The following is a 72,089-nucleotide window of genomic DNA, read 5'->3' as shown; positions in this document are numbered from 1 at the left end:
TTATCAGACTTTGTATCCCCTATTGCACTTCAGTCTCCAATTAACTTTGCTATTTCTTAGAATAAAACAAGGATTCGAGTGGAAATCAAAGCCATAGACAATCAGCAATTATAAAGTAGTGCATATTGCACCCATTTGTACCGAGAGCAAATAGCAAATAGATACATATTTGCTCAAGTGATTGAGCTTTGCCCCAATACTAAATACTCATTTAAATACAGGTCCAGACGAACTCTTGAATATTGCAAATGATCATTCTGCTCTGGTAACAAATGCAATCTGAGCATTAGCTTAACCAGTAAAAAAAAGTCACTAGATGGCACTACACACACCTACACTGCAAGCACCTTGAATACACCATTCAATTTTATTGAAATATTAAACACTATACAATTTACTTAAAAGATTAAATGTCTAACAGCACAAATAAAATAGCAATTTAAAAGCGTATGTACAAGAAATAACAATATTTGTGGAAATTAAAAGTCAGTATCATTCAAAAATTTCCAAATTGGAGCACAAAAGGGATAAAACACTTGCTTCCCCCCCATTGCAAAGGTTAGTTGTACATTTATTCAATGTTACATTAAAAGTGAAGCCTCATGTCCACATTTGTGGCACATGCCTTCATCATAGTGTTCTAGCGAATTCCATGGTGAAGCACACTGGACTGACTGGCCGCTGCCATTTTCTTCTTCTTTGCTGGGTCTACAGCAAAACACTTCCAGAAGCGGATAGTCTCATCTGCAGCCACAGAGCATACCGTACTTCCATCAGGACTTAAAGTGAGATTCAGCACACGAGCCTGATGTCCTACGTTAGAAACAGGATGTCTTTTATTCAACAACATAACTATTTTGTAACATCTTCATTCAAATACAAACAGGAGCAGCATTTTTATACACAAGAACAGTACAAAAACAAATCCTGTTTCAAATGTGCTCAGACCATCACACATCTTGTTACAGGATGAATCTTACCCGAGCAATAATTAGGTGCTTAATTATTTGAGTAGTTTAGAAAGACAAGAAATACTTCGTCTCTTACCTCAGAGGCTTTACAACATGTTATAGCAGGGGTCACCAACCATTTTTGCAACGCAGACTGGTTTAATATTGACAATATTCACTCCATGGGTTTGCCTTTAAGTGCAGGGTGCTTGGTCTCAAGGTACTGAAGCAGTTTTGAGGGCTCCATTGCCTTATTAGACAGCCTCTGGCCCCGAACTCCAGCTTCCCGCCCGCCCGTCACCTTGGCCAGGTGCAGCTGGTCTTGGGTGGGGTGAGAGGGCAAGGTAAGGGCCGGAGGTCCCTGTGCTGGGACCGCAGCAGTTGCAGTCTGGAGAGAGTGAGGAGGAGTGCGACAGGATGCGCGCCCGCACCCCCCCCCTCCCCCCGTAGTTAGGTAGGATCTATTGGCCGGCAAAAGTTTGGCTCGGGGGATGACTTTCAGTAGATCGCAGCGAGGTAGCTGCTCTGCTACTTACAAAACCCTGAGCCCAAATTAGGTCGTCTGCGAATATTTTAGCACCGGGTTCCCCACAAACCCAGTGCTAAACAGGTTTAGAGGCGGCGCCCATCTGTCCGCGCTCCAGGCCAGTACTAATGGCACTTCTTGCTGGCCGTGCAAGGCCAACCAGTGATCCCTGGTGCGAAGGTATCACTGCATTTAGGCAACTGATGACCTCGCGTGCGTTCAAGTTCAACAGTGGGTGTGACAGGGAATGAGGAAAGGTGCAGCTGACTCATATAATTTCATATCGCCAAATCATATCGTTTCCTCGTGGCCCAGTGGTTGGGGACCACTGATCTATAGTGATAATAGAACTAAAGTTTCAAGTTGATGTAATGCAAACACCTGCTGCTTTCATTATATAACATTTCCAGACTATTACAATTTCAATAACACTATTGTTACACAAAGATGTTCAGATTAGTTTCTATCAGTTCCCAACAAGAGCAATTGAGCTTGCCTCACTTCACACAATTCTTTGCTTTCAGAAACCTATCTAGTTCACTTCTGCCACAATGTGAATCTGCCCCTCAGCAGTGCATTCCACAACCAAAGCCAGTTGTGAGCCGAACTTCCCTCAGTTTTTTTTTTATTGTCAAAAACATTCATAAATTTAAATTGTTCTAATAGGACACAAGAAAAATGCCTTCCAAAAGCAAATTTGATCAGATATGTTTAAAATATCTTACACAACTTTATTTCATGCATTTTAAGTACATACCTTTGAGCTCAGCAACTTTGGTCAAGTTTGGATATTTCCAGATTACCAACTGATTCTGTGAAAATCCATGTCCTGACACCATTTCTTTGTATTCTGTTGACCAGACTATTGAACAGACCTGGTGAGGTGGAAAATACATAATAGAAATTTTAATCCAAAAGTTACAAAAGAGAAATGACAAATATCAAGTGTGCAACATAACCCAGATTGTGTTAGATTAATAATTAATATATCTCATCACTTAGACAGGCTGGTAATGTCCTTCAACATTCACTGCATGGTTATCAGTAATTATTTTAAAGTTATAATAAAAACTATGGGATGACCTCACTTAAGGTTACACTTTTTGGCATTTAAATTAATCCATGCATTGTCACCTGCAAACTTTGACATGCACACCACTATTCATTCTTATTCAGCAAAACCTTGAAATTTTAGCACAGCTTAGAAGATCTTCACATTACTTCCCAGAGAAATATTCTTAACTCTGATTTCACTACAAATCTCCGATTTATTCTTCGACCTGCAGAAGAATTAATCCCAACACCTTGCACAATTCCTGCTTGCCCAGATAATGGGCAAACAGCACAAATTTTAGGAACTGTAAGAAACAGTAATATAGATTGCAAATTGAGAGTCATGAACCAAATCAGTGGCATATCTACACCGTATCCTCCCAGCATGAAAAAGATCCAGTAACACTGGCTTGTTTCATTGCTATTAACATTCACTAGTATCAATCTTACAGAACCAACCTGAGAACGAGTATCCACAGCATTCAGACAAGACCCAGAATTAACATTCCAAAAGCGGATAAATCGGTCACTGGTGCCACCACCACTTGCAAGAATATTTGCTTGCCAAGGGCACCAGGCAACTGCCTGCAGAAAAAGAGTGACAAATTACACACAATTAGGCTGCATAAGTGGAAAATCTCACAAGAGCGGCAGCTCCTGGAAAAAAATGATGTTGCTTTAACTGCACAATTCAAGAGCAGAAAATCTACCCAACCTCACTGAAAAGACTATAGATTGGAATGTATCAGACAAAGAGAGCTTGGACAAAATTGTATCATATTCTCTGGAGTGAGGCTGGGAGCTGCAATCCAAGAAATAGAAGGTTATATAGTCTTTTCCCTCCATCCTTCCAATTGTTACAGCTATCAAAAGACAAGAGGGCATAGGTGAGGTGGAAGTTTAGAGAGATTTACCAGACAAGCTTAAAAACCAAATATATAGAAGGTGACAAGTACAGTACATGCTGCAGAGGGAAGTGACAGAGCAGTTAAGACCACAATGTCTAAGTGTTCCCAGCCTGGTGTCCACAGATCCCTTGCTAAATGATTTGGTCTGCAGCATTAAGTTTGGACCCCCAAGAATAGGGGAATGTTGACCTTAGTTTACGGTCAGCAGACATGGTGGGCTAACATTTTCCTGGGCTGTGTTCTTTTTAAAAATCGTATGCAAGAAATTCTTATATTTAAAACACTGCTCATCCAACAAATCTCACTTTTCATTTTGTTTGTTGAGACTCCAGCAAGTATGTGAAGCTCCTCAGACTGGGCAGTAATTTATGGTTCTATAGGTAGGTTAAAAAAAAACACCAGCAAAGTGTGGAGTTTGGATTTTTTGTACCAAAATTCAAACCAAGCCAATACTTGCAATCAACTTTAATATAAAAAGGGAGTAATGCAAGACACCCATGTTTAAAAAAAATATATATACTGAGAGATTGAATTTGCTCACAATTACTTTTCTAGCTCAGGATTAAGTTAGAAAAAGCAGCAGAACAAAAACACTGCCATTAAAAGGAATCTTCAATGATTGAAAGGATACAGCAAAGCAATAAGGAATAAATCATATCAAAAAAATTCATCCAGGAAATATGACACTCACTTGTCCAGTGTCAAAATTAAAACCACATTGCATAAAAGCAGAATTAAGCCATTTGGCTCATTGAGTTTAGGACCTATCCAAACTGCAGGATGAACTTGAAAAATGAAGGCCCTAATTGTAGAAGTGACATTTGGAGTTGGGTTCTCTTATAATTATGGACCATTGTTAAAGCTAGACAAAGAATTGAAAAGAAACCCTGGCAACAGTGAAGAGGGATCAAGGAGCAGAAATACTGTTAACCTTTTGAAACACAGGGTTGAACTCTACCCACTATTACAATCTAGGTAGAACACTCATCAGCAGACAGCCTTCTGTATATTCAGATTCTCAAACTTTCAGTTTTGTTATCAATGCTAGCAATTCAGATACTGGCCAATAATCCTGTTGCTAAATTTGTGTTACACCAAATTGTGTCACCATTCAATTCTGCAAAGCAAACTGCAAATTTAGACAGAGCCCTTATCTGAAAGTAGTTACTTACCTTAACAGCACCCTGATGCTGTGTGAACGTATGTAATGGTTGGCATGCTGCATCATTCCCAGTAATGCTTGGCCAGATATTCAGAATGTTGTCATTGCCACCACTAGCAAGATACCTGCCATCAGGTGACCACTTCAAGCCACAGACTTCTTGTGTATGTCCTGTCAAGGTAGCTACATGGTGTTGTGCGATGCGGACATCATGATGATGGATTTCACCTATTCTGGAGCCACTAAATTTAAGGAAAAATAGAGAGGTCAAACCTTACTTTTGCCTTAACATTTCCAGAAAAGTTTGACGAATGCTTATTTCACTATGCTTGAGGAAGAACATTCAAACAGCATCTTAACGAGCACAATTTATTACCTGGACAAGATGTAACTGCTCCAATTGAGTGACCCAACTCGTACAGTGTGACTCACCATATTCCTCAGACGTTTCTGGCGTTCCACATCCCAAACCTCAAAACAAATATTTACAGTAAAAATCCAAACATGTAGGACTGCAAGCTAGATACATTTTCTATAAAAGGCCAGAACCTTAGCAGAGCAAAACATTTTTTAATTCCTTGGCTGGCCATAGAGCAGTTGTCTTATTAATGCACAAACAATAAATTAGTTTCCACAAACACAGCCAATTATTTTCTTTTGTTTGATGAAACAAAGCAAGTCATGATCTATTAATGCTTACCTTTACAAACCAAAAATGGGTATTTTACTGAGGTCAATTCCAGGGAGAAGAATGACTTAAAGCCACTCTGGTTTTGTAGACAGAAGGCAAATGATGAGGCCAGTGTGTATTAAAAGTGTTCTATACCTTTCCTGGTGAGCCCTTTCTGATCTATGATGAATCAGGAATTATAAAGAGCCTGTGGGTTTGTTATTGTTTTTTTAAAAACTACACACCTCACCCAAGGCAGCATTGAGGACATCCCTAAAACTTTTCCTATGTTCCTTACATTGCATATTTTGTAGGAGACTGTTTGCCAATGAAATGGCATGACCAAATGCAACTTGGGCCACAACACTGGGACAATGGCTCACTTATCTGTCCAGCGAAGGAAGGATTTTCCTACAAATTTTGGCAGCATTTTCCCAATGCCTCAAGCTGTTCGCTGTAGGAAATTGAGTCCGAGCATTTAGGACAGACTATCATGGCCATTTCATTATGATTGAACTCGCTGCTCATACTTTGTAGATGACCAGGAAGTACCAGCTAGCTACAAAGTTGAAGTCAGAAGCCCCGCACTCTGCTCTTACCTGTACTTCGCCATTTCTAGTCCCAACTGCTAAATAATTGCCTTCTTTTATCCAGGACACCGAAGCGACATAGTCTTCCTGACCCTCAAGCTGTACAAGTGGCAGGATTTCACCAGACTCAGCATGCCAGAGATACACATTATTTGCAAGTCCCACAGCCAAGTAGTTCAAGGAACTCCAGTCAATCAAATTTAGATCTGAGGTATGGGAACAAAAGAAAACAGATGGAGTAAGCTACTTAGAAGTGACCAAATTGTTACATTTGTTGTTCTCAGCTGTAGGTGTAATCATTATATCAGCCATTTCCAATGTTTTAAGCTAAAAGTACAAGCGTCACAACTTACAATAATCATTTCTGATCTCTGGAGCATCCAGAATTCTTTCTGGCATAGAGGGGATGTATCGGGTGGGCTTCTTCGTGGAACTTGGTGTTGTTGACTGACTGTACAGGACTTTCAGGTTGTTCTGGTAACCTAGGAAAGGAACAGTGACTAAAACCAGAGAGCACGATTCCGCAGGCACCCCTACCTTCAGGATGGGGTTCCAACCGACAAAACCACAAAACAGAAGCAAGAATTAACTACCAGCAAAATAGAAAAATAAACATTCAATTAACCTTGCTTTAAAGAGTGCAAATTAAAATACCTTCAGGCGCACAAAGAGGTTTCCCACTAAGTCGTAGAATCTTAGCCTGCTCAACATCATAACCGTTCAGGTTTAAGGACCAGGATTTCTGCTGTTCCTGAAGAGAAATATTGTAACTTATGATGAGAGCAAATCAAGTTCTATTTAGCACAAACCATTTTTGTTGACTTGTCACAAACAAGAAAATCTGCAGTTGCTAGAATGAACACACACACACTCACTCTGCTGGAGGAACTCATCAGGTCAGGCAGCATCTATAGAAAAGGGCTGGAGAAAGGGTAAATCTGATGAGAGGATAGAAGGCCAAGGAAAAAAGAAAATGGACAAGCACCAGAGGGAGGTGATGACAGATAAGGAGACAAGGTGAGAGGGAAATGAGGAATTGGAGTTGACCCAGATGGAATAGAAGATATTGCTCCTCCAACCTGAGTGTAGCCTCATTGTGACAGGAAAGGAGGCCATGGGCTGACATGTTGGAATGGGACAGGAAGTGGAATTAAAATGGGTGGCCACTGGGAAAACCCACTTTTTTTGGGCAGATGGAGTGTAGGTGCTCAAAGCTGACTTCCAATCTACGTCAATCTACGAAAGAGGAGCAACCCCCTCTTTCACTATTCCCCTCATTTCTTATCTGCCCATCACCTCCTTGGAAGGTCCTCTCCATTTTCTCCCCCCGTTCCAACCTCCCTCCCCACCCCCGACCTCTTAAACATTTGAATATGCTTTTTATAAAAAAAACCACTAAGATACTTAAATACACACAAGTTACCAGATACTCACTTCAAAACCACAACACTACAGGAGTTAAGAAAATGTGCATTTCCTCATGTTTTGGGATGTCAATTTACTTGAGGAAATTAAGACTCTAAAATGAAAATGCCTGTAACTCTTCACCCCATGCAAAAATAAGGCATTAGTTTCCAAATTCTAAACAAGAAAGCCATTGTATAATCAGGGGTAAAATCTACAATGATCCACTGAATCCAAGAACAGATTTGACACTCGTACATACCATAAAAATAAGAACATTTTTTCAATGAATTTTTGATAATCACCTTCTTGGTTGGAGATTCATTTTCTTGATCATTCTCTTTGTTAATCAAGAAATGTGCAACATCCATTTGTACTGCATTGCGGGTTGGAATATAACGATCAGCACCTGCTTTTGATGGTGTCCCCTGCACTCGGGAACATTTAGAAGATTTAGGGGTTTTTGTCCTGCCTGAAGATAAAACAAAAATAATTAAAATTCCTTCTATGTGTCATGTGCCCGAAAAGTTTTGTTCCTTCAAGAGGAGGAATTTTGCCAAATCCATATGGAAATAATGCCAACTCCAATCTAAGAGCACACATTAGGATTATTATAGTGGTACACCAAGTTTCATTGTTCTTTAGGTTAGCAGTGTTGTGCATTTAATATTTCAGTATATTTGAATAATCTTGGAAATACTATTTGATAAATCATTCTTTGTAGTTAATTCATTAAAGTTATATGCCATTCACATTTTTATATACATACATCACACTAGCATGTGATACTTGCACACCTCACCAAAGTAAACAAAGTTACACTATTATTTCAGACTCCCAGGTCTTCCTTTTGAATTAGTTTAATGTTTAAAGTAAAAAAAAAAATAATAAGCAGCATCCAAGGTTAGATTAGATTAAGGCTCTACAGTATCAAGCAGTTTGCTGGATGTTATTATAGCTCAGGGTGTCAGAATTCAATTCCAACACTGTCTGTAAGGAGTGTCTGTACATCCTCCCTGTGGAATGCATGGGTTTTCCCCAAGTAATCCAGTTTCCTCCCACAGCCCAAAGACATACCAGGTAGGTTAAGTGGTCACTGTACATGGTCCCATGATTAGGTTAATCAAGAGTTCTCAGGCCTGGAAGGGCTTACTCTGCACTTTATCACTAAATAAAATAAAATTCCAACACCATGGTCACTGGCCTAGTGTGGTTTCTGCACATTAAAATTAATTAGCAAATTTAAAGCGAATCAACATTAGGCATAGCTTCAAACTTTGGGTGCATGTTGGTAAAACAACTTAGGAAAAAAATTGTTCAGATGTCCCTATTATCAACGTTGTACATTTAATTGAGAGAAATAGAGTCAGGAGGTGGGTGGGCCAAGTATGGAGAAAGAACAAATGGAAATAATGCCCACCATCAACATCAAAAGAACAAAGGGCTTCAAATTTCTACCCTTATCACCAACATTCCTAAGCATTAGTATAGAAAATAAATGAAAACCTCTCCAAAGTTACAAACATTACCCTACAAGCATTAGGCTAAAACAATATACAATGTGAACTGGATACCTGGTGTCTTACTGGGTGTCAACTTGGATGTATTCAGTGACCGGTTTGTAGCTTTCATTGGTGATAAGCCACTAACATTGGATGAAGTAGACAAAGAGCCAGTAGCACCATTGTTTTCTTTGGCCTTGCGCTGCCACCTGGCCAGGGGCCCATTTGTTATGGGAGCATCCAATTTCAGGATATTATTAATGTCACTCTCAAAAACAAACTGAGCCATTCTGCTCACACCTGCAAGGGAAATATTTGTTAAGAGACACCAGGAGATAATTCACCAACTAAGCAGCTAATTTATACAACTTTCATTTCATTTCCACTCTTTAGCTTAAAGTCAGTTTAGTGAACACATTTAGAAGATGCTAGCAAGGAGTGAAACTGAAGTCGAGGCTGAGTAAATTTATTGTTTTTTTTATATAAAAAACCTTGTCCAAAATGTTTACATTTCTTGTATCTGACAGCAACTGGAAATTATAAATGTCAGGCCCATTTACTTTGTCTTCAATGATATGATTGTGGGCTTAATGAAATTTAATCAATAACAATGCAATCTCTTCTTGTAGACTGCAAATTGCAGTAACAGAATCTACCAAGTATTTAAAAATCGGGGAGAAGTAGATAACACCCAGTGAGCTCAGCAACAGACAGTGATGTAGTAGAGCTCATCATCATTATGGAGGAGGAGTGAGCGGTCCTGGAAGTGGACGAATCCCCAGTGCCTGACAAGGTGCATTGCTGCAAGCAGCAAGGAAGAAGGCAGAGTCCTGCGAAATTTTACACCTTCGGCGTAAGTGAGGTACCAGATCAGAGGATGGCCAGTGAACAATCTGCAGAAGGAACACTGGACAGCGGCCTTTGTGGAAGGAAATGTCAACATTTCAGGTTGCAACCCTGCATCATAAGTGTCAATTAATTGATGTTGGGAAGTTAAATCAGGCCAGGGTATACACAGATAATGGCAAGGACCTGGGAGTGTTTATTGAACAGCAACACCTTAGGATACAGATGTATAGTTCCTGAAAGCGGCAGTGAAGACAGCAAATGGTATGCTTGCCTTTATCTGTTGAGGCCTTGAGCTGGGTGGGACATCGTGTTGTGGTTATACAAACATTGGGTCAGCTCTGGTCATTGTAATACAGGATGATGTTCAACCACAGAGGATAGAAAAGTTACCTGGGCTGGAGAACGTGACAGGTTGAGATTGTTCTCCCTAGAGAGAAGGCCGATTTGGAGATTGAATAAGAGGGCTTAAACTGGGTAGATAGCACATCCTCCTCCCCCAACTCAGATGAACTAGAACTAGAGGACATGTTTAATTGAGTGGGGAAAGATTTCTTGGGGCTTCAAGGGGAAAGCTCACAGTATGGTGGGTATATAGCTGGAGGAACTCAGCAGGCCAGGCTGCATCTATGGAAAGAGTACAGTCAACATTTCGGGCAGGACTGGAGGAAAAAAGATGTGGGGGAAGGGAGGGAGAAACACAAGGTAATAGGTGAAACTGGGAGGGGTGAAATAAAGAGCTGGGAAGTTGATCGGTGAAAGATACAGGGCTGGAGAAGGGTGGAGTCCAATAGGAGAGGAAAGAAGGCCATAAAAAAAAGAAAAAGGGGAAGGAGCACCAGAGGAAGGTGATGGGCAGGCAAGAAGATCAGGGAAGAGAGAGAAAAGGGGATGGGGAATGGTGAAGGCAGGGGTGGCATTACAGGAAATCTGACAAATCGATGTTCATGCCATCAGGTTGGAGGCTATCCAGGTGGAAGCCATGGATAAACATATCAGAACGGGAAGTGGAATTAAAATGGGTGGCTACTGGGAGATCCCACTTTTTCTAGTCGACAGAATGTAGGTGTTCGGCAAAGTGGTCTCCCAATCTATGTTGGTTCTCACTGATATAGAGGAGGCCATACCGGGAGCACTGGACACAGTAAATCAGCCTAACAGACCCACAGGTGAAGTGTTGCCTCACCTGGAAGGACTGTTTAGAGCCCTGAATAGTTTTGAGGGAGGGATAGGAGCAGGTTTGGCACTTGCTCCATTTGCAAGGGTAAGTGCCAGGATGGAGATCAGTGGGGAGGGACAAACAGACAAGGGAGTGATCCCTGTAGAAAGCTGGGGTGGGGGGGGGGGGGGGAAGAGAGAGAGAAGATGTGCTTGGTGGTGGGACCCTGTTGGAGATGGTGATAGTTCCAGAGAATTATGTGCTGAATGCAGAGGCTGGCAGGGTGGTAGGTGAGGACAAGAAGAACCCTCCCCCAGTAGTGGTGGGAGGATGGGATGAGAGTGTGAAATTGAAGAGATGTGGTTGAGGACAGTGTTGATGGTGGAGGAAGTGAAGCCCCTTTCTTCGCAGGAGGACATCATCTTCATTCTGGAGTGAAAAGCCTTATCCTGAGAGCAGATGAAGCAGAGGCAGAAGAGTTGAGACAAGTGGGTGGCATTTACAAGTAACAGGATTCATAATCAACATCAGTAGATAAGCTGTGTCCAGAGATAGAGACAGATTGAGAAAGGGGAGGGAAGTATCCAAAATTGACCAGGTAAATTTGAGGGCAGGGTGGAAATTAGAGGGAAAGTTGGAAGCAGCACCAATGCAGTCAATGTAGCATAGGTAAAGTGGGGGACAGACACCAGTGTAGGCTTGGAACATAGACTGTTCCAAGTAGCTGACAAAAAAGGTAGACAAAGCTGGGGCCCATGAGTGCCCATAACTACACCTTGTTTGCAGAAAGTGGGAGGAGTCAAAAAGTTAATAAGAGTGAGGACAAGCCCACTAGACAGAGGAGTGATGGTGGAGGGGAACTGGTTGGGTCTGGTGTCCAAAATGAAACTGAGAGCTTTGACACCTTCCTGGTGGGGGATGGAAGCATATAGGGACCAGACATCCACAGTAAAAATATGATGGGGGCCAGTGAACTTTAAATCATTGAAATGGTGGGTACATAGAAAATAGGTGCAGGAGTAGGCCATTCAGCCTTTCGAGCCTGCACCGCCATTCAGTATGATCATGGCTGACCATCCAACTCAGAACCCTTTACCTGCTTTCTCTCCATACCCCCTGATCCCTTTAGCTACAAGGGGAGGTGTTGAGGCAGATACAGTTACAACAGATACATAGATCATTAAGGTTTAAAGGGATATGGGACATGTACAGGCAAATGGGATTCATGTGGAAAGGCATTTTAGTTAGCATTCCCCTTCCTATTGGGGCACAGTCAGAAAGGAAACACACCACTAGGATCAAGCATAGGATTTATCCCAGATTAACAAGGGCCTCAGACAGATCTCCTCCATTCAGTCAACCTTGCCATGGCTCTTTGCCCACCAGCACTTTCTCTATAACTGCTACACTACGCTCTACATGGCATTTTTTTTTTGGTACCACTCTACTTACAGATGCTTGGATGTAAAACATAACTTTCCACTATATCTTAGCACATGTCAAAAATAACGCAATTATATTTATACCTGTCAAAGCAGAATAATTAGGCAAAAGTCAAAACCATTTCTGTATTCACCCCCAAAACTGTCAGAAAGGTATAATATTGGGTGAACATCTCCGCTATTTGTTTATCGACCTGCCTGCCCTGTTAGATACCCCCACCACCGCACTGCATGCCACAGGCGGCTTGCAGGCGAACCCCCAACACTGGACTGCACCCACTCGCCCTTCAGCTTCCAGATGCCTCCCCCAACCCCCACCTCAACACAACCTTCAACTTGATGTGGACAGGGACCTTGTCCGTTGTCTCACCAGCTCCGTCAGACGAGACCCGAATCTCTGGCGTATGAAATGGCTACCGGTACCTCACCAATGGATTTAAATTCCAGTCGTTAACCGGCACCCGAACGGCTCTCTCCCATTGGGCCAGTTGAATGAAAACAGGCACCCCATTGGAAGAAGCCGAACGTGCCTCGTGATTTGATGACGACTGAACACGTTCGCATGCGCCCTAGGGGCGTGCTGCCAAATTGAAGCGGTGGATGCCATATTTGGTCAAGGCAACATTTACCGTAAACTTGCGTGCTAGCTGCATTGCGAAGGTAAATAATATTTGCACAGGGAGTAAATATCAGGAATGCAAAAAGAGCGGATGAATGGAAGAAAGAATGGTGTAGGGTTAAACAAAAAAAACACGAAAATGCTGGATACACTCAGGCAATATCTGTGGTAAAGGAACAGTTAAAGTTTTATGTTAAACAGCAGAGTAGACTTATCCCTTGGATTTTCAGTTTTCTTTGTTTAAAGTGAAAATTTGGGGTTATAAAGATAGAGCTGGAAAGCATCACTGGTTAAGAAATGGCAGTTAAATTAAAAAAAAAAGAAATATTCAGCAGGCCAGGAGCATCTTTGGAAAAAATGAACTGGATTTAAAAAGAAAGTGAAAGATCGGGAAAGAGGGCTATGGGGATCATGTACCTGTGAGAATGGGGCATGATGAGCTGAGTGCTTACTATTTATTTATTGAAATACAGTGCAGTGTAGACCCTTCCAGCCCTTCGTACACACTGCCCAGCAACTCCTGATTTCACCCCAGCCTAATTATTGGACAATTTACAATGCCCAACCTGTACGTCCTTGGACCATGGGAGGAAACCCATGCGGTCACAAGGAGAACGTACAATCTCCATACAGGCAGTGATCCTGTAGGCGGCGCGGCACACGGCCGCAGCAGCCTTTCGGATCTGGTGCTACTTTAGTTTTAAAATTTAATTTTAAGGCACAATTAGTGTTTAGGGCAATGGATAACAGATAGATAGATACTTTATTCATCCCCATGGGGAAATTCAACTTTTTTTCAATGTCCCATACACTTGTTGTAGCAAAACTAATTACATACAATACTTAACTCAGTAAAAAATATGATATGCATCTAAATCACTATCTCAAAAAGCATTAATAATAGCTTTTTAAAAGTTCTTAAGTCCTGGCGGTAGAATTGTAAAGCCTAATGGCATTGGGGAGTATTGACCTCTTCATCCTGTCTGAGGAGCATTGCATCGATAGTAACCTGTCGCTGAAACTGCTTCTCTGTCTCTGGATGGTGCTATGTAGAGGATGTTCAGAGTTATCCATAATTGACCGTAGCCTACTCAGCGCCCTTCGCTCAGAGTGAACAGAGTGACTATCTACCATCGCCAGATACTGCTACAATAGAGATCGCCCAAAAACAAACCTTCATGAAAATCTGCTGGTTGGATTGCGCAACCTCGGCTTGCTGAGGGAATCGGGCCTGCAGTCCACGGAGTCGCCCGATGTCGGTGGCCGGAGGTTGGGCGTCGTAAGCAGTGTGAAAGGAAGTAGAAGCAAGGCGAGCGGGCAGGAGTCCGTGCCAGGAAAAAAGTAAGCCCTAGCCGGCCGGCTCTCCCGTCCATTCTGCTGTCTAATGGACATTAAATTGGACTACATCTGTGGCAACGAAATACTCGGCGGGAGTACAGAAATGGACGGAATCCCAGATGCCGCCATTCAGCTGTTTATTTATGTAACAGACTTTCCCCCAAGCCACCAGACTACCAACCTACTGCCCTCGGCTGTGGCTATTGTCTTGTTTATCATTTATTGTAATGCCTGCACTGTTCTGTGTACTTTATGCAGTCCTGGGTAGGTCTGTAGTCTAGTGTAGTTTTTGTTTTGGTTTACGTAGTTCAGTGTAGTTTCTGTATTGTTCATGTAGCACCATGGTCCTGAAAAATGTTGTCTCGTTTATACTGTGTACTGTACCAGCAGTTATGGTCGAAATGACAATAAAAAGTGACTTGACTTGACTTGGTTGGAATTGACCCCAGGTCAGTGGTACTGTACTGCCAAACACTACACTATCATGCCATAGTTATTTTTTTACTTAAAAAAGGAAGGGAAGTGCAAGAAAGTTAAAAAAAATCTCCAGAAAAAATGTTTAGAAAAGGATAGGAATTAAACTGTTAGCGTGGCAAAACTGAAAAGGATGATGACATCTCACCCTGCAAAAACTCATGTCAGGGAGGTAGCACCACCAACCCCACCCCCAGCAACCCCATAATCCGCCCCCCCCCCACCGGTCAACCGCCAAGGGTGTATGTATACAGGACATTTGATAATGAATGAACACAACAATTCATTTGATCACATATTCCTTGGCAGATTTGAGCATTTTGCCAGAAGTCTCAACCTCATAGCAATCTGGGTCAATGAATTTGTTAATTTTGCTAGACATCAGATTCACAAGTGTTTTGTGAGACAGCTGCCTTCTGAATTCTGTCTTAATGTGACGCACCATGCTGAACGCCCTTTCTACATCACAATTAGAATTTGGCAGCACCAAAAGCAGCTTCATCAACTGTTGCAAACAGTGCAGTGAGCAACACTGTCATTATTTTTTACCCTGATTAGGCAGGCGTACACTTTAGTGTAGTCTGGGGTGAAGTATGTTTTATATTTTCTTTTTTTGGAACACTCTGCCATGGCGCTTGATGCACCATCAATAACTCTCTCTGAGACGTGAAGTCGAGATATCGGCTTTTAGTGACTGGAAGAAAGAACAAGTAGTAGTTGACCACCATATTACATCCTGGAGAATGAGGGCCGGGCTCAGGCCTCAATCGCCTTTATACCGGGGTCTGTGGGAGGAGCCACAGGAGCAGTCAGCAGGGGGTGTGTCCAGGCAAGTATATGTAGTTCACCACAGTGCTGCAGGACACCAAACTGGACTGATGGACAATGAAAGAGACAGAGGTCGACTGTAAAGCCCGCCCACAGAGAAAACTGATAGGTCTACTTAGGACAAAGAGAGACCAATCAGGATTCTCTCTCTCTCTCTCTCTCTCTCTCTCTCTCACTCTCTCTCTCTCTCTCTCTCTCTCTCTCTCTCTCTCTCTCTCTCTCTCTCTCTCTCTCGCTCTCTCCCCCCCTCTCTCTCTCTCCCCCTCTCTCTCCCTCTCTCCCCTCCCCCCTCCCCCCTCTCTCCGTTATGTTTAATGAAACCCGTAACACATTTTATTGAACTCCAAAACCTAAAACAGAAGAGTGTTCTGAAAATCCTAATGTAACCACGTCATCATGTGAGACCAACCTCTTAAAGCGAAACCCAACTCAATGTTGGTGGCTGTGAATTATGTGCATTTCTCCCAATTATGTTACCGTACACAGCCTCCCCGCCCCCCCCAGTTTCACTAAAATTGGCATTGTGAGCTTGTCTGGAGCTCAGATGAGCCTCCGGCTCAGGTCCTGGGTTCTATGTGTGAAGGGACCACAGGTGCCTCTGGCTCATCCAGAGATGGGTTGGCACGCTCTTGGTCATGTTGTGATGCCAGGGGCAGGGCAGCAAAATACTCCAAATATCGGTGGGTTTAAGGTGATCTACTGAAATACATTCTGGTTTACCCCTCTTATCTATGTTAAAAGTCTTTTCTCCCCGCTCCAAAACGCAGAACTGGCCATTGTAAGGGGGCCTAAGGGGTTGTTGATGTGTATCATGGCAGACAAAAACAAACTAGGCAGGATGTAGGTCAACGCGAACCCAAGGTGCTGTACGCCATGATGGGAGGTGGGAATGGGTGAAAAGGAATTGAATTTACTGAGGTGGGGGGGGGGGGAACACTGTTGGGAGGCCGATCAAGGGGTCATGGAGTCAGGCACTCGTAACAGCTGTCCGTATACCAACTCAGCCACCGTCAACTGCAGGTCCTTTTTTGTAGCAGTTCTGAGCACCTGCAGGACCACGGGAGAAGATAATGCCAATGCTCATTGGTCAGGGAAGCCCTCAGAGCAGACTGTAAGGAGCGGTGAAACCCGCTCGCAGAGGCCATTGGACTGCGGGTGATACACCGCGATGTGACGTAGCCTAACATCGAGGTTCTGGGCCATCACAGCCCAAAGGTTTGATATCAGTTGGGGACTGCATGTCAGATGGCATTGCCAAACGAGCATCCCAGGTGCTGATGAACACTCGAGCCATGTTTGTGGCCATCATCGATGCTGGAGAGATAACCTTTGGCCACCTGGTGGTTGGGTCCACCATGGTAAGGAGGTGTGTGAAACTGCAGGAGGGGGGAAAGGACCAACAAGGACCACATTGGCATGGTCAAACCATCGCTCAGGGACCTCGAAAGGTGCCAATGGTGCCTGAACATAGGGTTAATTTTTGTCCACTGGCACTCCACACTAGCTACAGTCCAATCATGCTTGTCCTTTCTGAGGTCATGCCAGACAAACTTTAGTGCAACCAGTTTCTGTGAGGTATTCTGGCCCAGATGCGAGGAACCATGTATAGAATCGAAAACACTCCGTCTTCAGTTTGTGGGCACGATAGGGTGAGGGCGACTGGTTGAGACATCGCACAGGAGAGCATCTTCCCCGACCTAATGTCAGCCTATGACTGCTGTTCAGTAAGCCTAGATTTCTGGGTTAGCAACTTGGTTGGCTCCCATGCTGGCATAGTCAATCTCTATGAATATGGCCTCTGTGGCTGGCTGTGAGAGGCAATCAGCTACAGCATTATTTTTCCCCCTTGATATGTCATATATCCATTGTGAATTCCAATATGTAGGCCAGGTAGCATTGCTGCCTTGCAGAGCAAGGGTCTGATGTTTGGAACATTGCATGCGCGAGGAGTTTGTGGTCAACAGATGTTGTGAAGTGGTGACCCTCTAGAAGAAAACAAAAATGGCAGGCAGCCAGAGAGAGACCGAGAAGCTCACAGTCAAACGTGCTGTGTTTGCTTTCAGGGTGACGGAGCTGCCAGCTGGAGAAGGCGATTGGCTGCCACACGTCTCCGACCGGCTGTTCATGCACGGCTCCCACAGCGTAGTCTGAGGCATCAGTTGTAATGGCTATAGGTGCGTTGGGGAGGGATTGCACCAGCAGGGTCATATTAGAAAGAGTTTATTTGGTATCATCAAATGCCCAGGTCATGTCCGCTGACCAGTCAAGCACTTGATCAGTGGTATTGCCTTTAAGCACACTATACAGTTGCAAGAAAAAGTTTGTGACCCCTTTGCAATTACCTGGTTTTCTACATTAATTATTCATAAAATGTCAACTATTCATCTAAGTCACAATAATAGACAAACACAATGTGCCCAAACAAAAAACACACAAACAATTGTACTCCTTCTCGTCAATACTGAATACACCATCACAATCACAGTCTAGGTTCAAAAAAGTAACTGAACCTCTGGGTCAATGCCTTCTACAAAAGCTATTTGGAGTCAGGTGTTCCAATCAATGAGTTGAGATTGGAGGTGTGGGTTGTAGAGGTGCCCCACCCTATAAAAAAGACACACAAAGCCAGGTTGCGCTTCTGCGCTTCTCAAGAAAGATCTCTCTATATGCACTATCCCTAGATCAAAACAATTTTCAACCTTAGAAGAAGAATTGTTGAAGCTGGAAAAGGCTACCAAAACATTTCTAAAGACCCGAGTGTTCATCAGTCCACAGTCAGAGAAATTGTCTACAGATGGAGGAAAGTCAGTACTGTTGCTACTCTCCCTTTGGAAAAAATTAACTTTCTGACTAAACATGCTGCAAAGTCTTGGATGTGTGGGACTGGGTAAAATCAGAGGTGCGGCCCTGTTTCAGTAATCACCACATGGGCGGCAACCACCATCGGACTTAGGGACCATATGGGGGGTGAAGTCCAGGGGCTACTTGACTGGTGTACAGTTCCGAGTCTTTCCACGTTGGTGTATTTGGCTTTCGTGGTTGCCAGCTTTTCTGGGTTCAGTCTACACATGCGGGCATGGACTGGTGGGCCAGTTGTGGGAATGTGGTGCTGGACCCATGTTTTGTGGCTGTTATGGAGAATGTGGGCCTGGTGATGTCTGGGAACTCGCCCAGCAGTTATGTAATCCCACAAGCAGTGGCGCATGCACTTGACACAGTCATTGTGGGGAACTTAATGGGGGAGCGGATTTTGAGATCCACAAGCCGGCAGTTCTTAAGATTGGGCACACAGAAAATCTGCATTGAGCGGAGGTCTAGCCACTTTAGCCAGGACAAAGTCCCACGTGTAACATTGGGTACTGGAGTAGAGTGTCACCCATTGTTTCCCAAAGATCTGGATCCTGCTTCCGTTGGCAACCTCCAGTGAGGTTTCATCGCTCTTTGCCTTCTCATCAATAGGCGGTGCTGGCAGCATACTCACTTGAGTACCCATGTCACACTGGAAGTGTTGCCCTGAAAGGGTGTCCATAATGAACAGCAAATGACCCAGGCAGCTGGAAACCCTGGTGTTCACAGACCTCTGATGTCCCAATGCGTCGGCACTGTTGAAGCTGCAAGGCAGTCGGCACTTCCTAGCTTTCCCTACCCAAGTGACAGCGGTAAAAGCACGGGCCCAGTGTTGTCTGTTTCGCTGCCGCAGGCATCCTTAAGTTGAGGGCCTTGCGGACCAGGCTAATCGAGGTAGAGAAAGGAGGAAGAATGATGCACCGCTGCCTGCCTGAGTGTGGACTATCAGCCATTTTAGCAAGCTCGCCATAGCCCTTCACAGGTGCATTAGTGAGGGCTATGTGAACTTGATCAGGCATTTCTTTAAAGATAAAACAAGGATGGTGGTTTCCCTGGAGAGACTGCATGTGGTCAATTAGCTCCGAAGGCTTACGATTGTCGAGCCCGGGTAAGGAGAGCAACTGTACTCAGACCAAAAGTGTGTTAAAAAGTGAGTTTTCAGCGATCGGTATTTATTGTGTTCAGGCCGCCATTCAAGCAGACTCACCACTCTCACAGCCATGGAGTTGCTGAGTGACGCTTCCACTTAGTAAAATTTGGTGTTATCGGCGGAGATTTCTCGCAGAGGAAACTGGGCCTCAGCTTGTATGAACCAAGTGATGGCATTTTGCTCTGAAAACTCTGGCAGTTTCAAAGTGACTGTGTTGGCCAACATGCTCAATAACTTTGGAATTGTCTTAGAACATCAGGGTCAGCAATGTAGGTCTTCACAAAATTAAACAAAGTGGGGTATTTTATGTTTAATGAAACCCGTAACACATTTTCTTGAACTCCACAACCTAAACACAAAAACGTGCTAAAAATCCTTATGTAGCTACATCATCATGTCAGACTAGCCTATTGAAAGGAAATACCAACTCAATATCGGTGGTTGTGAATTATGTACATTTCTCCCAGTTACATTGGCCTACAATGGATCAGCGTATAAAAGGGAGCTGAAAATCAGGCTGAGCGGTGCCACAACAGCAACCTCTCCCTCATTGGCAGCAAGGCTAAGGAGCTGTTTATTGGTTTCTGGAGGTGGTCCATGAGCCAGTCCTCATTGGAGGATCAGAGGTGGAGAGGGTCAGCAACTTTAAATTGCTCGGTGTAAGGGGACCTGTCCTGGGCCCTGCAATTATGAAGAAAGCACAGCAGCGTCTCTACCTCCTTAGGTGTTTATGAAGGTTCAGCATGATATCTAAAACTTTCACAGTCTTCTTAGATGTATGGTGGACAATTTATTGACTGGCTATATCACAACCTAGTATGGAGAAACCAATGCCCTTGAACTGAAAAATCCCACAAAAAAGTAGTGGTTACGGCCCAGTCTATATTGGGTAAAGCCCTTTCCACCACTGAGCACATCTACACGAAGCATTGTTACAGGTAAGCATCATCCATCATCAGGGTCCTCCACCACCCAGAATATGCTTTCTTCTCACTGTTGCGATCAGGAGGAAGTGACAGAAGCCTCAAACTCACACCACTAGGTTCAGGAACAGTTATTATCCCTCAAACATCAGGCTCTTGAACCAAAGGGAATAACTTCACTGAACTGTTCCCACAACCTATGGACTCGCTTCTCTGGACTCGTTATCTCATGCTCTTGATATTTATTCCTTTTTTTTTCTTCTTGTATTTGCACAGTTTGTTGACTTTTGCACACTGGTTGAACACCCGGTTGGTGCGCTTTCATTGATTCTATTATGGTTATTATTCTATTAGGGATTTATTGAGTATACCCATAAGAAAATGAATCTCAGTTTGTAAATGGTGAAATATTTGTACTTTGATAATGAATTAACTTTGAATTTGAAACTTGAGGTTGAACTGAAGTGACAAGGCGTGGGCCAGAGAGCGAGGAACAAGCAGATGTTTGGCAAATTTAAGCGCAGGGCCAGATTGAAAAGGTCGGGATGTCGGGTCCAGAGGCGAGGGACAGGCCGGGTTTCAGGTCACTCCTCCGTGAGGTTTACTCGTCTCTGCGCTGAACCGAAGCTGTGGCCTTGTAATGTGTTAGTTTACTTCCTGGTCGAAAGCTGCTTCCGCCATGCCGGTCGTTGATTGGCCCATTTGAAGGATGCAGCAGCTCTTTCCCATTGGCTGCCTTGTGCACCCTGCCGCCAGTGTCTGGTTCTGGGCGCCTCAGTGGTATAAGAATAACACGTGCCAGAGACACGCAGGCTGTAAATGTAGCCAGTCAATAAATGTAGTAGGGCTCACACACACTTAGCTAAGTATCTGTTTAATGAATGGTTTGTTTTGTAGTTGTGTAACTTGAGGAGACCCAAGGTCCTGAGGGACCGAATTAGGGAACTGGAGCTGCAGCTCGATGACCTTCGCCTGGTCAGGGAGAGTGAGGAGGTGATAGAGAGGAGTTACAGGCAGGTGGTCACTCCGGGGCCACGGGAGGCAGATAGGTGGGTCACGGTCAGGAAGGGGAAGGGGCAGGTACTAGAGAGTACCCCAGTGGCTGTACCCCTTGACAATAAGTACTCATGTTTGAGTACTGTTGGGGGGGACAGCCTACCTGGAGGAAGTGACAGTGGCCAGGCCTCCGGCACAGAGGACGGCCCTGTAGCTCAGAAGGGTAGGGATAGAAGAAAGAGGACCATAGTAATAGGGGACTCGATAGTCAGGGGTTCAGACAGGCGGTTCTGTGGAGGTGATCGGGAGTCCCGGATGGTAGTTTGCCTCCCTGGTGCCAGGGTCCGGGACGTTTCTGATCGCGTCCAAGATATCCTGAAGTGGGAGGGTGAGGAGCCAGAGGTCGTGGTACATGTAGGTACCAATGACATAGGTAGAAAAGGGGAAGAGGTCCTGAAACGAGAGTATAGGGAGTTAGGAAGGCAGTTAAGAAGAAGGACCGCAAAGGTAGTAATCTCGGGATTACTGCCTGTGCCACGCGACAGTGAGAGTAGGAATGGAATTAGGTGGAGGATAAATGCGTGGTTGAGGGATTGGAGCAGGGGGCAGGGATTCAAGTTTCTGGATCATTGGGACCTCTTCTGGGGCAGGCGTGACCTGTTCAAGAAGGACGGGTTACACTTGAATCCTGGGGGGACCAATATCCTAGCGGGGAGGTTTGCTAGGGCTAAGGGGCAGACTTTAAACTAGTAAGATGGGGGGGCGGAAATCAATTTGAGGAAACTATGGGAGAGGAGGTTAGTTCACCAGTAGAGCAAGTAAGTAGACCGTGTGTGAGGGAGGACAGGCAGGTGATGGAGGAGGGATGCGCTCAGCCCGAAGTTGTAGGGGAGAAGAAAGAAAAGGATAATAAATTTGAATGCATTGCTAGGGATGAAAAGAGAGGAGGAGGTGGAGAGTATCTTAAATGTATCTATTTTAATGCTAGGAGCATTGTAAGAAAGGTGGATGAGCTTAAAGTGTGGATTGATACCTGGAATTATGATGTTGTAGCTATTAGTGAAACATGGTTGCAGGAAGGGTGTGATTGGCAACTAAATATTCCTGGATTTAGTTGCTTCAGGTGTGATAGAGTAGGAGGTTCCAGAGGAGGAGGTGTTGCATTGCTTGTCCGAGAAAATCTTATGGCGGTGCTTTGGAAGGATAGATTACAGAGCTCCTCTAGGGAGGCTATTTGGGTGGAATTGAGGAATGGGAAAGGTGTAGTAACACTGATAGGAGTGTATTATAGGCCACCTAATGGGGAGCGTGAGTTGGAAGAGCAAATGTGTAAGGAGATAGCAGATATTTGTAGTAAACACAAGGTGGTGATTGTGGGAGATTTTAATTTTCCACACATAGATTGGGAAGCTCATTCTGTAAAAGGGCTGGATGGTTTAGAGTTTGTGAAATGTGTGCAGGATAGCTTTTTGCAACAATACATAGAAGTACCGACTAGAGATGGGGCAGTGTTGGATCTCCTGTTAGGGAATGCGATAGGTCAGCTGACAGATGTATGTGTTGGGGAGCACTTCGGGTCCAGTGATCACAATAGCATTAGCTTCAATATAATTATGGAGAAGGACAGGACTGGACCTAGAGTTGAGATTTTTGATTGGAGAAAGGCTAACTTTGAGGAGATGCGCAGGGATTTAGAGAGAGTGGAATGGGTCAAGTTGTTTTATGGGAAGGATGTAATAGAGAAATGGAGGACATTTAAGGGTGAAATTATGAGGGTACAGAATCTTTATGTTCCTGTTCGGTTGAAAGGAAAGGTTAAAGGTTTGAAAGCGCCATGGTTTTCAAGGGATATTAGAAACTTGGTTCGAAAAAAGAAGGATGTCTACAATAGATATAGGCAGCATGGAGTAAAGGAATTGCTCGAGGAATATAAAGAATGTAAAAGGAAACTTAAGAAAGAGATTAGAAAAGCTAAAAGAAGTTACGAGTTTGGTTTGGCAAATAAGGTGGAAGTAAATCCGAAAGGCTTCTACAGTTATATTAAAAGCAAGAGGATAGTGAGGGATAAAATTGGTCCCTTAGAGAATCAGGGTGGTCAGCTATGTGTGGAGCCGAGGGAGATGGGAGAGATTTTGAACGATTTCTTCTCTTCGGTATTCATTAAGGAGAAGGATATTGAATGGTGTAAGGTGTGGGAAACAAGTAAGGAAGTTATGGAACCTATGACAATTAAAGAGGTGGAAGTACTGGCGCTTTTAAGAAATTTAAAAGTGGATAAATCTCCGGGTCCTGACCGGATATTCCCCAGGACCTTGAGGGAAGTTTGTGTAGAGATAGCAGGAGCTCTGACGGAGATCTTTCAGATGTCATTAGAAACGGGGATTGTGCCGGAGGATTGGCGTATTGCTCATGTGGTTCCATTGTTTAAAAAGGGTTCTAGAAGTAAGCCTGGCAATTATAGACCTGTCAGTTTGACATCAGTGGTGGGTAAATTAATGGAAAGTATTCTTAGAGATAGTATTTATAATTATCTGGATAGACAGGATCTGATTAGGAGTAGCCAGCATGGATTTGTGCGTGGAAGGTCATGTTTGACAAACCTTATTGAATTTTTTGAAGTAGTTACGAGGAATGTTGACGAGGGTAAGGCAGTGGATGTAGTCTATATGGACTTCAGCAAGGCCTTTGACAAAGTTCCACATGGAAGGTTAGTTAAGAAGGTTCAGTCGTTAGGTATTAATGCTGGAGTAATAAAATGGATTCAACAGTGGCTAGATGGGAGATGCCAGAGAGTAGTGGTGGATAATTGTTTATCGGGATGGAGGCCGGTGACTAGCGGGGTGCCTCAGGGATCTGTTTTGGGCCCAATGTTGTTTGTAATATACATAAATGATCTGGATGATGGGGTGGTAAATTGGATTAGTAAGTATGCTGATGATACTAAGGTAGGAGGTGTTGTGGATAATGAGGTGGGTTTTCAAAGCTTGCAGGGAGATTTATGCCGGTTAGAAGAATGGGCTGAACGTTGGCAGATGGAGTTTAATGCTGAGAAGTGTGAGGTTCTACATTTTGGCAGGAATAATCCAAATAGAACATACAGGGTAAATGGTAGGGCATTGAGGAATGCAGTGGAACAGAGAGATCTAGGAATAACAGTGCATAGTTCCCTGAAGGTGGAGTCTCATGTAGATAGGGTGGTGAAGAAGGCTTTTGGAACGCTGGCCTTTATAAATCAGAGCATTGAGTACAGAAGTTGGGATGTAATGTTAAAATTGTACAAGGCATTGGTAAGGCCAAATTTGGAATATTGTGTACAGTTCTGGTCACCGAATTATAGGAAAGATATCAATAAATTAGAGAGAGTGCAGAGACGATTTACTAGGATGTTACCTGGGTTTCAGCACTTAAGTTACAGAGAAAGGTTGAACAAGTTAGGTCTCTATTCATTGGAGCGTAGAAGGTTGAGGGGGGATTTGATCGAGGTATTTAAAATGTTGAGAGGGATAGATAGAGTTGACGTGAATAGGCTGTTTCCATTGAGAGTAGGGGAGATTCAAACGAGAGGACATGATTTGAGAGTTAGGGGGCAAAAGTTTAAGGGAAACACGAGGGGGTATTTCTTTACTCAGAGAGTGATAGCTGTGTGGAATGAGCTTCCTGTAGAAGTAGTAGAGGCCAGTTCAGTTGTGTCATTTAAGGTAAAATTGGATAGGTATATGGATAGGAAAGGAGTGGAGGGTTATGGGCTGAGTGCGGGTAGGTGGGACTAGGTGAGATTAAGAGTTCGGCACGGACTAGGAGGGCCGGAATGGCCTGTTTCCGTGCTGTGATTGTTATATGGTTATATGGAAGTTCCTGTTGAGTTAGACATTTCACTGAATAATCAGTGTCAGAGATTTCATAACCTAGAGTGGCTTAGATGTGTGCTTGCTTGACTTAGAGGTTTGGTCAAAGGTTTTGCTGTTTGTCAGTAAATAAATGGCTAACGTGCTTATTTGTAATCAGTGTCTTCTGTTTCACTTACCAAACCCGTGAACCTGCTTTCCCATAACAGGCCTGCAACTAACGGGCTGCTTATCCTGCTGCAGCAATAAACGGGCTTCGTGGCTCTGGACTCACTTTTGTGAACTTTAGTTCCGACTGTTGTTTGTTTAACAACCTTTTTAAAAATGGGTACTACTGTTTTTGGAACTTTGAATACTGCAGCACAGGAATAGGCCCTTCAGCCCACAATGCTATACTGAACCTGATAAAAAAAACCCTCAAAAACTAATTCCTTTGATATTAGACATTTCCACCCTGGGAAACAGATACACTCTGTCCACTCTATCTATGTCTCTCATAATCATATAAACCTCTACCAGATCTCCCCTCAGCCCTGGCTGCTCCAGAGAACACAACCCAAGTTTATCCAGCATCTCATGATAGCACGTATCCCCTAAACCAGGCAGCGTCCTGGTAAACCTCTTCTGCACCCTCTCCAAAGCTTCAACACCCTTCCTATACTGGGGCAACCAGAACTGTATGCCAGATGTGGCTCAACCAGAGTTCTTTAATGTTGCAACATAACCTCTTGACTTTTGAATTCAATGCCTCAACTGTTAAAGCAAGCATTCCAACAGTCTTCTTAACCACCCTATTGACCTCTGTAGCCACTTTCAAGGAGCTATGAACTTGGACCTGAAGATCTCTCCGCTCAGCAACACTGTTTAGGGTCTTGACCTTAACAGTGTACTGTCTCCTTGCATTGTCTCTACTGAGGTGCAACACCTCACATTTATCTGGGTTAGACTTCATCTGCCATTTTTCAGCCCATATCTGCAAATGATCTATATAGTGCCGTATTCTTTGTCAGGTTTCTACACTACCCACAACTCCACCAATCTTGGTATCATTCCTAAACTTACTAACCCATCCATCTACATTTTCATCCAGTTCACTTATATAAATCACAAACAGCAGAGGTTACAGCACAGGTCCCTGCAGAACACCACCTAATTACAGACATCTGATTTGACCACAATCAGTTCTGAACCCAAACAGCCAATTCGTTCTGGACCTCATGCATCCTAATCTTCTGGATTAGCCTCCTGCGAGGGACTTTATTGAAAGCCCTACTGAAATCCTTGTAGATAATGCCCAGTACTCTACCCTCATCAACCTCTCTCATTACCTTATCAAATACTCAGTCAAGTTGGTAAGACATCACTTGCCCCGCATAGGGTCATGCTGGCTCTCCCTAATTAGGCCATGGGTTTCCAAATGCTCATATGTCCTACCCCTAAGAATTTTCTCCAGTAATTTCCCTACAACTGATGTGATACTTACCAGTCTATAGTTTCCAGGAATTCTCCCTTGTTCCCTTCTTATATAAAGGTACAAAATTAGCCATTTAACAGTCCTCTGGGTTTTTACGGCTGTCTGTAAGATGACAAACTTTAAGGTTGTATGTTGCATACATACTTTGATAATAAATGTATTTTGAACTTTGAAGTGACATAGGATTGGAAGAGGTAGAACCCTTGTGGGTAGAGTTAAAAAACTCCAAGGGTAAAAAGATCCAGATGGGGGTTAGATACAGGTCTCTGAACAGTAGTCAGGATATAGGATACAAGTTACAATGGGAGGTATTGTAACATCATTAGACCATCCCTAATGATGGTCATTAGGGATTTCAATATGCAGGCAGTTTGGGAAAATCAGGTTGGTGCTGGATCCCCAGAGAAGGAATTTGCAGAATGCCTATGAGATGGATTTTTTTAGAGCAGCTTGTGTTTGAGCCCATTAGGGGAAAGGCAATTCTGGATTGGGTGTTGTGTAATTTACCAGATTTGATTATGGAGCTTAAGGTAAAGGAGCCCTCAGGAGACAGTGATCATAATATAATAGAATTTACTCTGCAGTTTGAGAGGGAGAAGCTAAAATTGAGATATAAATATAGGAGAAGTGTAAAGGAAACTACTGAGGCACAAGCGAGGAGCCGGGCAAAGAGGAGGGATGATGACAGAGCAGCAATGGCTGGAATTTCTGGGATTAGGAAGACACCAGCAGTATGCCAAAAAGTTAAGAGTGTCAGGTAACAGAAGTGAGTGTAGTGGATATAACTAAGAAGTTGCTTGTGAAGCTGAAAGGTCTGAAGGTAGATAACTCAGCTGGATCTGATGGACTACAACCCAGGGTTCTGAAAAAGGTAGCTGAGAAGATAATGGAAGCATTATAAACACAAAAAGAAATCCAGAGCAACACATATAAAACGCTGGAAGAACTCAGCAGGTCAGGCAGCATCGATGGAATTAAAGCTCTGTGTCTGTGCCTGCTGGAGTTTAGAAAAAAAAAGGGGTATCTCATTGAACAGATAGAAACACTTTCAAAGACTCTTCATCTCATGTTCCAGGTAGCTGTTGCTTATTTATTATTATTATTATTAATATTATTATTTCTTCTGTTTTGTATTTGTAGTTTGTTGTCTTTTACACACAGGCTTATTGCCCAAGTTGGTGTGGTCTTTCATTGATTCCATTATGGTTGTTATTCTATTATGGATTTATTGAGTCTGCCCACAAGAAATTGAATCTGAGAGTTGTATATGGTGACATAGAGTATTTCAGTAATAAATTTACTTTTGAATTTTGAACTTTAAATGCCTAAACTGAGTGGACGTGGAGAGTATGTTTCAAATATTGGAGAATCTAGGACCAAAGGGCACTGTTCAGAAGGGCAATGTCCCTTTAGAAGCTCAAGTTAATTATTATTCAACCATACATGAATATAGCCAAGTGAAACACTGTTCCTCTGGGGCAAGCTGCGAAACATGCACACACAGCACATTCAAGATAGCAAGCAAACATGCATTCAAGCAAAAAAAAAATAGCCCGAGCCCCACAAATGGATGGTGCAGTTCCTGGCAGTCCGCAGACAAACGCACGCACGCAATCCAGCTTGTCATTCTGCTGATTGAACACCAGAGGCCAGCACTGAGAGGAGAGGCTAACTCCCGACCAAGCGTGGATGCCGCGCTACACTGCCTCTGGCATCTCCTCTCATGGACCGCAGCAGCAGGTAATCCTGCAGCTTGAGACCTAGTCCTCGCCTCAGCTGAGGCCACAAAGCTCTCCCGCCAAATGTCGTGCCAACAAATAAGGGAAATGGGCCAGCGGAATCTTACATTATCAATATCCAACACGGGATCTTGTGATCGCAGAAGAAATGCCTAAGAGAATCACCCAGAGTTACACCGCCCGGTGCCTTTGCACACCACCTCTGATGGATTCGACGCCTTCCTGTAGCAGGCAGCAACACAGTCCAGCTCTTCTGCCAAAGGGCAGCGGCAAATTTGGTAAATTTGCAGCTAATGGGGTAGACCTGCAGTACCCGAAGTTCTTAAGGTCCAGCATTGTCTTGCAACTATAAAAAAGACAAAAAGCTTTGGTTGGCCCCGAGAGGAGATCAAGTTATTGGGTATATTTAAGGGAGATTGATAGGTTCTTGATTAGTAAGGGCATCAAATGATGGAAGAAGGAAGGAGTATGGGGTTGAAAGGGAAAATAAATCAGCCATGATGGAATGGCAGAGGAGACTCAATGGGTCGTTTGGGCTAATTCTGCTTCTGTGTCTTGTGTATTGTGTACAGTTCTGGTCACCGAATTATAGGAAAAATATCAATAAATTAGAGAGAGTGCAGAGACGATTTACTAGGATGTTACCTGGGTTTTAGCACTTAAGTTACAGAGAAAGGTTGAACAAGTTGGGTTTCTATTCATTGGAGGGTAGAAGGTTGAGGGGGGATTTGATCGAGGTATTTAAAATGTTGAGAAGGATAGATAGAGTTGACGTGAATAGGCTGTTTCCATTGAGAGTAGGGGAGATTCAAACGAGAGGACATGATTTGAGAGTTAGGGGGCAAAAGTTTAAGGGAAACACGAGGGGGTATTTCTTTACTCAGAGAGTGATAGCTGTGTGGAATGAGCTTCCTGTAGAAGTAGTAGAGACCAGTTCAGTTGTGTCATTTAAGGTAAAATTGGATAGGTATATGGACAGGAAAGGAGTGGAGGGTTATGGGCTGAGTGCAGGTAGGTGGGACTAGGTGAGATTAAGAGTTCGGCACGGACTAGGAGGGCCGAGATGGCCTGTTTCCGTGCTGTGATTGTTATATGGTTATATGGTCATATGTTCTCTTGTTATCTGCCCAGTAGATTTTTCTTTTGGTTTCTGTTCAGCCCCATTCCTACTATAACCCTGTTCACATGCCTATAGAATATGTGTGGGTTTCACTTTGATGTTGATATTTTCTAACGCTACCTCAACATCTATCTTGTTTCCTTTTTTTACATACCCTTCAGAACAGTCTGTGGAGAGAACAATAAAGAATGGCCTGGATTGAGTTTGATCTAAATCACCCTTGTGTTCACTCCCATGATACGCTTGTGATCAAACTGGGCACCAAGGTAGTGTAACAGTTGGCACAACTACATTACAGCTCGCGACTTTCCAGAGTTTAGAGTTCAATTCTGTAAGATGTCTTCCCCAGATCTCACCAAAGCTCTATGTAACTAAACCATAACCATCTTAGTTTTGTACCTAATTCACTCAGCAATAAGTTATAACATTCAGATAACTTTTCTTAAGGAAATATTAATTAAACAGCTCAAAGGGAAGCATCAGAGGCAGAACGTGACATTGTCTCAGTCTCACTGTGACACCACAGATTTGTTTCAACTGGCTCAACATTTGGTAAATTTGCAGCAGACATGGAGGAGAAGGCCTGTAATTAAGAGATGAAAGATTTACCTAATGTTTCAAACTGCTAAAATTATTGCTGTCTCACCTTATCGTGAATCTTAAAAATGAGTAACACTCATATTCTGCGTATTTTTTTCATTTGATAGTAAAAATTCACAATGAATAATGGCTGTGGCCCATTCTGTTCCTGGACACCACCTGTAAAAAAGTTAATCTCCGCCATGTCTTTTCCTACATGTGGTCAAACTATTTGTTACTCTAGCCTATATCCCTGGTCAGCAAAAATAATGTCTTCTGCAAGTGATCCTTAGGTGACATCAAAGATGCCTTCTGCCTACACTTGGTCCATGGTCCTCCGTTTTTTGTTTATTCATAGCTACTACCATTGGGCAGGAGGTACAGGAGCCTCAGATCCCAAACCACCAGCTTCAGGAACAATTATGTATTATCTTACAACTGCCGCTCTCCTGAAATGGCATGGACCGCAACTCTGAACTGATTGCACAACCTACAGTCTCACCTTCAAAGACTCTACAAATAATGTTCTCAGTATTATATAATTACTTGCTTATTTGTAAAATTGGTCTCTTTTTTGCACTTTGGTTGTTAGTCAGTCTTCGTTTATATATAGTTCCTCATAAATCCTATTGTATTTCTTTATTTTTCTGTAAATGCCTGCAGGAAAATGAATCTCAAGGTAGTGCATGGTGACGTGTACCCACTTTGATAATAAGTTTACTTTGACTTTGATTTCTAAGGGCCTCATAAACACCTCAGTTGTCTTTGCCTTGATCACCACACCTGGTGTCCACCAATCTCTGAGTTAAAAAAAAATGCCCTCATACATTTCCTTTAAACTTTCACCCTCTCACCTTAAATGTGTGTCCTCTGGTTTTAGATACTTCAATCCTGGCTGTCTACCTACGTCTCTCATAATTTTATAAACTTCTACCAAATCTCCATTCAGCCTGTGCAGCTCCAGAGAAAACAATCCAAGTTTGTCCAGTCTCTCAGATAAGCACATGTAGCATCCTGGTAAACCTCTTCAAGCAATCATTCAGATTTGGCCTAATCAGAGTTTTATAAAGCTGCAACATAACTTCCTGACTCTTGAACTCAGTGCCTTAACTAATAAAAATAACATGCCATATGCCTTGAATTTATATGGACACGAGTGCATAATCTACCTCATTAATTCTGCAGAACACTCTGCTGGGTAACATCTTCATTTATACCTTCACACCCTCTGCCAGTTTTAAATTCAAAAGGAACACCCGCAGCAGATGTTTCACACATCCTCCGTTAGAACCAAGGTAATTGAGCTCTAGTTCACTCAAACAGCCAAGATTTAATCAGACATAGAGTTGTAACAGATGATGGATGGATAAAGTGCCTCAGTAAGTGCATTAGCTTTTCACATTTTCCTTCACAGGTTTCTGTAAACAACGTACATCTCCATCCAATAACACAAGTATCTGAAGTGTTCTATGCAGTGTTTTATTGCAGGTACACAATCTTTAGCTTTCAATAGGCTGCAAATGGTCAGTATTCCTTTATGTTTATTTAAATTAAATACATTTTATACTAATATGTAAATATACAACATAGATGTGTGATATATGTAACATGCATTATGGAGAGGAAGAGTTGTATAAACGAGGAAGAAGTGTTCTTGTATTTTCACATTTCTTTACACCCCTTGTTCGACCCACGATTGGAACAAAGAGTCGATGAATCTGCATTGACAAGGATATAATGGATAGACATCATGGGAATTAAAAAAATAGACTTTGTGTGTAGCAGACAATAAAATGAAATATTTTATGTTAAGCAACAAACAATCTTCTCGAAGAACTGTGGGAGGAAAGGAATTGTCGATGTGTGGACTGCGACAAGATGGAGCAGATTGTTTGGAATGCATTTCTCCAGCACATTGTTTGTTGCTTCACATTCCAGCATCTGCAGTCTCCTGTGTCTGTTTTGTGACAATTGGACAATATTGGTGAGCTTTGAAACTGGTGAAGATAGCATGGTTTTACTAAATGGTGGATCAGACCCAAAGGATCTTAAAAGCCTATTCCAACCTATTTATTTTATTTTGTATATTTGAGATTAATGAATTATATTCCTGAAGGATCGAGAACAGTTAGTTCCCTTTAACTACTCAGTTTTTGAACTTACCTGCACGACCCTAAGCACTTACCCCGGTATAGCAACATTATGACCACTTATCACTATAATGAGATTTGTACTTTTTGTTCTAATTGTGTTGTTTATTGTAAAAAAATGTGTATAATTTATGGGCAAAACGAGTGAATCTGCAGATGCTGGAAATAAATAAAAAACAAAAAACACAAAATGCTGGCAGAACACTATTCTGCCAGCATTTTGTTTTTTTTGTATAATTTATGTTTCATTTTACTTGCGAATGCTGCTTATTTGATGCTAAATGCATGTGATGCATCTAAGTTATTTTTGTAATTTATTTTTTATTGAAGTTCATCATCAAACATTTCCATAAGATGTATTTCAGACATTGTACATATGTATCATATAATCATTTATATCACAAATCTCCAAAAAGTATTTATCTGAGGTATACACCTATAGAAAAGAGTGGAAAGAAAATACAAGCAAAAGGAAAGAACTATGTACAAGTAGGGAGGTCCAGCTTATGATTAACAGATGTTGTTATCTTCTCCATTTTGTAAATGTCCATTGTAATTTCCATACTGGGAAAAATGGTTTAACTACATAATGCCTCATAGGCATCTAAGTTTTTCATGCACTAATGCATATAATAGTAAACTTGACTTTGACTTTAATTGAACTAGTTAGTCTTGATGAGGGGCTGAACTCTTTCCTAACAATAGATTCTAGGTATTTTTCCAACTGCTGACGACAACCTCATTGGTCTGGGTTTTTCCCCTTTTAAAAATGGGGTTAAGCTTGTTACCTTCTGTGAGCACAGTGGGAATCTATGAAATTATAAGCATAAGACCATAAGATATAGGAGCAGATTTAGGCTATTTGGCCTATTGAATCTGCCATTTTATCATGGCTGATTCCATTTTCCCCCTCAGCCCCATGCCTTCTCATTCATGCCCTGACTAATCAAGAATCTCTCTGCCTTAAATATTCTTAAAGACTTGGCCTCCACAGCCACCTGTGGCAATGAATTCCAGAAATTCACTACTCTCTGGCTGAAGAAATTCCTCCTCATCTCCATTCTAAAAGGATGCCCCTCCATTCTGAGGCTGTGTCTTCTGGTGTTAGAAACTATGGAAGATGGTAATCGATGTATCGGATGTCTCTTTGGGCACTGTATTTCCAAAAGGTTTTCTGTGTTCTTCTTCAATGAAGACAAATAGAAAATAGATTCTTACAGGTTTGGAGTTGTGCAGCATACAAATAGCCCCTTGAATTAAACAAATTTATTAAGGCTGAATTGAACAAAAATATTTGTTTGATTTCTCTATTATTTCTATCTTCCTGCCTCACTTTGTCTGAGGCCTTCATTAATTTTTGCCTATCTCAATGAGATGAATTTAATTTAAAAATGGTAAAAACAAATGGTACAGTAATTCTGTTCTCATGGGATGCAGACTTTCTAACCCTGTGTTTATAACCATATAACAATTACAGCACGGAAACAGGCCATCTCGGCCCTTCTAGTCGGTGCCAATGCTTACACTCACCTAGTCCCACTGGCCCGCACTCAGCCCATAACCCTCCATTCCTTTCCTGTCCATATACCTATCCAATTTTGCTTTAAATGACAATACCGAACCTGCCTTTACCACTTCTACTGGAAGCTCATTCCACACAGCTACCACTGTCTGAGTAAAGAAATTCCCCCTCGTGTTACCCTTAAACTTCAGCCCCCTAACTCTCAAATCATGTCCTCTTGTTTGAATCTCCCCTACTCTCAACGGAAAAAGCCTATCCACGTCAACTCTGTCTATCCCCCTCATTATTTTAAATACCTCTATCAAGTCTCCCCTCAACCTTCTACGCTCCAAAGAATAAAGACCTAACTTGTTCAGCCTTTCCCTGTAACTTAGGTGCTGAAACCCAGGTAACATTCTAGTAAATCTTCTCTGTACTCTCTATTCTGTTGACATCTTTCCTATAATTCGGTGACCAGAACTGTACACAATACTCCAAATTTGGCCTTACCAATGCTTTGTACAATTTTAACATTACATCCCAACTCCTATACTCAATGCTCTGATTTATAAAGGTCAGCATACCAAAAGCTTTCTTCACCACCCTATCCACATGAGATTCCACCTTCAGGGAACTATGCACCATTATTCCTAGATCACTCTGTTCTACTGCATTCTTCAATGCCCTACCATTTACGATGTATGTCCTATTTGGATTATTCCTACCAAAATGTAGCACCTCGCACTTATCAGCATTAAACTCCATCTGCCATCATTCAGTCCACTTTTCTAACTGGCCTAAATCTCTCTGCAAGCTTTGAAAACCTACCTCATTATCCACAACGCCACCTACCTTTGTATCATCTGCATACTTACTAATCCAATTTACCACCCCATCATCCAGATCATTAATGTATATGACAAACAACATTGGACCCAATACAGATCCCTGAGGCACACCACTAGTCATCAGCCTCCAACCTGACAAACAGTTATCCACCACTACTCTCTGGCATCTCCCATCTAGCCACTGTTGAATCCATTTTACTACTTCAATATTAATACCTAATGATTGAACCTTCCTAACTAACCTTCCATGCAGAACCCTGTCAAAGGCCTTACTGAAGTCCATATAGACAACATCCACTGCTTTACCCTCGTCAACTTTCCTCGTAACCTCTTCGAAAAATTCAATAAGATTTGTCAAACATGACCTTCTACACAGAAATCCATGTTGACTGTTCCTAATCAGACCCTGTCTATCCAGATAATTATATATACCATCTCTAAGAATACTTTCCATTAATTTACCCACCATTGACATCAAACTGACAGGCCTATAATTGCTGGGCCTGTCAGAACCATTTTTAAACAATGGAACCACATGAGCAATACGCCAATCCACTGGCACCATCCCCGTTTCTAATGACATTTGAAATATCTCTGTCAGAGCCCCTGCTATTTCTACACCAACTTCCCTCAAGGTCCTAGGGAATATCCTGTCAGTATCCAGAAATTTATCCGCTTTTACATTCCTTAAAAGTGCCAGTACTTCCTCCTCTTTAATTGTCATAGTTTCCATAACTTCCCTACTTGTTTCCCATACCTTACACAATTCAATATCCTTCTCCTTGGTGAATACCAAAGAAAAGAAATTGTTCAAAATCCCCCCCATCTCTTTCGGCTCCACACATAGCTGTCCACTCTGATTCTCTAAGGGACTAATTTTATCCCTCACTATCCTTTTGCTATTAATATAACTGTAGAAACCCTTCGGATTTATTTTCACCTTACTTGCCAAAGCAACCTCGTATTTTCTTTTAGCTTTTCTAATTTCTTTCTTATGATTCTTTTTACATTCTTTATATTCCTCAAGCACCTCATTTACATGCTGCCTATATTTATTATAGATCTCCCTCTTTTTCCGAACCAAGTTTCCAATATCCCTTGAAAACCATGGCGCACTCAAACTTTTAACCTTTCCTTTCAACCTAACAGGAACATAAAGATTCTGTACCCTCAAAATTTCACCTTTAAATGACCTCCATTCCTCTATTACATCCTTCCCATAAAGCAAATTGTCCCAATCCACTCCTTCTAAGTCCTTTCGCATCTCCTCAAAGTTAGCCTTTCTCCAGTCAAAAATCTGAACCCTGGGTGCAGTCCTATCCTTCTCCATAATTATATTGAAACTAATGGTATTGTGATCACTGGACCCGAAGTGCTCCCCAACACAAACGTCCGTCACCTGACCTATTTCATTCCCTAACAGGAGATCTAACACTGCCCCTTCTCTAGTCGGTACCTCTATGTATTGCTGCAAAAAACTATCCAGCACACATTTTACAAACTCCAAACCATCCAGCCCTTTTATAGAATGGGCTTCCCAGTCTATGTGTGGAAAATTAAAATCTCCCACAATCACAATCTTGTGCTTACTACAAATATCTGCTATCTCCTTACAAATTTGCTCCTCTAATTCTCGCTCCCCATTGGGTGGTCTATAATACACCCCTATAAGTGTTACTACACCTTTCCCATTCCTCAATTCCACCCAAATAGTCTCCCTAGATGAGCCCTCTAATCTATCCTGCCAAAGCACAGCTGTAATATTTTCTCGGACAAACAATGCAACACCTCCTCCTCTTGCCCCTCCGATTCTACCACACCTAAAGCAATGAAATCCAGGGATATTTAGTTGCCAATCACACCCCTCCTGCAACCATGTTTCTCTAATAGCTACAACATCATATTTCCAGGTATCAATCCATGCTCTAAGCTCATCCACCTTTCTTACAATGCTCCTAGCATTAAAATAAATGCATTTAAGAAACTTTCCACCTCTTCCTCTCTGTTTATCCCTAACAATGTGATCAACTTTATTATCTTTTTCTTCCTTCTCTGCTACATCTTCAGTCTGAGCGCTCCCCTCTCTATCAACTGCCTATCCTCCCTCACACACTGTCTACTAGCTTTCTCTATTTGTGAACTAACCTCTTCTCCCCTAGTCTCTTCAAATTGATTCCCACCCCCCAACCATTCTAGTTTAAAGTTTCCCCAGTAGCCTTAGCAAATCTCCCCGCCAGGATATTGGTCCCCCTAGGATTCAAGTGTAACCCGTCCTTTTTGTACAGGTCACACCTGCCCCAAAAGAGGTCCCAATGATCCAGAAACTTGAATCCCTGCCCCCTGCTCCAATCCCTCCGCCACACATTTATCCTCCACCTCATTCCATTCCTACTCTCACCGTCGCGTGGCACAGGCAGTAATCCTGAGATTACTACCTTTGTGGTCCTTCTTCTCAACTGCCTTCCTAACTCCGTATATTCTCCTTTCAGGACCTCTTCCCTTTTTCTACTTATGTCATTGGTACCTATATGTACCACAACCTCTGGCTCCTCAGCCTCCCACTTCAGGAAAAAAAGTCTTCAACTTGTTTTTGTCCAGGTTTCCAACTAATTAAATGAAAATCAAGAGAATTGATGCAATATTTCCCTATGATTTGATAATCAGAGGTGTTTAATTCAAAATCAAAGGACATTTATTATTAAAGTGCAAGTATGTCACCAAATACAACCCTGAGATTCATTTCCATGGGAAAATGATGGGGATTTAAGAAAATTTTGCACTATTACTACATGTTACATCAGAAGTTCTGTTTTCTGTGTGTGCAGAGGGAAGGACTGCTTGTATCTGGTCTCAGTCCTTTTTCAGAATAATCAAAGCTTGTTTTACCCAATGGCAAAGTGAGAGAATAATTCTTTAATCAATGATGAAAGAAGACATTAATTAAATCTTTCTGCAGAATTGGTAAGCAGAAATAAGCTCATAAAAGAAGAAACAGACCACATCATTTAGTAGAAGTAACCTATTAGGCGATGCGTGTTTTAGCCACTGACACGTCTGTTATGCTGCCTTGGTGCTACTGTGTAGCTGTCTACAGAAGTTTATTCTTTGAGTAGAGAGCACTGTTGGGAGAAAATATTTGGCTCCAAATCAGAAAGAAGGAGATACGTATGATTTGAAATGTCTGTTGCACTCATTGATCGATAATCAAATGGCACTGGGAAATGCAAGTGAGCAAAGAGCTGGAGCACCTCGTCATAACTAACCAGTGGTGCTGGGTGATGTTGTTTCAGGCCACCAACATTAACTGGCTGCAATGAGGTGAGCTGTTTATTCCCACTGATGTCACTTTGGATATGTCCTTTGTGGGCCTTCGTGTCAGGGCCAGAAAGCCACCTTTGTGACTGGCAGTCATGCACCAAATTACTTTTGTCCTTCTTGTGAAAGTTTGTATCTTCCTGAGGAAGAGACGATGAGTATTGCAGATCCAAAAAAATATAGTTCTGCATCCCGTTGCTGGAGCCCTTGGTTTCATCACTCGTCTCTTCTTCCTGTGGCTTGCTGGTGGAGAATGCATTGGAGGGATGCTTCTGACAAACAGCCTCTTGCTCTTCTGCACATTTCTTGCCATCATTTCCAATTCCTTCAGAAATGATTTCCAGAATTGAAGGGAGAGGCTCATTGTCAACAGGTTTGTCACAGGTGGGCTGCAAAGGCTGGCAACAGAAAAAAGATTACAGTCTTTCATCATTCTCATTTGCTTTTAAATTTTCCGCACGTTTGTTACGCTGATTAGTGGATCTTGTCAAAATAAGTATTTGTGGAATATTTGCTCATTGGGTTAATTAAAAAAACATTATCTAGTCCACGTCTGAATTAAATTCCATCTGCCATTGTTCTACCCAACTCTCCAGCTAATTGATATCCAACTGTATCTCTATACAACCTATTGATTATCTACAATTCCAACCATTTTTGTGTTGTCAGATTATTGAAGCATGTAAGCCTCCAAACCCTGCAGCAAGGTCTTGGAGGTTTCTTACACTAACACAGTATGTTTATTTTGCTTATTTTGTATAAGTTATGTTAATATAAGTTTATTGCAGTTTATGTTTGATATGTACTATTGTGACGGGGTCCTGAATTGACCCTATGAACTGTGCTCTTAAAAAGAAAGAGAGAGAGGGAGGTGTCCAATGCAGAAACCTTGTTATTAAGAGAGAGAGAGGCGAAGAATGCTCGGAAGATTGATGTTACGGTTTCTTGGCAGTTTGTTTGCATTCCTACAAGGACACTGCCTGCTTGTAAGTTCTTATAGAGAGAGAAGGGTGGAGCAGTTTGATGCTGGTGTTCAGCATGCTGAGATAAATGCCAGGGCAGCTGCTGGACACGGGCACACACAATTTTTGGACACTGGATGAGCTTTATTGTGCCCAAAGAGAAGGTGGGTTTTGAAGGATCAATCAGGAGAATCGATCAGTGGCTCTTGTGGTGCAGAAAAGGGAGTTATTCGTGTGTCCAACCCTGGCCTGGGTTAATAATTCCACCACAGAAGAACTGTTGCCTTTGTGATGGTCACAGTCGGTGACTTTGAGAGGATTTCGGAAGACAATGGGACAATCGACGGCCTCAGCTTACCTGAAGACTCAAAACTCTCTCTCCATCACTACTCGACTCAATGCCACGAACTGAACTGAACTTTTCTCATCAATCGTAAGACTGTGTTTATTTACCCCTAGGCTTGAAGAAGATTGATTTTCCTATTTCCACACTTATATATGTATGTAATCATTGTTAACCTGTTTGATATATCTGCATTTATATTACCGTATTGCATAGTTACTAATACACACTATTAATTATTAGCAATACCAGACTCCAACGTGTTTTCCATTTCTGCTGGTTCTGTAACCCGTCACGGGGTACGTGACACTATGCTGCTGTTGCAAAAAGAACATTTTCATGGCATTTATATCCTGGGCATGTACGCCCATGGCAATAAACTTGAACTTGAACAGGTTGGTTATGTTGACAATCTTCCACATTTCTTTCTTATGAATGTTGAAACAATTATATTCAGAACCTGTGCTATTTCATTCACTATTCTAGTCTGTCTGTCAGTTGGACCACATGTCTTCTCCACCCCTTTGTCAATGTAACCTATTTTTTATTTAGAGATACACCGCAGTAACAGGCCCTTCCAACTAACTGAGCCCATGCTGCCCAATTACACCCAGGTGACCAAGTTACCTACTAACCCGTACGTCTTGGGAATATGGGAGGAAACTGGAGCATCTGGAGGAAACCCAAGTGCTCACAGGGAGAACATACAAACTGCTTACAGCCAGCAGCAGGAATTTAACCGGATCACCGGTGCTGTAAAGCATTATGCTAGCTGCTACGAGACTATTCTATATAATTGCCCCATAACTCCTTTTATACCCCAAAGTCACATTTTATTTTAATAGTGAGAAAACATTCAAGGTTCCTCTATTCACCTTTGTCCCTGCATTGAACACATAAGGTCAAATAATACCAAATTCCCTTCTAAACTAATGATTTTATGTGTCTCAATAGCAGCATTGTTTGTATTATTAAATGACCTTCTTACTTGAGAGTGTTTCTGGAAATCAATGAGATATCCCTCCAACAGCCTCTCTAGGTTTGGAATCTGTGGCCACAGTCTTTTCTTCATATTACTGACAAGGAAAGATTACTGTCATGAGAAATTGTTAGCATTTTTGATTAAAATTACATTCTCTCAGTAAAGATGATCTTCTAAATACTTGAAATAAATACATCTTAAAAAAAAAGATATCCATTTATACATTCCCTTTAAGCAGAATTATATTACCATTGCTTTGTTTCTTCAGGTAATGGTCTGAATCCTAGGATTCCCTACCCAACAGCATCATGGGAACATCTTCACCACAGGACTTACAATGGTTCAAGAAGATAGTTAATCACCAGCCATTCAAAAGTGTATGAGCATTAAAAGTCATCCTTGTCAGTGATGCCCAAGTCCCATAAGTAAAATAAAACAAAAAAAAAATGTTAAAGAGCGCTTCTTAGAAGAGTAATTGGACTTGTGCCCCACATCTTGAGGTATTCTTAAGGATAAGCTGGCTTTCGTGAAGCGTTTTGACCCAAAACATTGGTAATTTGTTCCTTTCTGTAGGTGCTGCCTGGCCTGCTGAGTTCCTCCAGCATTTTGTGTGTGTTACTTTAGAGGATGTCCTCTTTTGAGGGGAAAATGTGTGGAGGTAGAGGGTATTAGAGTGTAACTTTTGGGCATGTCTGCAAATTGTTAGGCCAAAGGAAGTGGGCTTTCACAACAGGCTGGCATTGGAAGGAGGCATAGTCCTCTTAACCATAAAGGTGTAAGAGGTTATGGAACAAAGTATGGACAAGACCATGGAGATCTTGAATATAAAGACAAATTTTTTAAAACTCTAAGGACCAGAATGACTGCTTTCTGTTTTTAAAAAAAAATGATACTTCCTTGTTTCTGGTCCAGTTCTACGATCACTTAATGCAAGAGTTCCCAACCTGAGGTCCAGGGTCCTCTTGGTTAATGGTAGGGGTCCATGGCATAAAAAAATTTGGGAACCCCTGACTCAGACCCATGCCGATATTTTTATTCCTACAGCACTCAAAGCAGTAAAGCTTTTTAAAGCTTACAAGGAATTCTCTCAGTTAGATGTGGTCATGATGTAGATTAATTTACAATGCAGTAGTCTGGAAAAATCCTAGGTTGATTCCTTAATTTCTCATTTCATTTTTACTGCATTTTAATCTAGTTTTTTCCTCCAGTGCAATTTTATTAAAATAACTACAATGGTTAACATAACCCGGTGTGCATAGCCAAAAGCGAAACATTATCACCCATGGCGGTGTTACTAATTGCTTGGAATGAAGATTGATTGATATGATTGATCAACCTGAATGGCACCAGTTGCATCGATGCAGTCACAACCTACAGTCGCTCATGTTCCAATATCCTTTGCAAGTACAGACACAGATAATTGTCACCATGTTACAGAGAAGCTGAGTGACATTCGTTCAAAACTGTTGCTGCAGGTACCTGTAAGTATTTGGAAAGATGAGACGAGACACGAAAAGTGCTATCGTCAGCAGAAGTGCCACACCAACAACAAGAGAGACAACAGTTGGACCTGTCAGAGAAAGGGAGTTATATTACACCAAACATACTTGTATTCATACGGCACGTGGCGCAAAACAGAGCTTGGTACAACAGATTATTTTGAAAGTTAAATAAACATGAAAGTTAAATTGTTATGCAACGCATGTTGAAACTTTGCTAGGCACAAAACATCAGAAACATGGCGGATATCTTAATTTCTTTTTGAGTGTACTCAGCTGAGGGTTGAACGTTGTCCTTGCCCTGGAAGAGTTGCCTTCTGCATTGTTATGGAATCTTTCACATCTCCAGAACTGATGATTTGAACATATCAGCTGGTTCATTTGGTCACTCACCATTGGGCTAGTTTCTAGGTTAAATTTAATGTCGGCCTTCCTTTGAGCGACAATGTAATGGGACATAACCTTCATGCTTTGAATGTGAGAGAACTTATCCCCAGACTGGAAAGCCTCTTCAAACTCTAGTATTTTGAAATGTCAACAATTCCTTTCCTCCCACAGACGCTGATTGTCTCACTAAGTTTTTTTCTCACTCAAGGGCCCCCTCTATCTGTCACTACAACTTTGACTGGTCTAATGTCAGCCAAGGCCTGCACAGACACTCTGATTAGCTTCTGTCTGTTAAAAATGTAATATTCTTTGATAGCTCAAAGTAATTTTATTCTCAAAGTATGTATATGCTACCACATACTACTCTTTTGAGATTCATTTTTTGCAAGTACTCACAGAAGAAAGAAATACAATAGAACCAATGAAAAACTATACACAAAGAAAGGCTGACAAACAACCAATGTGCAAAAAAAAAAGACAAACCATCCAAATGCAAAGAAGAAACAAATAATAAATAAAATAATACTGAGGACATGAGTTGTAGAGTCCTTGAAAGCGAGTCGGTGTTGAGGAGAGTGAAGATATCCACTCTAGCTCTTCCAGAAATATTCTGAGTTAAATATGGTCAGAGTGCAAATAACCTTTCAATTTGGTTATTTTCAACATCATTGGGTAGTCCGCATGTCATTTTTAACTGCACTTTTAATTCTGCTTCTTGCAGAGTATTTTCAAAAAATTAAACACAGTAGTTACTTCATAAAAATGGTGTGCTCATATATGACTGAACCCCATGTTTAGCTGGCGTGCTGCAATCTCGTCATTGGCAGGATACAGCAGAACAGCTTTTTGAAAGCAACAAAGAGAAACATAGAAAACATACAGCACAATACAGGCCCTTCGGCTCACAAAGCTGTGCCAAACATGTCCTTACTTTAGAAATTACCTGGGGTTACCCATAGCCCTCTATTTTTCTGAGCTCCATGTACCCGTCCAGGAGTCTCTTAAAAGACCCTATGGTACCCTATGGTACTCTATGGTATCCGCTGTCGCTAGCAGCCCATTCCACAAAGAAATGAAAGAAAAGTAGAGGGCTATGTGGGAAGAAAGGGCTAGATCTTGGAGCAGGTTAAAGTGTGATCTCGGCACAACCTGGAGGGCTGAATGGCCTGTACTGTTCTATGGTCTGTGCTCTACGATGTCCAGTGTAAGTGGTGCACTAAAATAAAGAGAATACGTGATATGAATATCCAGTTTAATTACATCTGTGCATTGACTAGTCCAATTATCCTGGCCTTCCAATACTTCTTTATTGCTTCAGCGAAATTTAGAAGTTTGAATAATGAACTCATTAATGCCAGACAAGGTTCATTTGTCTGGTTACAGAGGAACTAGGATCCATTGTCTCAGGACAGTTGCCCATGTACGTTGGTGTGAGTGATACTGTAATTGGTTGATAGCTGTGTTGCAATTAATTAATGAATGTGCTGTCAAGAGTGGTGTGCAGTCGTCAATGGTTTGTGTTGCTGGTTACTTGGAGATTAATTGATATAATCTATCAACCTGTTTGAATTTGCTAACACTCACAATGCACGGTTTCAATATTCACAATACAGGATTCAAGATTATTTAATGTCACATCCTGAACAAACGTGTTAATGAGAACAAGGTAATTGTTACCTCGCATCTGATGCAGCACAAAAGAACACAATAAGGAATACAATAACAATAATAAAAACACAGTAAATACTGTATAAATACATAGAAAAGCTCACATATGTAGATTGACACTAGGCAAAGGAGCGTCTGTACTATAAGGTGACTGACAGGAAAAGATGAAGTAGTGGTGGCCGGGGGGTGGAGTGGTGGATTTGTGGGTGGGGGTTTTGAGCAGCCTTACTGCTTGGGGAAAGTAATTGTTTTTGTGTCTGGTGATCCTGCCTACATAACCTCCTCCCTGATGGGAGTGTGACAAACAATCCTTCAGCAGGGAGGGTGGGATCGTTCATGATGTTCTAGTGATACACCTTCATGTTAAAATCTTTGGCTATTGGCTGTTATGGCCTTAGCTCACCCTGAACTTCCCTGCATGCCTGGCCAAATGCTGACATCGCACACAACACAAATTCACGTGACCTTTCGTTCTAACATTGAACCCAGTGGTGTAGATTAACACGCTGGTGAGAAAGGCCAGTGAGCATTGCAAACTGTCCTCAGCTGTGTGAACAAGGGTGCTTAAATAGAAGCTTACAGAACCCTGTGGAAAATAAGGCAAGTAAATCTGTGACTTACTGTCTTGTAATTATGTTTTAAAATATATTTTTGGTAATTTATATATTTTAGTCACATATATTTATTTATTAACTTATTTTCAATTGTGTTGTTAAGTTCCTTTTGGAGCCACTTAAAAAAAGTTTAAAAACCTTTGAAAGTCGTATATCTAAGGCACTGCTCTGAACAAACTTATCTGCATGACACGTGTTAAAATATGCCCTTTTTTAATCAAAACATTAAAACTTCCTTAAGAAGTCACATCTTGGAGTGTGTGTGTAAAATTATGTGTTGTTCAAGGATAAGTACCAGGAGGGAGATACTCCACAACTTTTGCTATCTCCAATGGGATCCCACCACCAAGCACATCTTTCCCTCTTCCCCACTTTCCGTTTTCCACAACTCCCTTGTCCATTTGTCCCTCCCCACTGATCTCCCTCTGGTGCTTATCCTTGCAAGCAGAACAAGTGCTACACCTGCCCCTACACCTCCTCCCTCACTACCATTCAGGGCCCTAAACAGTCCTTCAGGTGAGGCGATGCCTCACCTGTGAGTCTGTTCGGGTCATTTTCTGAATCTGGTGCTCCTGGTGTGGCCTCCTGTGTATCGGTAATACCAACCTAAATTGGGGGGTGACTTCGCCAAGCACCTACAAGCAGGACCTCCCAATAGCCACCCATTTCAATTCCATTTCCCATTCTAACACATCAGTCTATGGCCTCCTCTACAGGTGTGATGAAGCCATACCCAGGTTGGAGGAGCAACACCTTATATTCTGTCTGGGTAGCCTCCAACCTGATGGCATGAATATCGATTTCTCAAACTTCTGATAATTGCCATTCCCCATTCCTGTTTCCTTCTCTCTCTTATCTTCTTACTTGCCCATCACCTCCCTCTAGTGCTCCTCCTCATTCTCTTTCTTCCATGAACTTCTACCCTTTCCTATCAGATTCCCCATAAAAAGAATGTTGCCTAGATTGGAGGGCGTACCTTATGAAAATAGCTTGAGTGAACTTGGCCTTTTCTCCTTGGAGCAACAGAGGATGAGAGGTGACCTGATAGAGGTGATGAAGGACATTGATCATGTGGATAGCCAGAGACTTTTTCCCAGGGCTGAAATGGCTAACATGAGGGGTCATAGTTTTAGGGTGCTTGGAAATAGGTACTGAGGGGATGTCAGGGGGAAGTTTTCGCACAGAGAGTGGTGGGTGCATGGAATGCATTGCTGGTGACGGTGGTGGAAGCGGATACCATAGGGTCTTTTAAGAGCCTCTTAGATAGGTACATGGAGCTTAGATAAATAGAGGGCTATGCGCTAGGAACATTCTAGGCAGTTTCTAGAGTAGGTTACATGGTTGACACAACAAGGGCCTGTAATATGCTGTAGATTTCTATGTTCTATGTTCTCCTGCCCTTTTCACCAATCAACTTCCCAGCTCTTTACTTCACCCCTCCCTCTCTCCCGGTTTCACCTATCACCTACCACCTTGCACTTTGTCATCTCTTACCCCAACTTCTTAATCTGACATCTTTTTTCCAGTCCTGATGAAGGGTCTCGGTCCGAAAATTTGACTGCTTACTCTTTTTCACAGATGCTGCATAACCTGCTGAGTGCCTCTAACATTTTGTATGTGTTGTCTTCAACATAGCATCCCAACTCCTACCCTCATTGTCCTGATTTATGAAAAGCAATGTGCCAAAAGCTCTCTTTTCATGTCTCTATCTACATGTGATGCCATTTTCAAGGAATTACGGATTTATGTTCCTGTCCCTTTGTCTTACCACAAACCTCAGTGCTTTATCATTCACTATAAAAGTCTTAACCTGGTTTGTCTTCCCACTGCGCAACACGTCATACTTGTCTGCATTCAATTCCTTCTGTCATTTTTTCAGTCCTTTCCCACAGCAGGTCCAGATTATTTTGCAAGCTTTGATAGCCTTCCTCACTGTCTATAATGCCCCTCATCCAGAAATTTGTTGATCCAGTTTACCACATTATTATCTGTCATTAATATAGATGATAAACAACAATGGACACAGCATCAATCCCTGCAGCAAACTTCCAATCAGAGAGGCAATCATGTAATACCAGCTCTGACTTCTCCTGCTAAGCCAATGATGACTTCATCCTGATCGCCGAGCAACTTAACCTTCTGGACCAGCTTCCCATGTGGAACTTTGTCAAAGGCCTTGCTAAAGTCCAGGGCCTTCGCTTCATCAGCCTTCTTGGAAACCTCTGTAGGATTGGCAAGGCATGAACGGTCATGCACAAAGTTTATCCCAAGTCAGGCCATGTCTATCCAAATACTTATATGCTTTGCCCCTTATAATTCCTTCCAATAATTTACCCACAAATTATGTCAGGCTCACCAGCCTACGATTTCCAGGGCTTTTTTTCCAGAGCCTTTCTTAAACAACCAAACATGGATAAATCAGGGAAATTACTCAGAGGACAGGCAGAGGTCAAACCCTTCAACAGTGAAGTCTGTGCACCTGGGTCTTCAAGAAACTAGGCTGGATGAGTTCATTATGCAACTTCACTACTTTCTGTATTTTGGTGCCTGAGTAATAAATGTACACTTTGACAACAGCCTGAAATACGATGCATCATTTCCTTACATAATGCCTCTCATCTTTAGAATCCGAGTTTGTTTGGGATCCAGGCAGCGGCTCAGGTCCAGGACGACACAGCCCAATAATGTCCGTGCTTCTATAATGAGCACGCAGTATGCCACACTTACCGATAGAGCCTGGGATGGTTGCGGTGAAAGTGTCCGACCAACTGCTCCAGTATCCTCTGTAAATGAGTCCATTGGGTTTGGCTCTGAGTTGCATGTAGTAGGTTTTACCGTGGGGAAGGTCTAACACCTCACTATGCAACGGCTTTTGGATATGTAGGGTCTGGAAAGAAATATTAGGACATCTTACGTATGGTCCAAGCCAACCTTTACTTTTTCTATATACGTATATTGATTATCAGCATGAGAGTAATCTACTAAATGATATAAAATAATACACTATCTCCCTCTCAACCTTCTTCATGTTCAATCCATTGCCTGTCACCTTAATTTTACATCCTACTGCCATTCTGATCTCACTATCTGAGGCCTCCTAGACTTTTCCAACAAGACTCAGCATAAGCTTAAGGAAAATTACTTGTCTTTGTGTTTGGAACAAGCAGCCTTCAGGGCTCAATATGAAATTCAACAATTTCTGATAATCAGTCATTCCAGTTCAGTATTTTATATTTCTGACATTCCAGTTTCCTTTGACATTCTCCTCCAAATGCAATCTCAGATTTAATTTGTCTCTGTCCACTTTTCCTCCGGAAGTCTTACACCACTACGACTACTTTTCAGTCAGCACCATTGCTACTTGAGATCTTCACCCTCCCCTGGCCTTGATTCTATCATGCCTTTTTTTGCGCTCTCTGCCTTTCATTACTTTCTCCGGTGTTGGCGCAGGAACAGCCTTCCCTACCATCATGACATCTTCAAGAGCAAGTGCCTGAAGATGGCGGCATCGATCACTAAGCACTTTCAGCATTGGGTGTGTGCACTTTTCCCATTACTACCATCAGGCTGCCTTGAGACCCACACTCAATGTTTTAGGAACAGCTTCTTCCCCCTGCCTTCAGATTTCTGAGTGGTCCATGAACCAAAACATTACATCATTCATCCATAATGTGCGCTGTTTATATATTTTGTAATTTATAGTAATTTTATGTCTTGCACTGTAATGCTGCTGCAAAAACAACAAATTCCATGACATACAAGTCAGTTATAATAAACCTCCGTCTGTGTTTTTCAAGTGTGTTTAATTAATTGTTTTTGGTCATATTTTCTTTTCAAAGTATTTGACTTGTCACTACTTTAGCAATGTGTGCCATCTCACATCGTGTTAATCACTTTTTTGTACGCAATAAGTTCCAGTGCTGCTGTTCGTCTAAGTACCCTTCAATTTTAGTGTTGCTGCTGTCACCCAGTCTTAGCACAATGTTATCTGGTACCGGTAGAAATTGCCATATCAGTACACTGGTCACATGCACCAATTTAACCACAATTTTCAACTTTATTTGAAAATGAATTCATACAAATTATGCACGTTATATAAAAGTTTACTTAGCCAACAATTTTCACAAGTCAGTCCCCAGGGTGGTACCTTATTTGAATACCTTGGTTTCTGTCTCGGCATTATTCCAACAAATGCAGAAAACAGTTAAAGTTCACTTGCAGAGGAACTCAGCAGGTCAGGCAGCCTCTATGGAGAGGATTAAACTGTTGACATTTCTGGCTGAGACCTGTCACTGTCATCTCTTGTGTTTATAAAGTTCACGTTCATATAGTTTGTGAACACGTTCATATTATTAATAAAACTATGATTTATTCATTTCTTCTTACTGACACCAATGTATTTTCCGTCTGTTTCCCAGTATATGACCAGTGGCTAAAGGAGTAGACATTTCTGCTTTGGTCTCAAATATATGGAGATGAAATGACAAACAAGAGAAAAACTGCAGACGCTGGAAATCCGAGCAACACACACAAAATGCTGGAGGAACTCAGCATGCCAGGCAGCATCTATGGAAAAGAGTACAGTCAACGTTTCGGGCCAAAACATCGACTGTACTCTTTTCCATAGATGCTGCCTGGTCTGCTGAGTTCCTCCAGCATTTTGTGTGTGGAGGTGAACTGTATTTTTTTTGCAGGACAAGTTCACGGAATCACCATTAAATCAGGAGAACATTCTGCAAATTCTAGACACAGGGAATAATGATGCATGACGCACGTCACTAAGGCACCCTTCCTTGAGGGCTGGCTCACAAATGTGGTAGGTTTGGCATGCTTCAAAATAGTTTTCTAATTCCCATTTGAAAACCACTGTTGAATCTTGATCCATACTTTTCCAGCAGTGTACACGATAGGTGCAATCTCAAGTTCTTTCTATCTTTCATGTCACATCTTTGCTGACATTAAACAGACTGAATATTTTCTGTATTTTATGTAATTTTGTAAGAATTTAAAACTGCAATTCACTATATTATGTATTATCTGACAAAATGGATGAAAATCAATATAGCAAAAAAGACAGAACTTATTTTACTTGGACTAGTCTTTTTAAATTGATGTTTTCCTGCAATCAGTGTGAATTACTCAATGTTTCAGTGAAAACAGTACTCTCTCTAAGCTCCTAAATCGACTTCCCTTCAAGATATAGAGGAGATCTTCAGGAAACACTGGAAGAATTGGATCAGCCCATGATTGAATGGTGGAGCAGACTCGATGGGCCAAATGGCCAACTTCTGCTTCTATATCTTATGGTCTTATGTCTGTAGATTGCCTTTGTCATCATTGAAGAGGCACCTATGGTTTTGTGGTGTCTGCTATATTAATACCAGGCTGGCAACAAGTTAATCAATTCTGAGTTCCTCAAAACAGATTTTCAAATTGAGGTCTTCCAGAACTGGATGGCTGTCGTGAGATGAAAGCTGGAAAGTGCAAGTCTTTCATCAGTCTTTATCTACATAGGGGGAGAAAGATTATGTTCAGATCTAGCTCAGACTTCAGTTTGAGCTTGGAGCCTCCAAGCACCCTAACTTTCATAATAAGAAGGGTACAAAGTATGTAGTTAGGATGCTTTGGATGCCTAGTCACGGTCCACTGGTGTCACTTACCTTTCACTATTGTTAAATGGATTGACGTCACATTGAGACTGTGAACAGCCCATTAAAGAATGGTGATGGAAGTGAAGTTTGACGCTAACAATGATCTGCTCACCTTCCATCCTGTCCCATTTTCCTCGGAGTATCTGATCTGATAAACCATTTGATTCTGGAACTTTATGATTGGTGGCTCCCAAAAGAGACGCAGTTTCCCACCAGTTGTGCTGATATCAGTCTTCACAATTCTTGGTGGATCAGGACGGACTGGGACAAAGGGAAATACATAGATCAGTTTCATTATATTAACAGTGAAGGAAGCTTTTCTTAGGAAGCCATATCTGGATTCCACAATCTTGGACAGTCACTTAGAATCAAGGGTGACCTTTGGGTTAGGGTTGCTGACTTGTGGGCATGCTATGTTTGCGTTGGAAACATGGCAACACTTCTGGGCTGTCTAGCACAGTCCTCGCTGATATGATTTGATGCAAACAACACATTGCACTGTAAAATTTGATGTACGTGTGACAAATAAAGATAATCATATTTTCTTTTTCTTCACTTACCACAATTCTGAACTGTTCCTACAACCTACAGGCTCATTTCAAAGGACTCATTATTAGTTTTATTAACTAGTACTCATGATTATTTTTCTAATTGCACAGTTTGACTTCTTTTACATATTGGTTGGTTATTAATCTTTGTTTATGTATGGTCCTTCATAAATTCTATTGTATTTCTTCATTTTCTGGCAAAGGCCTGCAAGGCATGGTCACATACAGTAGCATATGCGTTATTTGATAATAAATTTTACTTTGACTTTCCTTCCTCAGCTGTTTACTGTTTACCTGTGCTGTGCACTACATGCATTTTAAATTATGTTTCTTAATTTATTTGAGGTAATATTTTGTTTTATGTGCTGAGTGTGATGTATGTTTTGTGGGTGCACCATGGTCCGGAGGAATGTTGTTTTGTTTGGTTATATGTAGGTACAGTCAGATGACAATAAACCTGAATTTGAATTTGAACTTGAACTTGGGTCCTTCCAGTAGATAGTTTGTTGCTTATGTCGTTTCTTGTGTCTCCTTTGCAGAAACAGTGTTGAATTTATTTTTTTCAGAGCCTTGAATGCCTACCTTAAGTAGTCCAGGTCTCAGAGAGTATATAGGAGAGCAGGAACCAAATGTGTTGTCAGTTCAGAGTTAAAGCAACTTGTGCAAAGTGTTCTCTGGAGATGGGGATGTGAGCTGGGCAATTTCCTCACTGTATCTTTTAAAACAACACCCAAACTATCTGAAGAGGGCCAGCTGTTTTGTGTAATACTTTGCACATCATTAATCATTAACCTTCAGATTTCATAGAGAGGTATAAATGTTGTAAGTGTGATGAACGAATTAGATGAGCGCAGGTTGAAGAGGCTGTCTTATTGAAACAGAATTACAGAGACTTCAGGGGAAAGAAGTACAGTACTTAACTTAGGCATGGAAAATCAATAGGAAGCACTGGGGAGTACTGAATTGTGAAACGTGGTGGAATCAGTTGTCCTTTTTTATACTTTTTATAAGATATTAGTTGAATTAATGCAAGACTAAAATCATAGTTTTAATCATATCAGTAAAAAGAAACCATAATTTGTATCATTAGCAAACTCAAGTATTTTTCACAGTATGTGGTGTTCGTCCCCACTTACTGGCTGAAACTGGTACAGCAGTTACCCATACCTTTTCATTTTTTAATTGGCTAAATGTTAGCACATTATACATGTGTTATAATTGTTTTAATTATATCACCTTTTGATTGGATTCTGTTATCTAAGGGATTTTCTGTTATCTAAAGTATATAGGTGATAGCTTTTTCAAAGGTGCCATCTTCTTCATATTGAATCTATGGAATCTCTTTAATCTCTGCTTTGCTTTCAGCTCCTCACTTAGTTTCAAATGCTATGATCCCTTGTTCAAACTTTAAAATAAACGATTATGAAAAGCAAAGATTCTCACTCATTCCTGAACTCCTAAAAGAACCCAGAGATTGAAAATTTTCGAGATCCAACAAATGCAAAAGAGGATTAAATGATTTGATTAGGGGTTGAAGTATTGTTAATATTCTGGAGGCAATAAAGAGGGATCTACACAGAAATGCAGGAAATAGTTGTAGTCCCAAGGGTAACTGCTTTTTGGAGGATAAAACTGGAACACAGATCAATATGGAAGATTGATGAAGAGTGGCCCTGTAATAAAGGAGTTAATGAAACCAAGTGGTTTCAAATTGAACCAAGAGTAGGTGCTGGACTGTGTTAGTAGTGCCAGGTGTTGTATAGTTGGAAAGACATACAAAGCAATACTGTGGCCAGCAAATGGAATTTGGACCAGCACCATGCTGTAGTGACTACTTGGCATCATAAATACAGGCAGAATCTTTTGTTGAGAACACCATCTCCCCATCTGTGGAGTTTATAAAGTGCTGTATGACTGCAAGGGTCTGATTAGCTTTATTGGTCACATGCACTTTGAAACATACAGTGAAAGGTGCTGTTTGCGTCAAATCAAATCAGCGAGGATTGTCCTGAGCAGCCCACAAGTGTCACAATGTCAGCACAGCATGCCCACAACTCACTATCCCTAACCCATACTTCTCGAGAATGTGGGAGGAAACACGGGGGAAATCCGAGCAGAGTGTACAAACTCCTTACAGACAGCGGTGGACAATAAACCCCGATTTTACAGCCGGCACTGTAATAGTGTTACTCTACTACGGTGCCACCCAGACACCTGTCAGCATCTTGTCTGCTGTCAGTAAACATTCTTCAACTCCTTTTACTGCTTGGGCTATCAGTGGAGCTCTGACAGAGCCATGTGCAAATTGTCTTCTGAGAAATGAGGCATAATGTACATGCTACCAAATTCTTTTGCCAGATCCAGACCTTCTGCCTTTAGCATCCCCCACCCCCCCAAGTTACTTTCTGCTTTCACGTTTGCCTCTGTCTGCTACAAGTTTTACTCTGCACTGTGAAGTGTGTGGAACATCCTGAGATCGTGGAGGATGTCAGCAGAGTTAAATTCCCATTTCACTTAAAAGGCGTTGTATATGAACCTGAAGCACACTTAACTCTTTTTCAGCTGTGTGTCTGTTTGCTGGAAATGGGAGAAAGTTTACAACAACAGAGTCATTTCAGCACTATGTCAATTATTTGTGGTGTAGACAGGTGTGGTGATACCTTACTATGTATCTATGGTAACTAATCCTCCCTCACTTACCAATATTTTCAGTCTTGAAGGGCTTCTTGTAAAATGTCTGTATGTGATGTGGGTAGGATGCATTAATGATAACGACCGTCTTGTTGGCTTCCGATGTCGCAATGGTGCACTGGTAGGTGATACCATCCCCTCTGGTAGTGTTTCTTTGATTGCTGCATATTTTCCACACCTCCTGTCTGGCAGAAAAATAACTATTTTGCTCAAGAAGTGTTGGCAAAACACAAGTATGAAAATTGGTATCCAGTTACTTCTTCTGGTCCACCTCATTCACTTATTTAATTTGGGAATTTGTACAAACAAAGCACTGGAGACATTACAAACTCTTTCCCTTTCCAAGTTATCAATTGAGCAACTGAAAGGCCAATCACTAACAATGAGCCATGTGTATCAGTAACTGGAAATAAAGCCCATTAGCTAGGTGGTAAAACACAGAATTTGCATTCCCACTTTGATAAAATACTCCTGATATTCTTTTCATCTTTCCTCAGTATTCTGACATTTCATGATAATCATACAGAGGCCTATCTGCTCCTTTCCATAATGGAAATATCTGAGCATAAAATGCATTCTCAGCCCATAGTAGCACTTACTACTGATCAAAAGGAGGTTCTCTTAAGTTTGAAGAGAAGATGTGGCATTCTGTTATTGATCACCTGAATGTTTGCCACAGTTTCCATGTTGATGACCGAAAACACGACTCTACGTGTGTCTGTACACTTGTGGTCACCAGTTCAGATGATGAAGATTTTAACTGGATGTTCTAATTTCTCAAGCTCTTTTGAAATGTATGAGAAAGCTAACTAGAAAATTTCTTTCTGTAAAAGAATGCAATATCACTAAGTAATGACACACAAGTGCATTTTTTTCCGAAAAGGTTGGCTTGAAAAGGTAAAAGCTGAAAGAATGTTTCTATCCTATTGGGTGTACCTAGACCTATGTGGGATAGTGGTTCAATGGTTCCATTTAATATGTGAGTGTGAGTTTGAGTGTGAGAGAGAGTGAGTGTGAGAATGAGAGCGTGAGCAGCGTATGTGTGTAAGAGAGAGAAAATGAGAATATGACAATTTGGGCCACATGCATTACAAAACATAAATAGAGTTGGTAATCTAAGTTTTTTCTCTAAGACATTCAGAGGTACACAGTCAGCAGAGATGTTGTTTCTGGGGAGCAGGAGGAAAGTTGTGCTGAACTCAAGTTCAAATGAGTAATGACCTTATTAGATGACAGCCAAGGACTAGGTGAAACATGTTTCAGCATCCTTCTAGCACCCAGTTACTCAATACAAGACTTGGAATTGTGCACCAGGATCGGGTTGTGTTATGACACACTGAGCCGGCTCAATACCTTTATCTAGCTCTGGATGACTGGCTTAGACTGATGACATTTAGACCATAGAACATGGATCAGTACAGCACAGGAACAGGCCCTTCAGTGCACAATGTTGTGCTGAACCATTGGAATTATTCATCAAGTAGCTAACTAATCTGTTCTGCCTATATTATGTCCATATCCTTCCATTCATGTGCCTGTCTAAACGCCTCTTAAAGTCTCTATTGTTTCTGCCTCCACCTGAGGCAATGCATTCCAGGCATTCACCACCCTGTGTATATAAAAAATTACCCTTCATGTCTCTTTTGAAATTACTCCTTCTCACCTTAAATGCATGACCACTGGTATTAGACATTTCAACCTGGGAAAATGATTCTCTCTGTCCACTCTATCATAATCTTATAAACCTCTATTAGATTTCCCTGCAGCCTGCACTGCTCCAAAGAAAACAAACAAAGTTTATCCAACCCCTCATTATAGCATAGACCCTCAAATCCAGGGAACATCCTGGTAAACCTCTTCTGCGTCCTCTCCAATGCATTGACATCTTTTCTATAATGGGACAACCTGAACTGCATTAAATGCTCCAGAGCTGCCTAACTGGAGTTTCATAAAGCTGCAAATATAACCTCCTGACTTTTGAATTCAATGCCTCAACTAATAAAGGCAAGGCATGCTGTATGCTTTCTTAAACACCCTATCAACCACCCTGAGTAGCCCCTTTCAGGGAGCTATGAACTTGGACCACGAGATCTCTCTGCTCTTCAACACAGTTAAGGATCTTGTCCTTAACAGTATACATCTCTTTGCATTTGACCTACCAAGGTGCAACACTTCAAAATTGGCCGAGTTAAACTCCATCTGCTATTTCTCCCTGACTCCCCTCATCTGTAATTTATCTATATTCCATTGTATTCTTTGCCAGACTTCTCCGCTATCCAAAACACCACCAATTTTATTATCATCTGCAAACTTATTGACCTACTGATCTACATTTTCATCTAGGTCATTTCTATACACTACACACCGCAGTGGTCCTGGTACAGATCTTGGAAGAACACCACTAATCACAGGTCCCATTGACCTCTACCCTCATTCTTCTACCAGCAAGCCAGTTCTGAATCTAAATGGCCAATTCATCCTGAACCCTGTCCATGCTAATTCTCTGGATAAGGCTGTCATGAGGGACCTCGTCAAAACTAACATCCATGTAAATTATATCCACATCTCTACCTCCATCATCACCCTCAACATCTTACCAAACAGTTCAATCAAGTTTGTAAGACACAACTTGCCCCGCACAAAGCCATGCTAGTTCTCCCTAATGAGGACATGGTTTTCCCAGTGCTCCAAAATCCTGTCCTTAAGATTTCTCTCCAGTAACTTCCCTACCATTGGTGTCAGTCTCACCAGTCTATAGTTTTCAGGATTATCCCTGGTTCCCTCCTTGAATAATGGAATAATTGTGCATGGAAAAGTTTATAGAAAGTGATGGTACTGTCCAGTCCATCACAGGCAAGGCCCATCCCATTTTTGAGCACATTTAAATGGAGCACTGTCACAAAAATCCTGTATCCATTATCAAGGTCCCCACCATCCAGGCCATGCTCTCTTCTCACTACAGCCACCAGGCAGGAAGTACAGGAGCCTTAGGTTCCACTCCACCAGGCTCAGGACTAGTTATTACCCTACAACCAACAGGCTCTGAACTGGCATGGATAGCTTCACTCATCACAACTCTGAACTGATTCCACAACCTACAGACTCACTTTCAAGAACTCCAAAACTTATATTCTCAGTATTATTTAATTTTTAGTTACACAGTTTTTTATGTAAATTGATTGCTTGTGTTCTTTGTTCATGTATAGTTTTTCATAAATTTTATTGTATTTCTTTATTTTCTGTAAAGGCTTGCAAGGAAATGAATTTCAAGGTAACCTATGACAACATATACATACTTGGTGATAATAAATATTACTTTGACTTTGACCATTCTTGATCAATACAATATATCTACCACATATTTTATTCTGCTGTCCTGCAATTGACTTAGGTCAGGTTAAACATGAGAAAAAGATCATAAATATCTAGACATGTATTGAATTTGGCATGTTGGGTCATGTTGGGTCATTGTCATGTTGGGTTCTAGTTTACCCCAACAAGCTTCCGTCTTGCACCCATCAATCCTTCCTCATTCCACAACCTTCTTCTCCATCCCCCAACGGGAGTTCTAGATCGCTAGTGTTACATGTTTAGACAGCAGACACCAACAGAATCAACAAACTCATTCGTAAGGCCAGTGATGTTGTGGGGGTGGAACTTGTCTCTCTGGCGGTGGTGTCTGAAAAGAGGATGCTGTCCAAGTTGCATGCCATCTTGGACAATGACTCCCATCCACTCAATAATGTACTGGATAGGCACAGGAGTACATTCAGCCAGAGACTCATTCCACCGAGATGCAACACTGAGCGTCATAGGAAGTCATTCCTGCCTGTGGCCATCAAACTTTACAACTCCTCCCTCGGAGTGTCAGACACCCTGAGCCAATAGGCTGGTCCTGGACTTATTTCCACGGCAAAATTAACTTATTATTATTTAATTATTTATGGTTTTATATTGCTATATTTCTTCACTATTCTTGGTTGGTGCGGTTGTAACGAAACTCAATTTCCCTCGGGATCAATAAAGTATGTCTGTCTGTCAGAGTTACCTTGTCTGATAGTAGAGACTGTACCGAGTGCTCTCCTCAGTTTTGTTCACTTTCCATTGGCAGGTTATGAACTGGAGGTCAGGGCTGGAACAGCGTAGACTTATTTCATCTGGTAAGCAATGAAAAGAGAAACTCCCTGTCACCAGGCAGACAAATGGCTTGATGTAACAAAAAAAATTGTAACTCTTCTACCAGTTAATTATATATAATATCCATTTTATCTTGAAGGCAAAAAGAAAAACATAATTATAATTAAGTTTATTAGACAGAATGTCAGTATTCCTTATAAATAATGTAGGTGTTTAGTGAGGAAGTGAAAATGATTTGGTTTAAAATCACCTGAAGAATAGGGAGTTACAGCTGATACTGTTTCTGACCAGGCACTCCAGAACCCATCGAATGAAATGCCATCGGGTTTGGAGCGCAGGCGAACCATATACCTAATTCCAGCCCTTAGGTCCCGAAGATCATGATGCTCTTTGACACTGACAGTCACACTCTGAAAGAAGAGATTGATCAATTATTATTCTAGCACTGTTGGGGGAAGGGGTTATAACATGCCCTTGGACCAAGCTCACATATATCAAGTACTCCCTCTCAGGGCAAAGGTGTTAGAAGGTAGGAGGAGTGCAAAAGCCATCAGGTTCTGTCTGAGTACCATGTTTGTGGGATGTTGCAAAGTTTACAGGGAATCAGTTGAAATCATTAAATAGCGATGAGTAATTATGAATCCTTCAAAATTACATGTGGTGAGATGATGCAGATTGGAATCTGTGTATTTTTAAAGGTATTGTATTGCACATAGCCTTCAATCTTGGCTTCAACTGAGGCCAATGTCACACTACAAGACTGAAACTGAACTCTTGAATGCCCCTAATAAATTATTACATGATTACATCATTAATGCAACACCCACCCACACACACATACAGTACGTGAACATGCATAATATACACACGCATACACAATGGCCTGCAGAGAAATGGACAACAAATGAGCGGCTAGGTGTAACCGTGAGATGAAGATTAATTCACACTCCAAAGCAATTTAGCAAGGAGCAAAGGTAATGGAGAAAACAGGAAGGCCAGAACAATTAGTATAAAGATTAGATGAGAAATTATCTTTGAAAGAAAACCAAAATGTAATCAGTTTGACATCCCGCTTTTAAAGGATATATAGTCCCAATGTTTAGCACAGCCATGATGGGCCTATCTTGGTCTTGTTTTGTTGGATATAGTCCTTTTCTTAGAGACATGGAATACTACAGCACAGAAACAGGCCCTTTGGCCCATGTAGTCCATGCCAAACTATTAATCTGTCTAGTTCCCTTGACCTGCACCCAGACCACCCTTCGTCCATACCCCTCCCACCTATCTACCCACACTCTCATCACCCTCTGAGTAGAAATACTTCCCCGTCATGCTCCCCTTAAACACTTAACCTTTCACCCTTAAACCATGACCTTTAGTTCTAGTCTCACCCAAACTCAGTGGATAAAGCCTGCTTGCATTTACCCTATCTATGCTCTCATAATAGTGTATCCCTCTATCAAATCTCCCCCATTCTCTTACGTTCCAGTGAATACAGTCTGAATTCCCAGATCCCTCTGACCTACCGCCCTCCTCAGCGCCTTACTACTCACCATGTAAATCCTACCCCGCTTTGTTCTCCCAAAGTGCCACACCTCAAACTTGTCTGCATTATACTCCATCTATCATTTTCAGCCCATTTTCCCAGCTGGTTCAGGTCCCATTGCAAGCTTTGATAGACATCCTCGCTGCCCACTGTACCCCACTCTACTACATTATCGTCCAGATTGTTGACAATGGACCCAGCACTGATCCCGGTGGGACACTGTGATTGACAGGCTTCCACTCAGAGAGGCCACCATTTACCATCACTCTCTGGTCTCTCCTGCGAAGCTGATATCTAGTCCAGTTTATTACCTCATCTTGAATGCTGAGTGACTGAACCTTCTTGACTAACCTCTCATACGGGAGCTTGTCAAAGGCATTGCGAAAGTCGATGTAGCCGCTGCCTTGCCTTCTTCCATAAGAGGTGCTGGAGAAGACAGGAGGTTGCATCCTGGAAGTCTGCTTTGTACATGGAATGCTCAGCTAGCCAGAGGTATTATTGTTTGGCAATGATTATGAACATTACTGTTGCCTTTGTTACACTCACTATGTTTATGCTTCAAAAATATTTGGACTTTACATTGTAATTGGTCGGTTTTCTCCTTATTGAATCTACCTCACCTTTGCAGAAGCAGGGCTGGATTTATCCTTCCAGTAGCTAATTTCATAGATCAGAAATTCGTTTATGTCAGGATTTTTTGGTGGGACCCAGCCAATACGGAGTTCACGTGGATTGCCGTTCAGATGGACTGAGACATTAGAAGGTGGGTCTAGGAGAACTGAGTGAAGGGAAGAAAGACAATTTTTAAGCAATTGGAAGTGATTAAAGTTCACAAGTACTCCTCAGAAGATGACATTAGGTGAATGATTTCTAAGGGTGAATAGGATCACATCTGGCTGATTGTCCTCTAAGAGGACCACAACCCTGTCGTGGTTTGGAGAATTACGTGCCACAATGACCCGGAGAGCTATGTTGGCTGGATTCAGGGCCTTGTGCTTTGGCACTTGGTAGAGTCACCCATGCCAAACAGGTCAAAGGGTAGAGGCCAGACGAAGAGTGGTCCACCGGTCCTCCAGGTTTGGGGGTTCAGCTCAGAGCTAACAACCCTGAATGGTAAAATAAAATTGTTAAGGAAACACCAATGAAGAATCCTTCTACATCTGAGTGCAATGGTGTTCCAGAGTCTCCACCCAGAACTTGCATGACTCACAGTAGTGAAAAGCAAGAGGAAGCTACTGACATGATAAACACCACCTTCTTTGCTGCCCTAAACACCAGCAGCATAACGGACAGTAATTAAGTTAGTTACCTCATTGTGTGAGGCTCTGTAAGGGTCAACAAAACAGTGAAATATAACAAGGACGTAATGTTTTTAAATATGAGTTGTGTTGTAGAGGAAATACACTAATGTCAGTTCAGACACAAATTATGCTTGTGAGCGAAAGATAAGAATGAGAAAAATTGCCACTTACCTACTGATTCAATTGATACAAATTGACTGATTCTTGACTCATTGGAAGATGATTCAATTACTTCAATGATAAGTGGCTGAAAAAGCACAATATCCTCTACTGGGATAGCACAAACATGTCTCCTTGCATTCCCGGGCACTCTGTATGACACTGTGTGGCATTGCTTCTGTATTCTTTCCCTATGAAATGGAAAATCAGAGTGACATTTGGAAGGGGAATTTATAGCAGAATTAAAATCTTGCCACTAGTTCGGGGAAGTGACCCACTGTATCCACCCTCTGATGGTTTTCCATCTGCTTGACAAGACCGAGAATAGAAACATCACAGACAAAACGTTTCCATGCTTGGGTACACTGCTGCACGCAAACTAACTCACTGAGGATCAACGTTGTGGAAGTTTTTGTGGTTGAGAAATAGAAAAAGATGATAGTATATCAACATTCTGTTTTACACCTTCCCTAATTTCATGGAATGGCCTTGTATCAACCATTTAAAAAATTCACACCAAACCAAAATGACCTGTTGCAACATTCAGTGTGGGTATCTACACTTGCATACCTTGTAGTCAATTGCCTGGACTTTCTGTTTCAGGTCTGGCCCCCTTGTTGGTACATCTGACAGAAGTGTCAGACCTGAAACATTAACTCTGTTTCTCTTTCTGTGGATGCAGTCTGACCTGCTAGATGTTTCCAGCATTTTCTGGTTTTTACTTCAGATTTCCACCATCTGTGTTTTTTCAAGTTTTTCATTAGCTGGATTTTCCACTACCTTGGTTCCTTATGGCATTCAAAAATTGTTGCAGAACAAAATACTGTTCTGCATCAAGTGAATTAAGTCTAAAAGGAATAGTAGATCAGACTATAAGACATGGAAGCAGAATTAGGCCATTTGGTCCATCAAGTCTGCTGTGCCATTCCATCATGGCTGATTTATTATCCCTCTCAACCCCATTCTGCTGCCTTCTCCCCAATAGCTTTGACACCATTACTAATCAAAACCCTCTGCTTTAAATACACCCAATGACTTGGCCTGCACAGCCATCTGTGGCAATGAATTCCACAGATTCATCACCCTCTGGCTAAAGACATTGCTCTTCAGCTGTGTTCTAAATGGATGTCCCTCTAACCTGAGGCAGTGCACTCTGTTCCCAGACTCCCTCACTTTTTTAAACACTCTGTCAGTATCCACTCTATCCAAGCCCTTCAATATTTGATAGGTTTTAATGAGATCTCTCCTAATCCTTCTGATCTCCAGTGAGTAAAGGCCCAGAGACATCAAGTGCTCTCTTATGTTAACCCTTTAATTCCTGTTGCCATTCTTGAGTATCTCCTGTGGACTTTCTCCAATACCAGCATATTTTTTCTTAGATAAGGACACCAAAGCTGCTGAGTCCAGTCTGGCCAATGCCTTATAAATCCTCAGCATTACATCCTTGCTTTATATTCTAGTCCTCTTGAAATGAATGCTAATTTTGTATTTGCCTACCTTATCACCGACTCAACCTGCAGGTTAACCTTTAGGGAGTCCTGCATGAGGACTCTCAAGTCCCTTTGTACCTCTGAGCTTTGAATTTTCTCCCCACTTAGAAAATTGTCCACACTTTAGACCTTCTACCAAAGTGCACGGCCATGCACTTGCCTACACTGTCTTCCATCTTTCTCTCCTTTGTCCTTTCTTCCAATCTGTCTAAAACATCTGCAGACACCTTGCTTCCTCAATGCTACCTGTCCCTCCATCTACCTTGAGTATCATCCACAAATTTTTAAGCAGTGCCTCAAAAAGATGACATCCATCATTAAGGACCCCCACCAACGAGGATATGCCCTCTTCTCACTGTTACCACCAGGAAGGAGGCACAGAAGCCTAAAAGCACACACTCAATAACTCAGGAACAGCTTCTTTCCCTCTGCCACCTAATTTCTGAATCAACACGAAAGCATGAACACCACCTCACTACTATTTTATTTCTGGTTTTGCACTACTTACAGTTTTCTAGACCTCTTGATACCATTTGATAAACATATATATACTTATATATCTATAACTATTTGATATACATATATATACATGTAATTCACTGTTTTTCCCCTGTATAATCATGCATTGTATTATACTGCTGCCAAAGTTAGATTTCACAACATATGCCAGTGATATTAAACCTGATTCTGATTCTGAAACTTGGCCACAAAGTCATTAATTCCATCATCCAAATCACTGACGTATAACAAGGAAAAAAGCAGTTTCAACACTGACCTCTGTGGAACACCACTTGTCACTGGCAGCCAACCAAAAAAAAAAGCCCCCCTTTATTCCCATTCTCTGCCTCCTGTGAGTCAAACAGTTTTCTATCCATGCTGGTACTTTGACTGCAATACTATGGGCTCTTCTCTTGTTAAATAGCTTCATGTGCAGCGCCTTGTCAAAGGCCTTCTGAAAATCCAAATAAACAACATCCACTAACTCTCCTTTGTTTATCCTGCCTGTTATTTCCTCAAAGAATTGCAACAGATTTGCCATGCAAGATTTCCTCTCAAGGAAACCATGCTGACAATGGCCCATTTTATCATGTGCCTGCCAGTACCCCAAAACCCCATCCTTAATAATAGTCTCCAACATCTTTCCAACAACTGAAGTCAAGCTAACAGGCCTACAATTTCTTATCTTCTGCCTCCCTTCCTTCTTTAGGAGTGGGGTGCCATTTGCAATTTTCCAGTCCTCCAGAACCATTCCTGAATCTAATGATTCTTGAAAGATCATTACTACGGCCTACATAATCTCTTTAGGTACTTCCTTTCAGAAGCCTGTGGTGTTCTCCATCTGGTCCAGGTGACATCTACATTCAGAGTTTTCTGCTTCCCAAGCATCTTCTCCTTAGTAATAATGACACTCACTTCTGCCTTGCATTTCTGGCATTCTGCTCGTTTCTTCCATAAAACCATAAGGCTATAAGCCATAAGATATTGAAGAAGAATTAGGCCATTTGGTCCATTGAGTCTTCATGGCTGATCGAATTTTCCTCAGTCCCAATCTTCTGCCTTCTCCCTGTATCCCTTCATATTCTGACTAGTCAAGGATCTATCAACCTCTGCCTTAAATATACACAAAGACTTGGCCTCCACAGGGCAAAGGATTCCATAGATTCATCACTCTTTGGCTAAAGAAATTCCTCCTTATCTCCATTCTAAAAGGATGCCCCTCTATTCTGAGACTGTGCCCTCTGGTCTTGGATTCTCCCGCTATACAAAACATCCTCTCCACATTCACTCTATCAAGGCCTTTCACCATTTGATAGATTTCAATGAGGTCATCCCTCATTCTTCTGAATTCTTGTGAATACAGGCCCAAAGCCATCAACCACTCTTCATATGACAAGCCATTCAATCCTGGAATCATTTTCATGAACTTCATTTGAACCCTCTATAGTTTCAGCCCTTCCTTTCTAAGATACGGGGCGCATAGCTGCTTACAATACTCCAAGTGAGGCCTCAATAGTGTCTTATAAATTCTCAACATCACATCCTTGCATCTATATTCTAGACCTCTTGAAATGAATGTTAACAGTTCTTTTGCATTCCTCACCACAGACTCAACATGCAAATTCACAGTGAAGACTGACACAAGTTGGTCCACCATCTCTTAGTCACCCTTCACTATCTCTCCAGCATCATCTACCTTATTTTTTATACTTTGTGCATTCAAGTACAACACTTTCACATTCATCTCGCATTTTGAGCTTGGCTCCCTTTTACACTTTAACTCATCCTACAGACTGCAATTTTCACGTTCAAATTTAATTGTCATTCAACCGTGAATACCCATGAATACAGCCAAATGAAACTCTGGGGCCAAGGTGCAGAACACATACCAGCCGTCATTGACAGCACATATAAGGAGGAGTAGAATACAGTCACACAAAAAAAGCACAGTCCAAGTCTATGAATGCTGCAGCAGTCGGAGTCGAGCAGAATGCGTCTTGTCTTCTGCCGAGCAAAAACTGCAACACAGCACCAACTCCAACACATCTCTCCTGAGTGGCAGCACTTTCAGGCTGAGTCCTCGCTACACCCGAAGCCATGCAGCTCCCCAAAGTCCGCCCCTGCTGTTTGCCAATAAAACAGCAAATCGCACATTGCCAATGTCCAAAAGGGTCTTGCAATCACTAGAGTAGTGACTAAGACGATCACTCACTTTTGGATCGCACACTGCCTTCTCGCACCCTTGCCTCTCTAATGCAGGAGCAGTACGATCAGCACCAAGTTTCTCTGCCAGCCAGCAACTGATGGGGTTGACCTGCAGTACTTTAAATTCTTAATGTCCATCATGGTCTTGCAATCAGAACAAATACACTTAAAAATGACAATAGCACCTTTGGGTGGCCCTGTAGAAGCCATTGTGTCTGAGTGTACTGCCATCTTTCTGAAATTTTGCCTTATCATCCTCACAGTCTCATTACACTCTGTTTCCAATTGCATACCAACTGCCCCATCCTCAGCCCTATCACTCTGGTTCCCTTCCCCTTGCCAAATGAGTTTAAACCATCCCAAACAGCTCTAGCAAACCTGTCCTTTTTGTACAAGTCATACATTCCCCAGAGAGATCCTAATGATTCAGAAATCTGAAATCCAGCCCCCGCACCAAGTCTTCCAACACGCATTCATCTGCCAATCACCCACATCTTACCCGCACTAGTGTGTGGCACGGGTTACGGTCCAGAGTTTACCACTTTGCTTTTCAGCTTTCTCCCTAACTCCCTATCTTCTTTCTTTGGGACCTCCTCCCTTTCCCAATGTATGTTGTTGGTACCAATATGTACCATGACTTCTGGCTGTTCACCCTCCCCCTTTGTGGACCGGATCCGAGACATCCTTGACTGTGGCACATAGGAGGCAACATAAAATCTGGATTTCTCTTTCACATCCACAGAATCTGCTGTCTGTCCCACTAATTATGGAATCTGGTATCACTTCTGCACTCCTCTTCTGCGCCACAGAGATCAGGTCACTGCAGTATCCCACAGGTAGGTTGTTCCCCCTCCCCCCATCAGTATCCAAAGTGGTATACTTATTATTGAGGGGAGTGGCCACAGAGGTACTCTGCACTGGCTGCCTGTTCCCTTTCCCTCTCCTGACAGTCACACACCTACCTGCCTCCTGCAGCCTAGGAGTCTCTACCTCCCTGTAACTCCTATCACCTCCTTATTTTCCTGTATAAGCCAAAGGTCATCCAGCTACAGCTCCAGTTCCTTAACATGGGTTCTAAGAAGCTGTAGCCCAGTGCACTTCATGGAAGACAGGATGTCTCCCAAAGTTCCCACATCTCACACAAGGAACATATCACAAACCCGGGACCCGTTCTCAGTGCACTAGCTATGTATGATCTGGGGGGGGGGGGGGGGGGGAGACTTACTAGAAACTTACTTAGAACCTCTGCCTGTGCTTCCCCAAGCCTGTTCTCATCTGCGCCTGACCGCTCTAACATTGTCCACTCGCCCAATGGCCACTCCACTTACACCTCACTTCTTTTTATTGGCCCCTGCCGAGTGACTGATAGATCATTATGATTGCAATCCGATGAACATTTGTGAACATTCAAGAGACTGCAGATGCTGGAATCTGGAGCAACAAACTATAAATTAGAGGAGCTCAGTGAGTCAGGCAGCATCTACGGAGGGAGAAGGACCTGAAATGTTGATTGAACATTTTCCACAGATGCTGCCTTGACTGGCTGAATTCCTCCAGTTTCTTACTTGTTGCTGTGATTTTTTTGGTCTCATTTTTGTAAGTTGTGCTGGAACATACAGCATATGAAAATAATAATAGTGTGGGGTTGAATAAATAACCATTATCCTGTGAAATGAATAAGTTGTCTTCTCTGATATAATCACACATTGAGACTTAATTCCCTAAAACCCTTGCATCCAAAGACTTGGCTGAAGTACCTAATTTTGACAGAGGTTACACTTGTATCATCTTTCCATCCATCAAGATAGGTTGCTGCAGCAGTCTGTCATTGTTCACTTCTGTGCTAAGGATGATTAATACTGATTATTTTCTCTGGAGCAATCACACTCTGAAGGATATACAATCAGCAAAGTTGATCAATAATACCCAGCAGGATGCCAGCTACCAAGAATGCAGACATTATGACTGAAGAACAACAGTCACAATGTCAACACAGTGTTTATTTATTGATGCCACAATACAGCCCTTCGACCAGCACCACCCAGCAATACCCCGATTTAATCAGAGCCTAATCACAGGACAATTTACAATGACCAATTAACCTACCAACCGGTATGTCTTTGGACAGTGGGAGGAAACCGGAGCCCCTGGAGCACCTACAAACTCCTTACAGGCAGCAGCAGGAATTGAACCCTTGCCTTGTGTACTGTAAACCATTGTGCTAACCACCGTGCCACCGTACCATTCATAAAGTGTTGTGCTACCTGCTTTTAGTGTGCCTGATGCTAAATAGAGCTGGCACATTTAATGACAGGATTGATCAGCTGAGGCCTTAAACCAATCAATAATAGTAATTATAGGGTAATAACACAGTGTGCCGTTTTGTAGTATTATGATGATATACTCAGTGCTGTAGAAGAACTTGTAAGTGAAATTTGTTTCTTCGCTGTTATCCCAGAAACATGTCAAATCATCTAACATTCGCGTAAAACACTTCAGATCTTCATCTTGTGACAACAGTGATGAAATACCTGTGGGTAACCAATAAAACAGGTTACTCATTCCTTTTATTACACATCTGAAAATAACAATTTTAAGCAGTATCAAAATCCATAGGAACAGTCATCTATAAGAAAGGGGAACCTAATTAGGATTCACTTCTCCGGGAAAGTATTTAGCTCAATTTGCTTTTGAGGAACCTAATGAGATCAAATCAACTGTTATCATTTTATTCTGTCTGCTTTTTTTCCACTAAATTTCTGCAAGGATTTTCAGATTTCCTTACAGCATTCAAGGAGACCATTTCAAACCATTGAGCTGACGCTGGTTGACAGAGCATTTTATTCTTCCATTAATTTTCCCTCAGACTTATTCTCCCTGCATTCCCAATGGCTCATCTGTATACCAAAGGCAGTTTAGAGTGAAGAATGTACTCTGCAACATCCCCTTCTTTATTGCCAAAATTCCGGTGGAAGTTTGGCATTCATCCAGGATTGATACATAAACTCAACATTCAGGCTCAATGGGGAAAAAAAATCTGAAAATGTAAGGTTTATGTTTGTTTTTCTCTTTAATGAAATGTGTTGAGATACCACAATAAGAGAATTAATGTCCTAAAGAACAAGATTCATTATAATGGATTTCCTATTGTCAGAATTGGTGGATTATAGTAAATAATTTTCATAATTTCTATTAAGTCTTTTAAAAGTACATTTCAGTAATAGTTCTGGATTTAAGTTATCTGAATGGTTTACTGCTGTCTTCCTGAAACAACTCTTTGTGAACTAAAAGAGGCACTGCATATATAGCGATTGAAGCAAATTCTGAATTATTTGAATAAATTTACTTAAGATGTAATGATTATTGGTCTGTAAAGTTTGAAATAATTCAAAACAAACCCTTGCTAGTTAAGATGTTACTGAAGTTAAAAAGAAGAGCTGTGTTTCTGTTGTACATTTCCAGACCTCAGAATATCCAAAATCACTTTACTGTCAATTAAATAATTTTGAATATATTCAGTGTAGAAAACACTCCGGTCAACTTATTCACCGCAAAACCCACAGTTTAGAATATGTGTTAAAGACTTGGTAGTCCTTTATTTTTAAAAGTGATCTTGTCTGAAGGTTAAATATTGGCAATGTATCAGTAGAAACTCTCATTTTATTTGAAATGTTCTCTCAGGATCTAATATGACCAGCTGACTGAGATCCTGGTTTAGTGTCTCAGTTGAAAGATGAAAAATGTTTAATTTGCTTCCATATGTTGAAGCTCCATATTCTTTTTTTTATCAAGAATAATTAAAGTATTAAACTTTAATCTTCTCTTGATAATATTTAACTTTTTAAACTTCATTGTTATCATTTTAGACGTCCGTCTGAAGGTTAGTGTATCATTTAATAGATTTTTTCATATACTTTCACTATAAACGATGTTTTTCAAATGCGTTATGCAACATTTACACTTTGAGATGATATACAGGAGAACTGAAATGAATTATCAAGACAAGTAACAAATTTAGTTCTCTGTTGTGGTTTGCACAGAACTTTTTGGCAGATATTTTTAGTGGCTTACGATTAGGGTGCAAATTTCTTGCAGATTATCTCTGTGCCTTCAAACAATTAAAAAGTTGCAGTCAGCTTACCTTCCTGGAGAAATGTCCAGTTCTCTACCTCTGACACAAAGATAAAGGTGACCGTATTTAAGTGTACACATACCACAAACAGGAACCTTACTGCACAGCGAACCATTGTTTTCACAATGTGCTAGACATTTCTGACTCTCCAGTGTTGGCGTGAGACTGACTCAGAACAGAAGGCGTTTGCAAGCCTGAAGCAAGAATAGACACATCCACAGGAAATTAGTGAAGCTTGAGGCAGGGCAGAGTGGGTCCACACCCTCATTAAGACCACTCCAGAGATTCAATGGGCAGAACTAGAGGTGATCACCCAGCCATGAACAACTCTGAAACCAGTCCTCTGCCAGGCGTTACTGCAAAGGCTTATCTGAAAGACTCGGAGGGTAATGGCTCAGCAGATCGTGGAGCTGCCTCATTACACAGTGGCCTGGGTTTTGCATAGGAATGCAAGAGCCTGCAGAGAGTAGCGGACAGCACCCAGTCTATCGCGGGCACAGTCAGCATTGTCAACCATTGTCAACATTTACAGGAGCCATTGGCTTAGGAAGGAAGCATTTATCCCTACCCTGGGGGTGCCAATGTCTTTTATTCACTGCTACCATTGGTTTGAGAAACCTGAAGTAAGCCCCCACACCACCAAGTTAAACAGGTTCATCCACATTTATTTTTAGCAACCATTAGGGTTCTTGAACCAACCTGCATAACCATTTTCCTAACTCAGAAATGGAACACTATGGAGGCCTTCTTGCACTGTCACAGTAAAACCCTGACTGTGTTTTATTTTTTGCACTAGTGCTTTTTCTCTTGACTGCTTTGAATCGGAGTGCCCGTGGTGCTGCACCAACTGTTTCATTGTACCAATACTTCATTGTATGTGTGCGTTTGACAATAAACTCGATTCAACATGTACTATTTTATAGGTTAATTATTTTCTGTAAATTACCCTATGGGTAAGCAACTGAAGAATCAGAGTCAGGTTTATTATCACTGGCAGAATTGGAGAATGTTAATGTATATGTGAGAAAAAACAGATAACTGGGAAATGAGATTGATGGAGTTGCTCTGAGAGATAGCATTGACTCAATGCACCAGGTATTCTCATGCACTGACGTAAGAAAATATCAAATATAACGTGATAGTTCTAAAGTGCCAAGAATAAAGGGCACTTTACTCCTTGTCCAATATCAGTGCATCTATGTTTATAAGTACTTATAAAAAAACAATCCTTTGAAAATTGTGGTTGGTGATCCCAGTATTTGTAAGTTTAGCTAACACGAGGAAATCTGCAGATGCTGGGAATTCAAGCAACACACACAAAATGCTGGTGGAACGCAGCAGGCCAGGCAGCATCTATATAGGAAGAAGCACTGTCGACGTTTCGGGCCGAGACCCTTCGTCAGGACTAACTGAAAGGAAAGATAGTAAAAGATTTGAAAGTAGGAGGGGGAGGGGGAAATGCGAAATGATAGGAGAAGACCGGAGCCGGAAGGTGATTGGCAAAAGGGATACAGAGCTGGAGAAGGAAAAGGAGGAACACCACCTTATATACTGTCTGGGTAGCCTCCAACCTGATGGCATGAATATTGACATCTCTAAATTCCATTAATGCCTCTCCTCCCCTTCTTACCCCATCCCTGACATGTTCAGTTTTTTCACCCTTCCCCTTTTTTTTCTCTCTCTCTGCCCATCACTGTGCCTGTTCTCCATCTCCCTCTGGTGCTCCCCCCTCCCCCTTTCTTTCTCCCTAGGCCTCCCGTCCCATGATCCCTTCCCGTCTCCAGCTCTGTATCCCTTTTGCCAATCAACTTTCCAGCTCTTAGATTCACCCCTCCCCCTCCGGTCTTCTCCTATCATTTTGCATTTCCCCTCCCCCTCCTGCTTTCAAATCTCTTACTACCTTTTCTTTCAGTTAGTCCTGACGAAGGGTCTCGGCCCGAAATGTCGACAGTGCTTCTTCCTATAGATGCTGTCTGGCCTGCTGTGTTTCACCAGCATTTTGTGTGTGTTGTTTGTACGATTAGCTGTATGGTTTGCTTGCCCACTATAACTTGCATCCTCATCCTTTCCTTGAAGTGAGTCTGGAGATGTAAATAGCAAAGGTAGATATTTCTAAACACAGCTTTAGAACCTTGATGACATATGCCACACATCCTTGACATTATCAAAGAAAATAATTGAAATCCTATTAACCTCCAATAAAAGTTTCTAAGATGATCTTGTCCTTGCCATTTTGCTGATTGAGGGAGCTTGTGACTGTTGGACCAGAGAAGATCACCTTCCCTGCAAGATAGCAGCTAGCTTCGCCCAGGGTAATTGTTGCCCAGAAATCGCTGACATGATGTGACTGGATCGAAAGAGCAGAAAATTCAGGGTTTTGTAAACTTGATCATTATGAGGGAGAGGATTAATACCGGCAGAAAAATAGCAGGAAACTTCAAAAAAGAAGTGGACTGGTAAACTATAAGGAATAAACTAAGATTATTTTATTTATTTAGATATACAGCGTGGAACAGGCCCTTACAGCCCCATGAGCCACGTTGCTCAGCAACCCATCTATTTCACCCTAGCCTGATCACATGACAATTTACAGTGACTAATTAACCTACTAACTGTGGGAGGAAACTGGAGCCTCCAGAGGAAACCTTGGCAGTCACTGGGAGAATGTACTCCCAGACTCCGGTGTCCCAAGCTGTAATAGCATTGTACTGACCACTATACTGTGACTATCTCATCTGGCACTGCTGGGCAGGCTGCATGGCGCACCTACCTGATGTCAGATTTCCCATTGAAAACCACTCCACTCTGAGTTCGGTCACAGCAGGAAATGATCAGGAGACAGGGAAAATACTTCAAGGGCATTTTCAAAGCCTTGATGAGAAACCATAACAATCTACCAGCTCTTCGGAATGATTGCCTTCACCTGCTCAAAATGGAGGGAAAGCATCTAGGAAGAGCGTTAGGTTATTTTAATCAACAACACACAGTTATATAGGTGTAAGTGGCTGAAGAGCACAGTCGATCCAAGACTACCCGAGCACCTCCTGCCGCTTCTGGCAGCCTGTTGATCCTACGTTAGCCCAATTAGAAACCTCAAAGCTCACAGGGCTGGAGGGAGAGCAAATTACCTCAAAACAGCTGTCGGAGAAGGCATCCTGAGCCCAAATCAACTGTCTCAGAACAAAGGGATTGGGTAAGCAACCACAGCCAGACAGAACCAAACAAGTTAGCATTTGTTAACGTGGATTGCAAAGCAATAACAAGCCCCTATGTATAATCAGTCACTTATGTTGTATGAAGGTTGAAAAATCAGTTTAT

General features: G+C 41.8%; 2 protein-coding genes across 4 annotated transcripts in view; both read right to left on the bottom strand.

Annotated features, from left to right (window-relative positions):
- cdc20 (cell division cycle 20 homolog) overlaps positions 1 to 12,690 on the bottom strand; it is a 12,794-nt gene extending 104 nt beyond the window's left edge. Inside the window, exons 1-11 of one of the 3 annotated variants that reach the window (XM_073062781.1) lie at positions 12,583 to 12,690; positions 8,838 to 9,065; positions 7,569 to 7,735; positions 6,514 to 6,610; positions 6,213 to 6,341; positions 5,869 to 6,065; positions 4,976 to 5,070; positions 4,610 to 4,841; positions 2,989 to 3,114; positions 2,234 to 2,351; positions 1 to 813 (exon numbers count right to left, since the gene is read on the bottom strand). The exon at positions 1 to 813 is cut by the window's left edge and continues 104 nt beyond it. In XM_073062781.1, coding sequence (XP_072918882.1) covers positions 641 to 813; positions 2,234 to 2,351; positions 2,989 to 3,114; positions 4,610 to 4,841; positions 4,976 to 5,070; positions 5,869 to 6,065; positions 6,213 to 6,341; positions 6,514 to 6,610; positions 7,569 to 7,735; positions 8,838 to 9,054 — 1,551 coding nt within the window. In that variant the 5' untranslated portion in view covers positions 9,055 to 9,065; positions 12,583 to 12,690 and the 3' untranslated portion in view covers positions 1 to 640. Of the gene's footprint in view, positions 814 to 2,233; positions 2,352 to 2,988; positions 3,115 to 4,609; positions 4,842 to 4,975; positions 5,071 to 5,868; positions 6,066 to 6,212; positions 6,342 to 6,513; positions 6,611 to 7,568; positions 7,736 to 8,837; positions 9,066 to 12,541 lie in introns of all 3 variants that reach the window. The other 2 variants (XM_073062783.1, XM_073062782.1) reach the window with 2 other exon arrangements.
- Positions 12,691 to 37,540: 24,850 nt separating this feature from the next.
- Positions 37,541 to 69,065, bottom strand: mpl (MPL proto-oncogene, thrombopoietin receptor). Its single transcript, XM_073062779.1, has 12 exons — positions 68,781 to 69,065; positions 67,044 to 67,170; positions 60,459 to 60,637; positions 59,607 to 59,764; positions 57,691 to 57,850; positions 57,352 to 57,460; positions 53,313 to 53,488; positions 50,177 to 50,325; positions 47,141 to 47,300; positions 41,725 to 41,815; positions 40,252 to 40,339; positions 37,541 to 38,356 (listed from the first exon to the last, which is right to left on the bottom strand). Exons 1-12 carry the CDS (start codon positions 68,884 to 68,886, stop codon positions 37,742 to 37,744), a joined length of 2,118 nt encoding a protein of 705 aa, XP_072918880.1. The 5' UTR covers positions 68,887 to 69,065; the 3' UTR covers positions 37,541 to 37,741.
- Between the last annotated feature and the right edge of the window lie 3,024 nt (positions 69,066 to 72,089).

Source organism: Hemitrygon akajei, chromosome 12 (assembly GCF_048418815.1).
Source record: "Hemitrygon akajei chromosome 12, sHemAka1.3, whole genome shotgun sequence".
Lineage (NCBI taxonomy): Eukaryota > Metazoa > Chordata > Chondrichthyes > Myliobatiformes > Dasyatidae > Hemitrygon > Hemitrygon akajei.
Note: the sequence above shows the minus strand (reverse complement) of the source record. Positions and strands in the feature narration are given on the sequence as shown.

Excerpts from the sequence above, each read along its gene's own strand:
- mpl (XM_073062779.1), bottom strand. The coding sequence starts at position 68,886 with ATGGTTCGCTGTGCAGTAAGGTTCCTGTTTGTGGTATGTGTACACTTA. Across the intron at positions 67,171-68,780 it reads CTGGACATTTCTCCAGGAAG|GTATTTCATCACTGTTGTCA; the intron begins GTAAGCTGACTG and ends GGTTACCCACAG. Across the intron at positions 47,301-50,176 it reads AAAATGGGACAGGATGGAAG|ACCCTACATATCCAAAAGCC; the intron begins GTGAGCAGATCA and ends ATTTCTTTCCAG.